Genomic DNA, 72,089 nt, shown 5'->3' with positions numbered 1-72,089 from the left:
TGTACACTTGTTAACCTAGAAATATAGACCCATTATTTTATACGTTGCAGGACTTTTACTATTTTGCAAATAAATTTTCTGGCTATTCTTTTTATATATAGTATATACACATACTCAAAACAATACAGCAATCAAAAGAGAACCGAGGATCAGTTAGTAAACATTTTATTGGCAAACTAAACCTTTTATACTGGGAAAAACTCCAGCTCATTAGATTCACTAATCACAAAATTGATCTGTTTCTACTGTACATCTATTTTGCCTTCAAGAGTATTCATGATAACTTGACCGATTCAAGCCATACAAAATACTTGACTTTAAGTAACTAAATCAGGTCAAACACATTTTAACCTGCATGCCCCATAATGAAATAGAAAATACATTGGAAGAATACCATTAGAGGGCAGTGACTGGCACAATACCAAATCACATTTGAACAACTCAGTCAGTTTGTATTCTGCATTTATATATATCCTCAGAGCCGTAACTAGACTTTTTGGTGCCCTGTGCCAGAAAGAGCATTGGCGCCCCCTTCATTTTTCAAAGGGACATAATGCCCCCCAAAAAGGGCCATGGCTTCATGGGGAAGGGCCAGGGAAGAGATAGGAGAGGTCAGGAGATGCTGGGGATGAAATAAGAGGAAGCTACAAGCAAGAATGATAATAAACAGAAATTTGACAGGCCCAAACAGTGCCCCCTGACCTGTGGTGCCCTGTGCGATGGTACCAGCCGCACTACCCTAGCTACGGCCCTGGTGATCCTTTAGCAATCCTACGTATCATACAGGAAACTCTCTGGAAATCTGTTGCATATAATTTACCAGTAGATCTATTAATACCTATTTCTTACAAGAGATCCTTCTGTCTATTAGAGACAGGTTTTGCAGTATGGATTACGCACAGATACCTCGGGGAGAGTTAATTCATGTTGTGTGTCAGTAAATGGGAAGAAATATTCAGCTGCCAGTGGATTTTATATAATAATATGTACACATGATCCTTTTACATATGCTATAGATAGTAAGTATTTAGTACAGTAATGTGAAAACAAGCAAAGCTCTTAGCAATCCTACATGAAGTACATTTGACATTTCACCAGCAACAGATTAATGATACCTCTGGGAAAATCCATGTGAATCCAACTTGGAACTTTGGTGTGGAAAATTAAATCAAAACCGATATTTAATTATTGAAGAAGGAAATAGGGTTTCTAACTGTGCAGCTTAAAGGGCAATGAGGAACTACCTCACTATGCGGCTGGGATTGCTGGACCTGTGAGAATTATTTTACTCCGGATTTAAAACAACGTCATCAGGGCCAGAGACATGCACATATACAGTAGGCTCTGACTCAGTGATTGCACGGGTCTGGTATGTTAGGTTGACAGTTATCATGTTGACATGCATAAGGTCGACATGATCATATCAACATTGTCGAAATGTTGACATCATTAGCATGTTGACAGTGACCATGATGACATGCAACATGTTTACACTGATGACATGCTAACATGATAAACTGTCCGTGGTGGTCTAGTGGTGTCTTACCTGCTCCAAGCGGCAGTGGCATCTCCAGCCTATCTCCTGGGTTCCATTAGTCATGTGAGGAGCAGTTCTGGTGGAGGCGTCTGAGGAGCGCTATTCCATTGAGTATTCTTCCTTTATTCCTAATCCCTGACCCTCTATCTAGTGCATAACCCTCTCAGCAGCAACTAAACCTAACCGTCGGCATTCTGAGAATGTTGACATTAAAATTAGCAAAAATTCAGAAGTTGACATTGTGAACATATCAACATTTGGAGTATGTCGTCATGGTGCCTGTTGACATGTTGAAGCATGTCGCCATTCTAGTGTCAACATGGTGGTGTCAAAATGATTAATGTTGACATGGCAATTGTGGACAATGTGACTGGATCCCGATTGCACACTGGACACTCTTATAGGAGTCCACTGCTGACAATCCCACTACTGTATGTACAGTTCTGTGGACACTCTGTGGTGCCTTAAAAAAAAAGAATAATAGTAAAGTATAAATCAGAGTACTGAGCACAGTGGTGGTGTCACCAACTTCAAGTTGTGAAACTGTGATGAACAAACTGGTTCATCTGCACCCTAAAAAGTTAGAATCTTGGAGGCCAAATCACCCACCTTAAGTACATACAGTACTCTAAAATGATGGATATGGCCTGGACTCAGGCTTAAAGTTCCCTTACTACTATAATTTAGCCACGATTTAAATGTAAATGTCCTTTTCATAGTCCTATATTATTTTATTGGTGCATATTTTAATATCTGCACATTTTTCCTAAATACATTGCTTTATCTCTCTGGCTGTCATTTGGGCTTTTTAGCTACTGTTTTGTCTTTGCATCAGCCAACAATAATATTTATTTTGCAATTCCAGGATGCAATGCTTTAAAAGGTTGATAACTTTTAGCCATTGGAACTGAAACATTAACAGCATTCTCTTTTTAATATTTTTGAACTTATCATACATGTATTTATTTGCATATTTCTGTCAGAAACTATATACAATTGGTTTATACATTACAGTAGTGCAGGACAAATGGGCTGGTAACTTAAGAGTAACTAAGAAGTGAAGTAAACTATATTCTAACATGCTGGACATTATTTTGCTTTTTACAACTCTTTTCGTCTGAAGGATTAAGGCTACTGATATACATGGATTAGGGGTATAATAGATAGCCTTGAAAAATACTTAACTGAAATGAATGGAGAGCTTGTAGCCAGTGGCTGTGACCTTATATTTTAGAAAATCAAAATAAAGTTCTACTCCTAAGTGTATATGTATAATCACAAAGTCCATAGTCATCATTATCATTATAGTCATCATCGTTACAATTAATAATTTTTTTATATACAGTACATGACTAAATAAGTTTTTATAGACAATTCTAATTTTTAGTTTAATTCTAAAAACAATGTAAGTATGGTGCTTATAAAATGTAAATGCTTAATGTGACATATTAGGCTTTTCTGTTACCTTATGATAACATCCTAAGAGGGACACTTAGTATAATATACATATAGCTTCTGTATTTGTATAATTGTGTACAGTGGATGTGTTTTGCATTGTCATTTGCATTATACAATGAAATAAAGAGACCGTCCTGTACCTCAGCAATTACCTGTATTACCTTTTGTACAGAGCACTCCTATCACTGAAGGACATGAATAGCTCTATGGAGGAAGAATATAATATACAACATTTGTGTATTCACATTGTAGCAGGAATTACATTTACAGCAGGACTAATAATAAATGGATTTATCGTTGCTGCGAATGTCACTGACTGGATGAAAGGAAGACCAGTGACCGTGCCTGACCAGATTCTCACCTCCCTCGGGATCACAAGGATGCTCTATCAGTCCGTCTGCCTCCTGGAAATGTTTTGTCATATTTTCTGTAAGGAATTCACGATCATATATCACATAATAATGGAATTTTTATTAGCAATTTCCTTCAATGTCGGCATCTGGTTAGTAAATCTCCTGTCTGTTACCTTCTGCCTGAAGATCTCCAACTTCCGCAATGCCTGCTTCCGACGTCTGAAGACTATTATATTACAGAGGGTCATCCATATGATTATTGCTTCTGTGCTGGGGTCCATTTGTTACATTTTAATATATCTTTTGATTGGTAAAATTGTAATCCCTGACAATTCATCTAATAAAACACATTATAGGGAAATAAGTCAAATAAAAATGTATATGTTTTTTTTGTGGACCATTGTCCCGTTCCTCGTGTTCCTGATGTCATCAGTCGTTCTTATTTCCTCTCTGTGTCATCACATGAACAGGATGAGATGTGACCGGACTGTAACAGGACAACTGGATGCCTATTACAAGACCATTAAGTTTTCAATTTTTTCGTTTTTAGGCTATGTCTTTTATATTGTCACTGCTTTTACTGTATTGTTTTATCAGGGATCACTTGACAATGGAGGAGGTCTATTTATATTGAATGTTTTTCCAACTCTGCATTCTATTTACCTGATCTATCTAACAACCAGGCTAAGGAATCGGTTTTCCGCGATTATCCATCATGGAAACAACTGCTGGCTCAATAGACAAGGTTGTTAACCTGAACCCAGAACTCTAGTTGATGCAGTCACTCAAAGATGTGAGTCGTGGTCCATACATGTAATTAATTAATAAGCACAAATAGTAAATAGTAGTGATCATTCCGCCATTCATAATATCATTCTGATGTGTACCTGTGGTGTGGTATGTTGGCCTGACGGGCCGACATATTGTCCCAGGACACATCAACCTATAGGCCCATAGACCTATTTTTTTGGACACTGAGAGAATTTGGACTGATTTGCAAAGTAATTACCTGGCTGCCCTTTAGATATATAGTACAAAAAACAAGAAAAAAAATGAAGTAATCAAAAGAGAGCTCAAAACAACTCAATCAACATTTTATTGCCAAACCAAACATTTAATACAGTTATTGCAAAAAAACTCCAGCTCATTAAATTAATGTATCTCAGAATTGATCTGTTTCTACGTCTACAGATGTGTCCTCAATACAGCATATGGCGAGAGACGACCTGCACGACTAAGCTGCTCCGAGAAGTGTAGAGCACCGTCTTTTACTTTCAACTTTGCACATTATGCTTACAGCTGACACAGCAAAACACCACTCAGTGCACTAGAGATGCTGGGCTGTGACTTTAACCACAATCATATATGTTAAACATTTGGCAGGACAGTGCTCACCAGCAACAGATTAATGATACCTCTAGGAAAACTCATGTACATCCTACTTGGAACTTTGGTCTGGAAAAAAAAAATCAAAGCAGATATTTAATGATTGAAGATGGAAATAAGGATTTATTACTATGCAGTTTAAAGGGAAATGAGGACATGCAAATAACTGACTAACTATGGTGCTGGAATATAACTAACTATGATGCTGGGATATAACTGACTAACTATGGTGCTGGGATATAACTAACTGTGATGCTAGGATATAACTGACTAACTATGGTGCTGGGATATAACTGACTAACTACAGTGCTGGGATAGCTGGACCTGAGAATTGTCTCACTCTGGATTAAGAACAACAAGATGAAATACTGTAATTGCTAATTTTCAAAATTGGCCTTCACAGCTATATCCCGAGGTCGGTACAGTAAGTAAAAATTATTTAATTAAATAATATAGGGTAATAAGACAAATGTCATCACGAATAAGCAGCTGATCTTTAGGATTTGTAAATTAATTGAAAGTCCAACAAGAATTCACATTTCATGTGTCACATTTTTTATTTCAAATAAATTTGTTGTCCAAGGCAGTGGGGTGCTAGGGGGCACTTACAGGGCAGCCACGGGCTGCTGGTCCAGGACCAAATCAAAATTGTTTATGATCAATGTGATAGGCAAAACCATAGCTGGTGGCTGCCAATTATACAATATGGGGACAAACAGAAGCACGACCCTGTCCACCACCACATAACATAACCTAAGGATGATATAAGCACAATTTACTTAATATAATTATATTTGTAGGATCAATCAATAAGAAAGTTGTTGGTCTAGGAGGGGGTAGTAAAAAAAAAACTGATACTCTAGGGCGCCATGATTCAAAAACGTTTGGGAAACCCTGGTCTATGCTTGTTTTTGATCTGATGTTGGACTTAGGCAAAGTTACATTTGGTGCATTTTTGATAGATTGTTTTTGTAGATATTTCTTAGGAAGCACACTTATATTATTACAATAGTTACAGTTGCAATTTGCAATTACCCAGGATCCAAGAGTTCTTTTTTTAAGTGTCCTGTTCAGGGGTAAAAGTCAAATCACTATTTTGTACAGTAAAGCAAATTGATCAAGGCATTATCACTAACAAATTTAATATGGAAATGACTCATCTTAAAGGGTCTCATTGCTAAATACTTCATATTTCAAAATAGTTAACTTTTCAACAATCCAATTTGAATAGATGGAGTGCTTGTTTGAAGCAAAGAACACAATTTAAAATATTAAACAAATATTTAATAACACCACTATACACAAAACTTTAAAAAAATTAACAACATTCAGAATTGGTGCAATAGTTTGCTCAAAGCTCAGCAGCAAAGTTAAATCAGAAGTTTAAGATCGCTATTATTCAAACACTGTTATAGCCATCTGACGTATGGGCCTGCAATCCGGTACCTCCAAAAGATCTTTCTCCCATATATTTCTTTATAGCAGCAATTATCCTTTGTACTGTAATAGATCACTGGAAAAGGAGATGCTCACTGTCCAGGTGCCAATAAATTTATACACACCATCCGCAGGATCTCCTCCCTGTATTTAGTTAATATAGATAATATAAATGGTAAACCCAAATGGACAAATACAAGTTGAAATGTGTCACAGTGTTAGCTTGTCATTTATAATTGATGGAAAAAATCTGAAACATCTTTATAGAAATTTTGACTAGTCTGCCTTCAATGTTTCTCTATAAGGAAGGGTATGTGATTTTTTTTTAAATTCAATGGGGAAATACAGGAAGGATGAGATTCAAACAATGACTAGTCTGATAATACAGCTAAATTACATCACACACAGCCATTGTTACAAAAAACCATTGCTCATATGGCTCACAGTCAGTTATATGCTGAGATTGAGCTGATTTTATACATAAATACACAAGCACACAAACACTTGGGCATGATTCAGAGTCACACAGAAAGAGACCAGTTCTGCCATTTTTGGCACTGCACGGTGGATTTGTGGACTATTCACAGTGGCAAGGAAATCAGCCATATCTCCACTTTTGGCTGTAAATTGGAGGCAACAGGGTGTTGGCATGAAGGAGAAGTGTGCAATGGACATGCCATGGGCGTGAAAACAAAATTGCAAGCTATTCAGAGCACAAAGATCTGGTAGTTTCAAATGGATCTCTTGCATGAAGGATAGGATCTTTTACATGAAAGTTAGGGCTGGTGCATACAAAGGTCCAGCCATTTCAGATGGATCTATTACATGAAGGTTAGGGCTGGCACATACAAAGGTCCAGCCATTTCAGATGGATCTTTTACATGAAGGTTAGGGCTGGTGTATACAAAGGTCCAGCCATTTCAGATGGATCTATTACATGAAGGTTAGGGCTGGCACATACAAAGGTCCAGCCATTTCAGATGGATCTTTTACATGAAGGTTAGGGCTGGTGTATACAAAGGTCCAGCCATTTCAGATGGATCTATTACATGAAGGTTAGGGCTGGTGCATACAAAGGTCCAGCCATTTCAGATGGATCTATTACATGAAGGTTAGGGCTGGCACATACAAAGGTCCAGCCATTTCAGATGGATCTATTACATGAAGGTTAGGGCTGGTGCATACAAAGGTCCAGCCATTTCAGATGGATCTTTTACATGAAGGTTAGGGCTGGTGTATACAAAGGTCTTGCTTTTTGCAGATGGATCTTTTACATGACGGGTAGGGCTGGTGAATACACAGTATATGCTGATAATGATGATGGCTTCTCAAACAAATAAATGGATAGGGGGCAGTGCTCTTGCACAGATACAGCCAATCTCTGAATACTGGCAGGGATCCACATTATTTTGTGGGTATGGAAATGGTTGCAGATGTCCATGTTTTGCGTGTGACTCTGAATCATGCTAATTGCCTATTACTGTAACTGTGTCTGCTGATAACTACCATTTTAACTAAGTTAAGCTTATTTTAAACTTAATGCTACAAAAAATGAATGTTAAAATTAACATTGATCATACATTGCGATATGGATGAAAATATAGTTTAACATTTTCCCTTTAAAGGGAAAACTAATTATTAAGCTTAACTTGTACCATTAAATACTGTGAAAGTTTAAGAGGCAATTAAGTTTTTCAATTAATTTCTCAATTCTCACTTCCAGGAAAGCTTCCTCACAAACTGAAGCTGAAGATGGTATTCCCTGTCATGTTACTGCAGAACCTCAATGACAAGCTCTAAATGGAACAAGCAACTACATATCTTAAAACCCCATGTCATACAGACCGCCATATTAATAGGCTGCAACATGGGGCAGGGGATCTACATAATATGTTATCACTCATTTCCCCAAAAGCTGTGGTCTGCCATCCCCACCAACAATGGTCATACACAGTCCTTCAAAGTGGCCGGGATCAACTTAAGGAATTTGAGCTTCTCTAAAGAACCATTGTGCATCAGCAGCAGCAAGAAGAACCTCAACATGTTGTCTCCCAAGAGAAACCTCATAATGTTGTTGATAGATCTCATATATGTAAATATATTGTAAATTAAATAATCTTACACACTTAAAATAATTTGTTTAGAAAACTCAATGAAAAAAATGGGTTACATGCTAGTTGTTTAAATTAGTCCATAAGAAAAATTTGTAAATTAGCTCTATTGTACTCTCGGACATTAGACACTAACTTTTAAATGAAACTATGGTAGAACCAACATTTTCTCTTCAATTGCAGATGGCTTAGCTTTAAAATCAGATTAAGGTTGTGCTTTAGAAATATTGTCGATTTGTCCTGATGAATTAGAACATATAAAGTAATACAAAAATATTTTCTCATTGTCCACAGAATTTTCTTTTAATTTATATTATTTTGGGGTGCGGCTGATGGAGCCACACCACCCAGTAAGTACAGTAATATACTCTGTCTCTCAAACACACACAATCTTCCCTTGAAATATCTAAATTGAGTTAAAAGACTTGACAAATTTTTAAATCAGAAAAAGATGTCTTCTTTAGGTTGCAACTCACTTGGACACAGCACAGTATTTTTTGGTCAGCTAAGCAGGCAAACACAGTACTTTCTCTGCTTGCAGATTGCTAGCTATAGTTTCTGTCCCTTTTTCCCACCTTGACATGTACAGTTTAAAAGACTGCTTTTTTGTTTAGCAAGAAACGACACTGAGCAAACTAGATCTTTGGTCTGCTAAGCTTGCATTCACAGCACTTTCTCTGCCCCTAATGCACAAAAAGACAGGAGGATCCTGTGTCAGATTGCCAGCTATAGTGTCTGTTCCTTTATCTCCCCTTGACATCTACAGGTTAGAAGACTGTGCTTTTTTGTCCAGCAAAACACAACACTCATACTGAGTACACACTGATATATATATATATATATATATATATATATATCGGCCATTCCACTGTGGATACAGTCATTATCCCAACAGGTGGGATGCTGACACTTGAATACCAGTGATGGAATCTCCACAACTTTTAGAATCTCAGTGCTGGCATCCTGAAGGTAAGTATAGGGGTTAGGGGAATGGTTAGTGGTTAGGATTAAGCACTAGGGGGATGGTTAAGGTTAGGCAGTGGGGAGAGAGGCTTAGCGGTAGTGGTAGGGGTAGAAGAAGTGTTAGGATACCTACCAATACGTGTCATTATTCTAACCCTGTCAGGATCCCGGCATCTGGATTTTGACCACAGGGATCCTGAGACATCCCATACCCAAACCATTCCATTGAACAGCTGATATATCTATAGTGAATGACGTAATTCATAGACATATCAGATTGTCCATGCAGCACTGCAGATGGCTGATATACAGTATCTGAATGATATATTGGTCATCTGCTGGTGTGCACAGGTGACCCATCGATTGCCCGTACACATGCTGCAGTGATCACCAATGATTGACATCTCAGCTGGGCAGTCGAATTCTAATGCCTGCCCAGTTGTGACATCAAGTCCGGCACATCAGTCACATGATTGGTAAGTGTTTAAGAACTTATCAATCGTCAGATAGGTTGACCCATTGACCTAGTGTGTACCAGGATTAAGCAAACTAGATGTTTGGTCATCTAAGCTTGAATTGCAATATATACAGTAGACAGATACCCTTGTGAAAATTCATTTTCAGACATACACAGGAGGAGCCGGTATTGTAGATTACTTGCTATAGTGTCTGACCCTCATAGACACACAGATCAAAGATGTCATATTTTCTATACACACCCACACCTACAACTCTCTCCAATGGCCTCTACTGTAACACTGCTACAGCCAACAACTCTCTCTCTGCACTTATCTGAAATGACACCTGAAATCACGAGCGGGAGGACTTATATGTAATCCATAACACGCAAGATCTGACATTTCAAGGAACATTACACTTTACCTTGTTTTGAGACCCAAATTTGGTGGAAGGAGCTGAGCAATGACTTGGATCGACTCGGTGCCCCAAAACTTGTTCTGTGATATTTCTCTGAATCCGAACCACTCATCTCTACTATAAAGAGATACCTCCCTAAATTACTAGCCGAGAAAATCATTACCTACATCTGTATGGATCATCTGTACTGGAAAAGCTTTTCAATATCACAGAAAATATTCTCCTAGTAACATCTCTGTGACTGTAACACAAAGAAATTTAAGACCAAGCAAGTTTTTTTTATAGCATGTGCAGTACAACCACACCAAGTAGTGTAGTCAAATAACTATATCTTTAAGAAATTCAAGATAAAATTCCATACAAAGGGTCAGTATTAGAATATAATAAAAAAATGTGAAAAGAAAAAAATATGTGAAGTAAAATAATAATTCTGCCCCTATCAGTTTTATATAATTTTTTTCTGTTACTATTATAGGGCCTGATTCAGAGCCGGACGCAAGTGGCTGCTCGTTTGCTCCGAGCGATGTTTGCCCAACTGCGCATGCGTACGGATCGTAAAACGCATGCACGAACCAGTCAGTGCGGCCGAAAATCGTGTGCACGCAAAATAGTGAATGCCTGCTATTTTGAGTGACAGAATGAGGCATATGTGGCTGGTAACAGGGGAAGGTGCTTGAAAACGGGGAGTGGAGATCCGATCGCAGGCGTGCTTAAAGGTCAAAACGGGCGTTTTATGGGTGTGCATAATTAAAACTTCAGCGTCATTGACAACGTCACTGTTTTTTTTTTTAGCCAGAACTGCTTGCAAAATTGTGGTAGCAAAAATCAACCACAAGAATAGCGAGCAGCTCATATCCTGTTCGATGTACTCGATTAATCTAATAAATAGCGGACATGACGTAGGATGCGAGCGGCCAGGGGGCGTATTTTCCCAAAAAACGACCGCAAGTTTTGTACGCTCGTTCAGACCTAGAGGCGTGAACAGACCGCAAACAGCGAATGGTTAATTTGAATAGCCACCCCTATTTTCTTGACGAGCGAGCGCAAATAGCGTCCGGCTCTGAATCAGGCCCATAGTTTTGATCCCTCTTACAGCACCTATTTCTCATAGAAACACTATAATAATGGAAATATATCTGACAATGGGATGTAGTCAAAAGTTGATGCTATAATGACGGCAGGGTCTACATTTTGACTTGTTCAGAATATCAACATATAACATGATGATATTGATAATATTGATACTGACTTGTCATCACATGAAGTTATGGATAGGTGGCAATTAGGGATAGGCTGCAGTTAAGGTTAGGCTGCAGTTAAGGTTAGGCTGCAATTAGGGTTAGGCTACAGTTAGGGATAGGCTGGAGTTAGGATTATGCTGCAGTTAGGAATAGGCTGCAGTTAGGAATAGGCTGCAATTAGGGATAGGCTGCAGTTAGTTTTAAGCTGCAGTTAGGGATAGGCTGCAGTTAGGGTTAGGCTGCAGTTAGTTTTAAGCTGCAGTTAGGGTTAGGCTGCAATTAGGGTTAGGTTACAATTAGGGTTGGGCTGCAATTAGTGTTAGGCTGTAGTTAGGGTTGGGCTGTAGTTAAGGTTGGGCTGTAGTTAAGGTTAGGCTGCAATTAGGGTTAGGCTGCAATTAGGGTTAGGCTGCAGTTAGGGTTAGTCTGCAATTAGGTTAGGCTGCTGTTAGGGTTGGGCTGCAGTTAGGGTTGGGCTGCAATTAGGTTAGGCAGCAGTTAGGGTTAGGCTGCAATTAGGGTTAGGCTGCAATTAGGGTTAGGCTGCAGTTAGGGTTAGGCTGCAATTAGGGTTAGGCTGCAATTAGGGTTAGGCTGCAGTTAGGGTTAGGCTGCAAATAGGGTTAGGCTACAGTTAGGGATAGGCTGTAGTTAGGATTATGCTGCAGTTAGGAATAGGCTGCAGTTAGGAATAGGCTGCAATTAGAGTTAGGCTGCAGTTAGGGTTAGGCTGCAGTTAGTTTTAAGCTGAAGTTTGGGTTAGGCTGCAATTAGGGTTAGGCTGCAATTAGGGTTAGGCTGCAATTAGGGTTGGGCTGCAATTAGTGTTAGGCTGTAGTTAGGGTTAGACTGCAATTAGGGTTGGGCTGCAATTAGTGTTAGGCTGTAGTTAGGGTTAGACTGCAATTAGGGTTAGGCTGCAATTAGGGTTAGGCTGTAGTTAAGGTTAGGCTGCAATTAGGGTTATGCTGCAGTTAGGGTTAGTCTGCAATTAGGTTAGGCTGCTGTTAGGGTTGGGCTGTAGTTAAGGTTAGGCTGCAATTAGGGTTAGGCTGCAATTAGGGTTAGGCTGCAGTTAGGGTTAGTCTGCAATTAGGTTAGGCGGCTGTTAGGGTTGGGCTGCAGTTAGGGTTGGGCTGCAATTAGGTTAGGCTGCAGTTAGGGTTAGGCTGCAATTAGGGTTAGGCTGCAGTTAGGGTTAGGCTGCAATTAGATTAGGCTGCAGTTAGGGTTAGGCTGCAATTAGGGTTAGGCTGCAGTTAGGAATAGGATTGATAACATTCTGAATGTCATCCTTTCATACCACACACCTAACACCTGGAAATGACTGGCATTTGAGGAGTATGATCTATTTTGATGGGAACTAATAGGTCAACTAAAATGACACAAAAAGGTTGCTGTGCACATCTCATTGGGGATGTGGAAACACCTCACAGGTGAGTGTTGTGCGTTATTGGGATGTGACTTCACGGCATGTCCTGTCTCTCTGCATGCTGGCCAAGGCATGACTGCTCGGACAGGCTTTTAGGCGGCCAGACGGGCGCATCTGTCCATAAGCGCTTCTGCCATTTGCCAGAAGTACCAGATAACCAGTTTGGACCTACACCATATCCATCTGTGCATTTAAATGTTTTACGCTGCTTAACATTATTATTATTTTACAACATACAGTAACATTAAATTACTGTATGTGACAGAACTATTTCTCATACTGCTTTAAAACCGACTAATTTATGATACATTAGTTATGTACAGTATTTACCATCAGCTCCAGCCTAATGGCTGTCTAGTATATATTGAAAGTTGAATTTCTATTGGCTTTACATTTTATGTAACTGTTTTTTTTTCTGCATGTACCTGTTATACATTAGAGCCACATTTCACAATCAGCTCTTCTGACTCTTCAGGAGTCTCAACTGTGGAATCAGCTTCTTGAAACATGAAACCTAATGTTTAATTTTTTGCAAACCACAGTTTATTCGTGTGCTATATCAGAGATTCTAGAACTCCACCATTACAGTCTAGGTTTAAAAATATCCATGCTTTAGCACAGGTGATTTAATTAGTACAGTACCTCATTCAAATTGATTTAACCATCTGGGCTCAAGCATGGATATCCTTAAAATCTGCACTGTAATGGTGGCGTTTGGAAACCCAGACTGTACTATACTATTCTTTACAGCTAAAAAAGAAAAAAGATTCCTTCCAGTACACTGCAAAAAAAAAAAAAACCCAGCAGAAAGGCTTGAATACTACATGGTAATAGAAATCTAGAGATCTTTGTTGCATATATTTGTAAATACATGGTTATGCGCTGGGCCGCGTCAAGGCTCCTCTGTACCGGTGTCCCTAACGCTACATAATAGTAGCACCCACTCTGGGTCATAATTGCATACTGTTGTGCCACATAATAGCAGTATATACATAAATATATTTAAGTTGAGAGCCAACTCACCTAGGATATACCCCAGAAATTTCCAAATAGTACTACTGGAACCAGCACAGCCTCCCAATGCTGGTCCCATCCATGCCTCTATATCTGCAACAAAGACCTCTGGATTTCTATTATCATGTAGTGTTCAAGCCTTTTTGCTGGTTTTCTTACAGTGTGCTGGGGGGAAACCTTTTTTTCTGTGTTCCAGAGAAAACCCCTCCCCTTTGCAAGCACCTGTGTAAAACCATAAAGCTGATATGAGCAACCACTATTTTGTATTGCTATTCTTTGCACATAGTTTATAATATCTGGACTTAGAATTCTTATACATAACTTTATTTGGCAATTCAGAGGTTGTATAATTTTTTAGCTTGAGATGAGATTTAAATGATCTCCTAAAATACTGTACTGTAAGTTTAGTTATATATTTTTTTTATTTATACTTAATATAACAGTTATGTTACGTTATGGCTATGGTATTTGAAGCTGCAACCAATTTGTACTGTTTTTTAATTTGTGGTATTGAAGCTGCCATTTTGCACAAGAGGCTAGCGCCAGATTGTTTTCTCTCTCTCTGATGCAATAAAACCGTTTCACAAGACTGCATTGATTAATGTGAGATGCAAAACCTGTATATCTGCGTGCGACTTAGTCTGAATCTGCATTTAAAGTGCAGGGGCTGCCGCTTTTTTTCACGCCAAGTTCTGTCGTACAGATTCAAACTCAGTTGCACACAGATATACAAGTATCGCATATCAAATTAATCAGTGCAGTCTCATGAAGAAATTTTGTCTCATTGCAATTCTACTAAGGTGCACATTGAATAGATACGAAACCATTTGGCGCAGTTTACTCATGGCAGACACCTCGTGCAGCATGGCGTATTTAGGCTAGATGTATGAGGACACATCTCTATACTGAGTATATTGGTAATAATAAAATTATTTCAAACATACTACATTAATTATTTTTTGAGTGGAAAAAGGGCACGTAATAGACAAACTATTTTTAGGTGTAGTAGGAAAAAGTAGATTAAATGATTTTGAGGCACACCAACTGTGCAGTTTATTTTGCTAAATAATGATTAATAATGTATTACTGCAATTAAAATAAATTATAATGAAAGAATAATATGAACTATATTTGCTGTGGCATTTATTTTAGCAATTATTAATTAAAATTCATTTTACGTGAGATGTTCATCATGTGTTTCTCCGTCAGACACCAGGAAATTTCCAACATCGAACCAGCTTCTTGATCTGCGGAATGAGTTTCAGGGTTAGGGTAAAACAGAGAAAAATATTTAATCATCTTGTTAGGACTGGCACCAGGACACTTTTTGGCTCTTTCTTCTAAAAATAAAAGACTACAGGTTGAGTCTCCCATATTCAAATATTCAGAAATACGGAGTATTCCGAAAAACAGAATTTTTTTAGCATGACTGAGATAGTGAAACCATTGATTTCTGATGGTTAAATGTATACAAACTTTGTTTAAGGCACACAATTATAACAAATGTTATATAAAATTACCTTTAGGCAGTGTGTATAAGGTGTATTTGAAACATAAATGAATTTCATGTACAGTATGTACACAAACTTTGTTTGATGCACAAAATTATAAAAAATATTGTATAAAATTCCCTGCAGGTTGTGTGTATAAGGTATATATACTGTAATACATAAATGCATTCTATATTTAGATTTGGGTCCTATTCCCAAGTTATTTCATTATGGTATGCAATTATTCCAAAGTACGGAATATTCCGATATCCAAAATACCCCTGGTCCCAAGCATTTTGGATATGGGAGACTCAAGCAGTACTGCCTATTTGTTTATATATTTGTAACCTTTATATAATACGGTGTCCAGTTCAGCCCTTTATGAACCAGAAAGGATTAACATTAAGTGTAGATAAGGGCATCATGTTTTACACCTTTCCACACTGTCCTGAGGAAGAATCACATATGAACCACGTTGGAAAACCACAAGGAATGTATCCAGACTATCAAGCATAGGGGACATAAGGAAGAGGTTCCATAGACCTCATGTAGCTGTTTTCTGGTACAGTTCTAATTGTTACATTTGTTGTTACCTAATTGTTGTTTAATAGAGTAAAACTTGTTTATAAGATATCATGCTATGTTTTGCATGACTCTTGTCTATGCATGTTGATGAGACGTTCCTGTGAAACAAGCCCAACTGGGAGTACGTAATGTCTGTACACAATATGAAACCTATTGATGATGCAGAATGGGATTGTTATGCCAGCGGCTGTTTCAAATCCTGACAAGGCTAGCCCGGCTGGATGAAATCCCGACAGCAGTGGTAAGTAACCCTAACCCTCCCCTCTCCCCCCCTAACCCTAACCTCCCCCCTAGTGCCTAACCATAACCTCTTCCCATTAGTGCCTAAACCTAACCTCCCACCTCGCTTCCTAAACCTAACACAACCAGGGGTGTGCCTAACCCTAACCTACCCAGCTAGTGCCTAAACCTAACCCACCCTTCCCCTAGCCTAACCCTAACCTTCCCCAGGGGGGTGCCTAACCCTAAGTCCCCTTGGGTGCCCTAACCCTAAGTCCCCTTGGGTGCCCTAAACCTAACCTTCCCCATCCCCGAGCTAAGTGAATATTTACCCCTTCCGCAATGACTGGGATGGCGGGGGTTGGGGTTCCGGCGTTGGGATTATGACATACTTCGGTATCTTGATGCCTGTCATGAATTCCTAGCCAGCATTGTGCCATCGGGATTGTGGCCGGCGGCCTTGCGGCCATCGGTCATATACCTACATTCTGATGATGCATGACAAAGCTGCTTCTTGTGAGCATGACACCATTTGGGGATCTCCTCCCACTGACCATACAGAGTTTTTGTTCTTTTAAATAGTTTTTAGGAAAAATTGATTGTATTGATTTATACACAATGGTTGTCTCTATTTATATCTTCTATATATAAACATTGTTGTCAATTCCAGCTTATAGGTCTAACAGGGAAGTGCAATTTCTTTTTAACATTTCATTTATAAATAAAAGCTCTCTTGCACCTCTCCCCTTTGTTCTTTTAGCAATAGCAAACCTTGCGATACACCACCTGTTTATCTGGTTCTGGGGCAGAACCTTGGATTTTAGTAGACTTCTCCCTGAGTCATTTAGTAGCACCAGGAATTACACCACTTAGTGTGGATGACACAACAACCTTCTAATAATGCTAATCTGCAATTAAGAAAGGTTCCTGGACTGCACACCCTAAATATATATAATGGGAGGTGCTACCTGATGAGACTAATTGCAGGCACAAAAACAGACAAATCTCAGGTGCACAACTCCAAATTATTGATAATATATAAATGCAATACAATTTTGCAATCAATAGAGGTTTTTAGCATAATCTTGGCCAAGGTTATGGGCCTACCCACCATATCCAGGTAACCTCTTTAGGGTAGGTCCCTAACATACTAGGGTTCAAATCCAGAGCGCAGGACACCTCCAAACTAGCCCAGCTAAGCCGCCCCAGGGCACCACCATAGTAAGAAAGGTGCAGTGTAAAAGAGATAGTTAAGAGCAGCTGCATATAAAGAATGAAAATAAAAAAGTGAAGTACATGTATAATAAACAAACAGTGAAGGGTTAAAATGTGTTATAAAAGAAAAATGTGTTATATTGCGGTGCCCTGAAACATATCAACCAAAGCAATCCAGGGGGACCCACGCCCCAAAAATGAACCAAAGTTGCACTACAGTATATAACTTGTAGGACTTGCCTAGAATTGTGCCTAATACTAGTGTGCATATACATTACCAGACTCCATGCTTTTAAACCAATAAGGAAGGGGTGCTAATCCAGACTGAGGGCATCTCTTTTCCCTCAGATGTGCAATAAAGCACATTAAATGGAGTATATAGGAAAGGTTCCTAGACTGCACACCCTAAATATATATAATGGGAGGTGCTACCTGATGAGACTAATTGCAGGCACAAAAACAGACAAATCTCAGGTGCACAACTCCAAATTATTCATAATATATAAATGCAATACAATTTTGCAATCAATTAGAGGTTTTTAGCATAATCTTGGCCAAGGTTATGGGCCTACCCACCACATCCAGGTAACCTCTTTAGGGTAGGTCCCTAACATACTAGGATTCAAATCTAGAGCGCAGGACACCCCCAAACTAGCCCAGCTAAGCTGCCCCAGGGCACCGCCATAGTAAGAAAAGTGCAGTGTAAAAGAGATAGTTAAGAGCAGCCACAGCTGCATATAGAGAATGAAAATAAAAAAGTGAAGTATATAGTAAACAAACAGTTAAGGGTTAAAATGTGTTTTAAAAGAAATATGTGTATATGCACACTAGTATTAGGCATAATTCTAGGTAAGTCCTACAAGTTATATACTGTAGTGCAACTTTGGTTCATTTTTGGGGCGTGGGTCCCCCTGGATTGCTTTGGTTGATATGTTTCAGGGAACCGCAATATAACACTTTTTTTTTTTAGAACACATTTTAACCCTTCACTGTTTGTTTATTATACATGTACTTCACTTTTTTATTTTCATTCTCTATATGCAGCTGTGGCTGCTCCTAGCTATCTCTTTTACACTGCACTTTTCTTACTATGGCGGTGCCCTGGGGCAGCTTAGCTGGGCTAGTTTGGGGGTGTCCTGCACTCTGGATTTGAACCCTAGTATGTTACAGACCTACCCTAAACAGGTTACCTGGATATGGTGGGTAGGCCCATAACCTTGGCCAAAATTATGCTAAAAACCTCTATTGATTGCAAAATTGTATTGCATTTATATATTATCAATAATTTGGAGTTGTGCACCTGAGATTTGTCTGTTTTTGTAATCTGCAATTAGTCAAGTGATAGAAATCTTTGGTTGAGAATTTATCTTTTTATTTTAAAAGAGCTAAAGTCCTACAATTTAGTGAATGAATCTCAACACCGATGACTTGTCATCATGATATTCATTGCCATCACTGCAATGGATATTATTGTTTGTTATACAATAATCAGTTTATATAGACCATACTATCTTTTAATTTTAAAAGCAGCTCAACTAGGGTGGTAATAAAATGTAATTGTTTAATGTGACATATTCAAATTTTCTGTTACCTTATACTAACATCCTAAGAGGGGCATTTAGTAAAATATACACACATCTTCCTTATTTGTATAAACATGAACAGCTGCAGTGTTTTGCATTATCCTTTGCATTATACAGTGATATACAGAGACCATCCTGTAACTCAGCAGTAACTCTTGTCACCTCTCATTTCGCTGAATGACTTCTATCACTAAAGACATGAATAGCTCTGTGGGGGAAGACTACAATATACAACAGTTGTGTATTCATGTTGCAGCGGGAATTACAATTACAGCAGGAATGATGACAGATGGATTTATCGTTGCTGTGAATGTCACTGACTGGATAAAACGAAGACCAGTGGCCATTACTGACCGAGTTCTCACCACCCTCGGGATCACAAGGATGTTGTATCAATCCGTCTGTCTGCTGGACATCTTTCTTCGGAATTTCTTTATAGAACTTTGTATTGTATATAAGATAGTTGTCAACAGTTTTCTTGCAATGTTCTTCTATGCCAGCATCTGGTTGTCAAACCTCCTGGCCGTTGTCTTCTCTTTGAAGATCTGCAACTTCCACAGTGTCTTCTTCCTACGTCTGAAGACTATTATATTACAGAGGGTCATCCATCTGATTATTGCTTCTGTGCTAGTGTCCATTTGTTACAGTTCATCATATTATTTGATCACTACAATTGGAATCTCTGAGAATTCCTCAAACAAAACAAATAACTGGGTAAAGGATGATATAGAAGTTTATATGTTTTTATTCTGGAACATTTTGCCGTTCCTCATGTTCCTCATATCATCAGTCCTTCTTATTTCCTATCTGTGTCATCACATGAACATGATGAGATGTGATCGGACTGTAACAGGACAACTGGACGCCTATTACAAGACCATAAAGTTTTCAGCTCTCTCATTTCTTAACTACGCCTTTTATTTCATCACCCATGTTACTATATTTTTCTATAAGGGATCACTTGATAATGTAGGATTTAATTTTGTTTTGAATATTTTTCCGACACTGCATTCTATTTACCTGATCTATATAACAGCCAAGCTAAGGAATCGTTTTTTTGAGCTTGCCCAACATGTGTCCAAATGCTTGTATAAATTAAGACATTGAAGATCTGATGGAGACAATCATTCAGTGTTTTGTGAAAAGTCCATTTAAGTAAAGAATTGATCTTATCTATTTTTAAATTGTAACATATTGTATAAGAGGAATGACTTTACCTTACTGATCAAGGAATCATAAGTCTAATTATCACGACATGCGGGAAACTGAAGTGCTACAACCCAAGTGGAAGCATTATGGGGTCTATGTACTAAGCCTTGGATAGAGATAGCTCCTAACTGTCAATATTCTCCATCCACTTTATCGCTTATAGATAAAATAATAGTAAAGTATAAATCACGTTACAGAGCACAATGGCAGTGTCTCCAACTCCACAACTTGTGTGAAGCCATGATGATAAGGTACAGAAACAATGGCAGAACTGGTTCATGTGCTCCTAAGAAGATAGAGCTTAGAGGCCAAATCACCCACCTTAAGTACATACAGTACAGTACAGGATGGATAATGCCAGAACTCAGGCTTAAAGGTTCCACACTACTATAATTTAGACAATATTTAAATGTACAGTAAATGTCCTTTTTCATAGTCCTATAGCTTCAAAGTATTGACCAAATCCATATTATATTATTGGTTCATATATTACTATCTGCACATTTTCCTAAATACTGTCTTTTATCTCCCTGGCTGTCATTGGTGCTCTTTAGCTTTGCTTTCGCATCAGCAGACAATGGGCCTGATTCATGATGGATCGCAATTGACTGATTGTTGTGTACTACGCATGCCTATGCACTGCTCTGCCTTTGTGCGGTCATCGCACTGTGATTGCTGTCGCAGAGTGGAATCCATAGCAGAGTGACTGACAGCCCATGAACGTATGGGGGTGGTGTCCTACTTTTAACAAACGCTGCAACCACTGCAAAAAGCTTAACCACTTTGCAAAGTGTTGCAGATCCAGACATACCGTGACACACCATGAGCTACATGAGACACAGGGAGAAATACAGATGCATAAAGTCAATCATGTGGACATGGAGTCAATAGTACACACCGCTGAGACCATATATTGTGAAAGTGTTGATCATACCAAGGAGATATTTTCAATAACCTATGTTATAAAAAGAGTGGCAATACACTGAAGATTAAAATCGACACCAGTGCCAAATGCAACGTAATGTCCAGGACTCTGGTGGATAAAACCAGCCCACAAGCAACAATAGACCACACAGACTCTAAATTTAGTGGCATATGGGGTTCAAATTATTAAGACCATGGGCACCACCACATTGAATACACATGTGCACTGACAATTGTTTGGACTGCCTAACAGCATGGGCCATGGGTTGATACATTTGGGGCCTGAAGTACACATAATATAACAAGACACCCCAGATTTTAGTGACTTAAGAATGTATTCACTTGTGACACCATCGGCAAACTACCTGTCATCTACCACATGCGCTTGGACAGTGTGCACACCCTGAAGCGTTCCAATCGCTATGAAGGATAAAGACCTAGCTGAGTTTCAGCACATGTCATAACCCCTATTGAAGAAGTGACCCAATGAGTATCTGCAATAGTAGCTGCTGCAAAAAAAGATGTGACTGTCAGGACTGTCAGGATTTGCATAGACACCATACACCTTAATAAAGTGCTGCTAAGACCCCATCACCCTTTGAGAACAGTAGAACAAGTCATTGCTGACAGACCAGAAGCCAAGGTCTTTATATGCAAAATGTGGGCTTTGGCAAATCCCATTAGACAAAGAATCATCACTCCTCACTGCTTTTATGACACCAGCTGGGAGATATGCCTTCTTGCGCATGCCATATGGCCTGACTACAGGCAGTGAGGTATTTCAATGGTGTATGAAACAACTGTTTGCTGGGTACCCCTGTGAGATTATAGTTGATGACATACTTGTTTGGAGCCATAATATGCAAGAGCATGATGAGAGTCTCTGCCAAGACTATGGGCTAACAACTTAAAGCTCAACCTCTACAAGTGCAGATTCAGAGTTCCTGAAGTTCCATACGTGGGTCACCTCCTCACAGACCAAGGTGTTAAACCTGACCCTGACAAAACGGTGACCATCCAGCACATGCCCCTGCCTGTGGACAAACTTAGTCTTCAAAGTTTCTTAGGGATGAATTATTACCTGTCAAAATTCATCCCCAATAGTGAGATCACTTCACCCCTGTGGCATCTTTTGCACCAAGATACAGAGTGGTGTTGGTTGAAACCACATCATACCAGGGTGTCAAGACTTAAGTACATACTCACCAGCCCTCCTGTTCTGCAATACTTCAATGTACACCTACCAGTAGTGATCTCACCTGACACATCACAGCATGGGCTGGGTGAAGTTTGCCTTCAGAGGAATAGACCCATTGCTTTTCTTTCCAGGGCACTAATGGAAACAGAATCACGTTACGTGCAGATAGAAAAATAGCTGCTGGCATTGGTGGTTGCTTGCCACAAATTTCATGATTTCATTTATGGACGGCCAGTTACCTTCGAAACTGACCACCAACCACTCATCACCATCATGAGAAAGCCCCTGCACAATGCATTTGCCCGTATTCATTGGATGATGCTCAAATTACAGAGGTACCACCTAGATATCATCTACAAGCATGGCAAAGAAATGTTCATGGCTGATGCCCTCTTTACAGTGTTTCTCCCCCATTCTGCTCCTCTACACAATGATGACTATGATGTGATGCTCATGAAATTGCTGTCCTCTGCTCGTATGGAGGAGCTGTGAAGAGAATCTTTGGTAGATGATTTATGTCGATGTCTCTCTCAGGTTGTCCTGCAAAGCTGGCCTCAGTCCTTCAGGAAGCTTCCCCAAGACTTACACCAATTCTTTGCGATGTGAGATGAGTTATCTCTGTCAGACGGGATCAATTTGCGAGGTCAGAGATTTGTTATACCTTACACATTGCAAAAGTACTATACCATGCAACTACACCAAGGACACCCTGGTCTGGCGGCCACCAAGCACAGGGCCAGGGTACTGCTCTATTGGTCCACCATGTTTCATGATTTTGAGAGGGAGGTCTCTGTTTGTGGCCCATGCATGGTCCTTCACGTACAAACCTAAAGAGCCTATGCAACCACAATGCATCCCAGATATTCTGTGGTCTGTCACTGCTGCTGATGTTTTTGTATGGAGGGGTAAGGAGTACCTGGTTTTCATAGACACTTACTTAGGATGGTTTGAGATCAATCATTTACCCACTTTTACCAGCACCACCGTCATTACCAAGCTCAAAGGACACTTCGCCACACTTGGAATACCTCAAAAACTCATCCCAGACAATGCCATACAGTTCATGAGCAGTGAGTTCAAGATGTTTGCTAGTACTTGGCATTTTACACATATCACCAGCAGTCCACTATATCCACAATCCAATGGGCTCGCGGAAAGAGCTGTTCACTCCACCAATTATCTATTAGGGAAATGCACATGAGAACAGACTGATGTCAGTTTGGTGCTCTTAAACCTACGTAACATACCACATGGAGGAATACCATCCACTGCACAGTGGTTATTATCACATCGCACCAGAACCCACATCCCAATCACTAAACAACAATTACAGCCTCAATTACAGACACAAGTGCAGGCAGCGCTGGCTTCTAAGTGCATGTCTAATAAAAAGAATTATGACTGTACAGCACACATTCTCCATCAGTTGGTCCCAGGACAAGCTGTTTGAGTACAGACCACTTGAGGATATGACAAGCTTGCTACTGTTGTAAAGGAAGTCAACCAGCCCAACAGTTATGTTATTCAGGCAGATGGAACTGTGTATGAGCATAATTTTCATCACCTGTTGAATCTACCTGAGGAGACTATTACTGCGCCCAGTGTAACAGAGGACGGCACAGACCCTCCTCACATCACACCAAGCTCCAGGTTGTCAGAACCTATGTCTTCCTCAGTTGATAGTGAATCACCATCTGACTCAATGGCACCTCCATCTATCACTCACAATGACCAGGCACCCATGCCGCACCTGCATACCGCCAAGTTGGGACATGTTTGCAAGCCTAATACCCAATTTTAGGACTAGGTCACATAACTACCCCCACCCATCTTCTTTCTCTCTGTTATTCTCCTTTTTTTCTGTTACCCCCTGTCAACTCTGGACATTAGCTATGGCTAAAGAATTGAGTTCTTTCTTGGTCACCCTGTGGGCTTTGTCTGCTATAGCCTACAATGGAGAAAAAGAGATACTGGACACAAGTGTATGTAACCACAAGCATCTCCTCTTCACTTTATTTAAAAGACAGACTCATATTTATAGGCTCCAAGTTACACATCTGTTGTTCATTATTTTCTGAAAAAACTGTAGTGCTGTTTAAATATTGGAATCGCATACCTTACCATATATGTACATATTATTTTCTATGAATATATGACAGGGTCTGTACAATGAATTAACTCCCTCCTGTCCTGTGCATTTACTTCTTATAAATACATGGCATACAGTACTTGAAAACAAAATGGATTCTTATTCTAAAATGGCTTCGATACTTCTACATTTCCCTCCTTTCAATTCAAATTTTACATACTATTGTCTTTCAAATTGCACGGACGTTCTGGGTGTGTTCATGTAGCAGGATCATAGCTGTCTTTGATATTTCTTTAGATGCTTTAAACCTAGAACAGCAATCAAGTGTAAGTATTTTCCTTATTAGCCATAAGTCTATCCTGACAATCAGGTAAATGATTACTAGTAATGTGAGTCCTTTAGCTATTAACATGAAAATTCCTGAAAACTATTCTTCTGTTCCCTTGAACCAGTTTGACAGATTCAACCACGAAAACCATCGATTACTATCAATATAATACTCTGTATCATTATGCATCTTCCTAAACTTGTCTTTCAATTTCTTAACTTTCTCCAAGTGTACATATATTGGGTCAAATAAATTATCAGCTATATAATTACAGCAAACAGGTCTCATTATTTTACACATACTACCCTGTGTAGCTGTGAGATACTCAAGGATCAGCCTATACTGTCCCAAAACCTTCACCTGGAATTTCAATTCATTAGTAATTATTTCAAACACATCAAATATTTTATCTGTAACAGTATTAAATAGTCTGGCTAAAGCTTCTATATTGTGACCATTCTTTACACTAGGTCTGGATATTGATAAAACTAGAAACAAAACTATAACAAGAACGAAGCACAGTATATAGTACGTCCTCAAAAACCTTTGTCTGGCTTAGGGCCTAGCAATATATAAATATATATATATAATAGACTAGCTTCTTCAAGAAAGAAAAACACTCTCCAGATTTTCAGCAAGATTATTCAGTATTTAATGATTAAACCAACATAATTTGCCAACGTGCAAAGGTCCAATATGGACCTTTATCAAGGCACAATAGCTTCTAAACATCAATGGTTCACTAAAAGGGAGTACATATAAACAACGTAAGCATTCATAGTCTGACAGGTCCTTTAAAACACATAAGTTCAAAAATGTTTTAATCCATGATCAATATGTATGTGATATAGGGAGGGGTGTGCCTCATATTACAGTAACATGATATCCAATAGAAGCCCACACTGCAAGAGACTATTCACAGCGGTAGAAAAAAACAAAATCTTTATGCAGCAACTAGTATTGAGAATACAAGGGTCGAATGTGCGCCCCAATGTAGATTATAATAATAGCAACCAGGTGGAGGGACAATTTCAGAAAAGTAGTCATGTATCACACAGCATATACATAAAAGCCAAGTACATGGGGGTATGTGCAGTACAATCCCCAGGTGTATATATTACACCAGTATGCATAAGGAGGCTGTGGGAGCCTGGAGGATGAAAAAAAAGATGTCTTACCTCAGCGTTGGTCTTTCAGAGAATGTCCTCATGCTGTAGCATCGTCTGAGCTCAGGGTTTAAAAACCCCATGACCGGAAGTGCATCACCTCCGCTGAAAAAAATGGAAGTGCGCGATCGCGATGTAGTATGTTCTATTGAATACCATTAAAGCTAAAAAGACTGAGAATGCACATCCATAAGCATGTAGCCTATTGAATAGTGCTTAGGGGAAAGTCTCAGAGTCCTGATTGCCACAGCCACAGGTGAGTCATGTTATAAGCAGGAAGTGGGGCAGTATGACAGTAGCTGGCGGCCATCTTGTGTGTGGCTCAAGATATATATATAATAATAGCTGTCAGTGAGCCTTGGCAGGACTTGAAGTGATGGGCAATTATTGGTGCTACTGAAACTCATAAAAAAGGCTAAGCTGGTGTTATTAGGGATATATTGCCATAAATGCATATTATACATATCCAACCATTAAAATGTGATATGGGCATACCCACATGTACATATATAAATGCATATGTACACACACATACCCGCGCATACATGTGCATACATATACAAGGTCAATTTACAAACATTAGAGTAAATGGTTATTTAGTGTGTAGTAGGACCTGGGACTAGAGGACCTGGGAGTACAATGCAAGTATATAGATCAACATCACAAAAAACAATTAGCATTAGGTGAACAGTACAGACAAATGCAATGTTAAATATAATATTTGATACCGTGTTATATAGATAAAGTCATTTTTCAAAGAAAGATACCCAATGGGCAATTCTCGTTAAGTCCCCGTGGTGCCACAGTATCAAGTCTGTAGATCCACCGACTTTCACATTTTTTAAGTAAAGCCAGTCTATCACCTCCTCGTTCTGGAGGCGGTATCCAGTCCATAAGTTTGCATTTGAGGGTTGCTACCTGATGTCCCATCTGTAAAAAGTGTCGGGCAACAGGTTTATCTGACTGACCACTATTGTAGGCTGCTCTGATGGATGCCCTATGGTTAGCCATACATTCCCTGAAGATCCTGGAGGTGAGCCCGACGTAGTAAAGACCACAAGGGCATATGAGTATGTAAATGATATGGTCCATTTTACAATGGAGCTTCCATCTAATCTTTATGGGTACACCCATGTGGGGGTGAGCAAGAGTTTTGCCTGGAACCATAGAACTGCAGGTCACACAGCCTCCACATCGATAGCTACCGGGTCGGTTCTGCATGACTTTGATGATAGAGTTAGTCATTTCCGGGTTCATTGATGGCCTAAGTAGCAGTTGTTTCAGGTTAGGTCCCATTTTATATGCCATCATAGGTGCATTGATGTTGGTAAATGGTAGAATGGGGTCAGATTGGATGATCGGCCAATGTTGTCGGATTGATCTTTCTGATAGTCTGGATCTGTTGCTGTATTGGCTGACATAATTGACACGGTCACCTTCAGTAGATTTAGGTCGAGGGTTTGCATATTTATTTCTGGCCTTATTTAAACAGCTCTTAAGTAGAGAATGTGAGTATCCTCTTTCTTTCAGTCGAGTTTACATTTCTAGGAGGTGGGTGTCCTGCCGTATTGTATCTGAGTTATTGCGTAGGACACTGAGGTATTGTGAAATCGGGAGACTATCTTTCAGTGCAGGAGGATGATGGCTTGTGGCCTCTAGAAACATATTCCGGTCAGTATCCTTCCTATAGAGGGTTGTACCCAACTTGTTCCCATCCCTGTATACGGTGATATCAAGGAAGTTAATACACTCCTTATCAATATGATGGGTAAACCTTACTGCATGCTTTAATGTATTTAGTTGTTCCACCATTAGGTTAAATGAGCTGTCGGTACCTCTCCATAGTAAGAAGATATCGTCAATAAATCTGAGAAAGAGGACTACCTGGGTGCCATACTGTGGTATTATGTAAGTTTCCTCATATTTAGCCATATAGAGATTGGCGTAGGCTGGCGCCAGATTTGACCCCATGGCAGTTCCTGAGCATTGTATGTAATATGTTTCTTTGTATTTAAACTAATTGTTGCGTAGGACCAATCCGGCTAGATCCATGAGGAATCTCGTTTGTTGTGGTTCTGTTTCTGCTCTCTTAAGGGCATCCTCCATCGCTAGTAATCCATCTTCATGCGGAATGATGGTATATAAAGAGCGGACATCAATAGTTGCCATCCAGGTGTCTCCTTCAATGGTGATTGCTTCCAATCTATTAATGAAATCTCCAGTGTCCTTGATGTAACTTGGTGTTTTGGTGACTAGAGGTTGTAGATGATAGTTGACATATATAGCGAGTGGTTGGAGCAGTGATCCTCTGGCTGAAATAATCGGCCTACCTGTGGGTTTGTTCAGAGATTTATGTATTTTCGGCAAAGTGTATATTATAGGGCATATGGGATGTTGCACCGTCAAATATGCCAAAGTATGCTCGTCAATTCGGCGTGTCTGCATGGCTTCTTGTAATCTGGCATCTATTTTATTTTTGATTTCATATGTGGGGTTATAGTAGATTTTATTATATGTTTTCACATCCATAAGTTCTTTGAGAATTTCTTCGTTGTAGTCACTCCAGTTTTGGACAACTACTGCACCCCCTTTATCCGCCGGTCTTATTACCAGGTTCTCATTCATGCGGAGATTGTTCAGTGCCTCTTTCTCGCCAATGGATAAGTTGTTGTAATATTTTGGCATATCCCTGGTATTAGTTTCTTGATCAATCAGGCATAGATAGGTTTTGATACTGGGGTTAGTGGAGGTTGGATCAAACTTAGATGGATTTCTAAATGGATTATGAGTTTGTTGTAAAGTTGTGTTCTTAAAGTGTTCCTTCAGTCGTAGTCTATGACCAAATTTGAAGTGGTCAATCGACCAGTTAAATTTGTCATGCCTATTAGTTGGAACATGTGGGTATACCCGTATCACATTTTAATGGTTGGATATGTATAATATGCATTTATGGCAATATATCCCTAATAACACCAGCTTAGCCTTTTTTATGAGTTTCAGTAGCACCAATAATTGCCCATCACTTCAAGTCCTGCCAAGGATCACTGACAGCTATTATTATATATATCTTGAGCCACACACAAGATGGCCACCAGCTACTGTCATACTGCCCCACTTCCTGCTTAAAACATGACTCACCTGTGGCTGTGGCAATCAGGACTCTGAGACTTTCCCCTAAGCACTATTCAATAGTCTACATGCTTATGGATGTGCATTCTCAGTCTTTTTAGCTTTAATGGTATTCAATAGAACATACTACATCGCGATCGCGCACTTCCGTTTTTTTCAGCGGAGGTGACGCACTTCCGGTCACGGGGTTTTTAAACCATGAGCTCAGACTATGCTCCAGCACCAGGACATTCTCTGACAGACCAACGCTGAGGTAAGACATCTTTTTTTTCATCCTCCAGGCTCCCACAGCCTCCTTATGCATACTGGTGTAATATATACACCTGGGGATTGTACTGCACATACCCCCATGTACTTGGCTTTTATGTATATGCTGTGTGATACATGACTACTTTTCTGAAATTGTCCCTCCACCTGGTTGCTATTATTATTATAATCTACATTGGGGTGCACATTCGACCCTTGTATTCTCAATACTAGTTGCTGCATAAAGATTTTGTTTTTTTCTACCACTGTGAATAGTCTCTTGCAGTGTGGGCTTCTATTGGATATCATGTTACTGTTATATGAGGCACACCCCTCCCTATATCACATACATATTGATCATGGATTAAAACATTTTTGAACTTAAGTGTTTTAAAGGACCTGTCAGACTATGAATGCTTACGTTGTTTATATGTACTCCCTTTTAGTGAACCATTGATGTTTAGAAGCTATTGTGCCTCGATAAAGGTCCATATTGGACCGTAACGTTGGCAAATTATGTTGGTTTAAGCATGTTTTTCTTCTTTCTTGAAGAAGCTAGACTATTATCTATGGGAACCTCTATATGAATTTCCCTAAAAACACCCCAGTATTTTGAACATTCTAAATTAAGAGTGTCGGACTATCTATATGTATATATATATATATATATATATATATAATATCAATTCAAAACTTTAAATTACTCCAACTCCCCTTATATAAAGATCTTGCAGTGTGAGGCAAATCCAAATGTTCTTTTCTGCTACCTCTACTACCATCAGAGTAGTTAGGAGAACTTGATAAGGACCTCATATCTGGGTCCTAGGACTTTTCCTTAGATGCTTCTTTATCATGACCCAATCACCTGGTTGCAGTCTGTAGGTGCTGCAATCTGAATTGGGATCTAGAACATAAGAGAACACCTGGTGGTGGACTTTGGTTAGTTTCTATTATATACACATCACATATTGAATCAAGTCACCATGCTCATATTGTCACTCTTGTAGGAAGTCACATCTTGTTCTAACAGCTATACTAAATAGTATTCCATAAGCAATCATCCTACATTTCACACTGGGAATGTTCTTGACTAACAGCCATATTAAAAATAAACATTCTAACAAACTTTTCATAGTTCAATTTGACTTTATAATTCAGTCTTTATACTCTATCATTGTTTGGGTCCTATTTATTCTCAGATTCTCCCAGATACATTCTAAAAATGTTTTCAATAAAGTGTGTACCTTTCTCACTCTCTATTACCTCAAGTACTTCACATGTATGAATTACTTCTGTAATTAATTTTCCTTTTTCTATTATTCCTCTTGTGTCTATTGTTCTCTTGTGTTTGCTACCTTGCAAAACCATAGTCAATTTGACAACAGGTCTGAGCACAGAACATACCCAACACTTAACCAACTATATAAAATCAATCTTTAGTTTCTGGAAGGAATAACATCTGTGAGGTACTCCTTTCTTTCTTCTTCTAGTACCATGATCACTTTTCCTGGGCTGTGTAATGATTATGGGTAGGCTTATGCAGCCTAACTGAAGCCTGGGGCTATCCAGTGCTTCTTGGCTATTTTTATCATAGCATCTCTAAACTGATGAGTGCTTCCATGAAGTATTTGGGCTCAGATAAGGAATAGTGCACATGGCAGACAGAGGTGGTACTCAACCATCCATCCATCACCCTGAAGTTGTGCACTTAGCCTTTTCCAAGTTATTACTTCTTTCTCTGAGGAACCTGTAACTGCAACTTTTAAATAAATCAGGATCAATGTTTCTGGTGTTTCTGGCCACCAAAATATCAGGTAGGTATTTTACTGCACCCTGTTTCACCAACCTGATTTGCTGGAGCAGTTCCTCTTTTGGGGTATTTTCTCTCATGTGTGCTTTAGACCTTACTTAAAACTAAATTTGTCGGCATTTGAAAAGCAGCAAACAAAAAATCTAATACAATCTACATAATCTATGTATAATTTACAATAACATGATATATCAAAAAAGATTTCATTAATTCTAAACAATCATAATCATTAAAGGAGAGTGAAAAATAAAAAAGTAATCATCACTTTCATCTTCCAGTGTTGCACTAGTCTCCTGTGGTTGCTAGCTGAACTACATATTTGCATATGCTTTGCTGCTAGAAATTCTACTCATCTCTCATATCAGCATCATCCCCCCACAGTACACTTCCTCCCCCTTTTTGAATCCTTGAGACTAAGGGGGTCATTCAGACCCGGTCGTTAGTGCCGATGTGCTCGGACCTGGTCGATGGCCCCCCACAGAGCATGCGCATGATGGCGCCATCGTGTGCATGCGTGAGACCCGCTACGACCAACAGCGCCAGTCATAGCGGGTCTCGATCCAAAGGGGGCGAGCTGTCGATGTTGATTGACAGCTCTTCCCATTTGGAAGGCGGGCCTGGGGGTTGGCAGCCCAAATGGAGGCATTCCCATGGGAATGCCTACCATTTGGGGGAGGCCCCACTGACATCAATAGTAATGTCAGTGGAGAGCTTCCGGCTCAGACAGAGCCAGAAGCTCTCCGGGGCTTACGACAAGGGAGACCCTACCCTAGGGTCTCGTCGTAAGCCCCGATGGTCGCGATGGTCTCTGACCATCGCGACCATCACCCGAGCGGTCGTTAGAGCTGTGGGTGTAAACCCACAGCCTAACGACCGCAACAGAGGCGGGCAGTCAGGATGCAAGCGGCCGCCCAGTTTCTGAGTGACCGCTTGCATCCTCCGTCCGCCTCTGAATGAGGTCCTAAGTGACAATTGGATTCAATCTTAACTAACTGATGTAATGTGGCAGAGCTAATGCTGGATCTCAAATGTTGCTTTTAAATTCCTGCTGTTCTGTGAATATCAATGATCCCTGCTGAGTATCACCTTTAAGTGCATCAATATGCGATAGGACCTAAAAATCCTCTCAATTGTTTAAATGTTTTTAGTACAGGCACTTTTTGTATGACTTGTTTCATTCCCCCCTTGGGGTCCAGACACACCCTCCTGGCAAGGCTAGCCTGGGGCTTTGGACCAACAATTTTTCCTGTTTGTCGTACTTATTCCTAGCATTCTCTACTTTTGATCTGAGCATCTTAACCAAATCAGTAAGAGGCATATGAGAGCATTTGTCCAGCATGCTTTGGGTAATTCTGGTTGCATGCCTATAAACAAAATTAGTTTCAACATCCTGACATGTACAAAGGGTGATAGTACTTATCAATCCCTTGATCTTTCTTTTTTTTAAATAGTTTCTCATGATATTCTACAACTGAGGCTAATGTCTCTTCTATAGCGGGTTACCTCATTCCCTTACACAGCAGAGCCTATAACATCTGGTACTGCTTATTGGATTTTTCTTTTTCTTTAAAGCTAACTTGAACTGCACAACTGCATTGGCGACATGCATTCCTGCGGCTGCTTCCAATTAGTTCAGTCCAGTCATATCTAAACAATTGCCCCTATTCTACCTATATTCTTATATTTGTAAGATCATGTTCTGCTGGTTTGTCTAAAACAATTAACATCTTAATTTGTAAGCATGCATCATACAACAGTTTAAAGAAATCATGAACTGATAAAACATTTTGTTAGGGAAATAGTACATCACTTTTACTATTATTAATCCCTTCTGCAGCAATCAAATATAATTACTGGGGTTTTGCATTCTCTTGATCTCACAAGTTACAGAAACAATATCAGTTTTCCTAGAAAATATCAAATAAAGCATTTTGTTATTAATGCATTCAAAATCAATCCTTTTTTTTCAATCTTACAATGCCAATTTTTATTTATGGGCGTCACTCACACTAGCACATTAGCCCTTTCAATTCCTGCATGACTTCTCCACACACAATCATTCACACGTCACATCTGATCAACACAATTGATCCAAACAACTCTACTTTCTCATAAGTTCATTCGACTCTCCTTTATCACTTACACATGGGCTCATATCGTTCACAAACAAACATTCAATTTCAGCATGGCAGCCATTTTCTGTGACATCCTGCATTCCATTGTTATCAGCAAAGCAACTCTATCACAGCATGTCTTCATAATACAAAATAAATATAGCAATACTATAAATATACATTTTGAGAAGAAAAGAAACAAACAAAACACTAGTTATATAAAACATTCCTCTGCAGTGATAATGAAGTAAGTGGGCATCTGGGGGTCATTTCTATATTCAAGTTTATTACATTTCTCAATCAGACCTTTCAGTGTGTCATCTAGGTTATATTTATTAACATAACCTCTACTTCTTCTTCTCATTCTCATTTTGTGATGTTTAAATCAGTCAGTCTCTGGGATGTCAGCCTGTTTAAACATTTTCATCAAATGTCCTGCTTTATGATTCCCATAAAGCTTCTTTATCACCTGAGTGTCATAACGCTCAGGCACCGGCTTACTATCACCATTTTCCAAAGCTATAACAGTCCCTTGTATAGCTTAATGAGTCAAAATCCCTTATGACTCAAGTATAAGACCTATTGGCCCTAGAGGTTATTATTTCTGTGCACATGATAATATCAAATGTTCATCTATAGACTGACAGCCACACACTGACTTTTCCTGCTTCAGTTATTAACACAATTGACTGGATGTAACTCTCCTCCTATTTCAGAACACACTGTGTGTCAGGGTCTCCCTTTCTGTTCTTTCAGACACTAATACATGACAACACATTTCTGTAAATGTATCCAATCCTAGTACACATCTGATGTACTTTTCTAAATCTAATGGAATTTCATGGCTTACTTCTATTTCATAAACAAATCGCTGTGTGGGGCCCTCTTCTAAAATTAAATCAGTGAGTATTATCAAAGTTACTCTAAAAACACAATTAGGACAGGTTTGTTACATTACAAACAGACAAACAAGACTTTAAACATTTACCTATTATTCACTGAACATATAACAACAGATTATAACATTTTTAAATAACAACAACTTTAGGGTGACCAATAAATACCCAAGGATTGATTCCAGGACAGAACGCCAGCTGCAATGTGGATACAGGTACCTGGAGAGCAAAAACTTTTGTTTTTTTACTCACCCGGGAATTTATACTGGCATCTCCATCCCCTGAACATGATCTCATGTCCGTCCATTGGTAGTCAATACTGCTGGGCATTTCGGTGGGACCTCCATGTTGTCGACTCTGGACATTAGCTATGGCTAATGAATTGAGTTCTTTCTTGGTCACCCTCAGGGCTTTGTCTGCTATAGCCTACATATGATCATATGGAGAAAAAGAGACACTGGACACGAGTGTGTGTGACCACAAGCATCTCCTCTTCACTTTATTTAACAGACAGACTCATATTTATAGGCTCCAAGTTACACATCTGTTGTTCATTATTTTCAGAAAAAACTGTAGTGCTGTTTAAACATTGGAATCGCATACCTTACCATATATGTACATATTCTTTTCTGTGAATATATGACAGGGTCTGAACAATGAATTAACTCCATCCTGTCCTGTGCATTTACTTCCTATAAATACGTGGCATACTTGAAAACAAAATGGATTCTTATTCTAAAATGGCTTCTATACTTCTACACCCCTTTCCACCATGTTCCGGAAGGGAGGGATGTAGACATGTATCTTGCTGGGACCCTGAAGGATGAGACTTTCTCTGTGGCTATTCATACTGGGAAAGAGTTTCCTGTTTTTTTGGTTAGTTCTGTTCCTGATGTGAAACTAAGTAATGGTGTTCTTCTGCACTCCAGAGTCCATGAGTCTTGCCTGATTTGCAGCACATCTACAAGTACTCACTGCATGCGATGAGATTTGCAATCTCTAAAACAGGTCAGATCTGCTGTAATTGTGTGTGACAGACCGATGTTATAGATATTTACGCAGTACTGTGAGGAATTACGGATGTAAAAAGGCAGAGGTGGGCGTCTCTATACTGGCTGTGAGATTGCAGACATTAGCATATTTTTGCAGATTTATTGCATGCATAATCGCAGCTGTTACCGCAGTTGCAATCTGTGCTGAATCAAGCCCAATGTTATTTATTTTGCAATTCCAGAATTAAATGCTTTGAAAGGTTGCTAGCATTTAGTGGTTGTAACTGAAGCATCAACAGGATTTTAATTTCTTTGCACTGTTTGTATGTATATTTAATTACGTAATTCTGTCAGAAACTATGAAATTGGTTTATACTAGGGATGTGCACCGACCCCCGTGTTTTGGTTTTAATAATTTTGGATATGTACTTCCTTGTGTTTTGGATCTGGATTTGGTTTTGCCAAAACCACCCTTGCCGTGTTTTGGTTTTGGATTTGTATTTTTTCTTAAAAAATCATAAAACAGCTAAAGTTGCATACTTTTAACATGTTTTTGTCCCTACAGTATTATTAACCTCATTAACATTTATTTCCAGTCATTTCCAGTCAATTTTGACAATCTCACAGCTCACAATATTGATTTAATCTAGTTTAGACCAAAAGGTTGCATCCAACTAGCTGGCTGACTAAACTAAGCGACAGCAGTAGGCTGGTCAAGCATTGCAGTGGTAGACAGGATAGCAGTTTAATAATCTATATGACCCCTAGGAAGTTTAAAACCCAAGAATGTTTTCCTTAACTAGGTCAGAGGTCCGACGGAGTTGGCATATGTTTATGGACTCACGACAGGGAAAGGACAGAAGGATTGATTAGTTTTTAATTAATTTATTTTAATGTTTTGATTCTTTAAAAAATGTATGAGGGAAGATCAATCTAAGATCAAGATCTTCAGTTCCTAAAACACATCTTTGATCTGGAGAAGGTTTTTTTTTAAATTTTTATACATCTAATAAAATTAGGTGGCCTTGCTTGTAAACAGACATTTACTTTGTACTCAGGGAGGTTATTAGGGATAATGGGACCAAGACTTGGTGTTTACATCAGGGGAAAGCAGCCTGTAGTTCTCATGCCTGAACTAGAGCTAGAACTCCCAGCATCTCTGATGTTTGCTGGGCCTACTGGAAGTTATTTATTAACAACAGGTGGTGTGCTTCAGGTTAACTCAGCCTGCTTTATGCACTGTATGTACCATGTAAATATGTATGTACTGTATGTGACCAATATACACAACTAATTTTTGTATTAATTGTATTTGCACTTTATTGCACACATCCTGATTCCTGGCAGGAAGATGCTTTCTGCTGCTGCTCATATTTGCCCACCCAATCAACTTGGTGGTTAAGAATTTATAATTTTTTTTAAATGAAAGGGGCATACAGGAGATGCTGTATATGGCTGGACATTCATAAACCATAAAATTTAAAATGTCAGGCAGCAATGCCCCAAACAGCACATAATGCAAAGAAAAGAGGTGCAAGATGGAATTGTCCTTGGGCCCTCCCACCTGAAACAGGACATTCACAGTTTAACAAACTAATCACTACAGCGACAGGTACAGCCACTTGTGGCTGAAATGATTGGTTTGTTTGGGCCCCCGCAAAACAAGCTGCCAATGCGCAGTGGACATTGGTGGCAATGATCCCATACACAAACAGGCTTTACAACATAGTTAAGATCAGCTGTTGCTATTGTCATCATCATCTCCATCAGTGTGTACATCCTCTTCTTCACACAATATTAATTAGACCCGCTGGAATCCACCATTACAGGCACCTCTGGTTTTTTTTTACTTAATTGCTGGTAAAGGTCCACTTGTAATATTTTTGATGAACATCATCTTTTCCACATTTTGGGGAAGTAACCACCTACGCCGATCACTGACAAGGTTCCCGGCTGCACTAAAAACTCTTTCAGATTACACACTGGAGGGTGGGCAACTTAAGTAAATCAAGTCAGTTTGTGTAAGGGACTCCAAATTTCCTCTTTTTCCTGCCAGTAGTGAAAGGGACTGTCTGACATGCCTATTTGGATGCTATCCCTAAAATAATCATCCACCATTCTCTGTATGGTGACCATATCAGACAAACTCACAGTAGACAAGACACTAATTGTAGGCAGTTCTTTCAGACCCAACCAGATGTCATTAGGTTTTGCTGACTGATCTGCATCAACACCAGCAGTGGGTATTTTAGGAAGATTTATTTTTTTCCTGGCAGCCGCAGAAACTAAGATGCTGCCATGTCATGTGCCACTTGAGCTGACAATTTTTTCACCAACAGCTCTTTGCATCTGTTCAGATTTATGTCCGTCAGAAAAAAAGACACAACATATGACTTAAACCTAGGGTCAAGTATGGTCACCAAAATATAGTGATCTGATTTCAAGAGATTGACAACCCTCGGATCCTAGTGAAGTGAATGAAGGGCTTGATCTGCAAGTTTGACATACTTAGTGGATTCACTCCATGTCAGCTCCTCCTTCAGTTTCTCCAGTTGCTTTTGCAAATGTCTGATTAGGGGAATCACCTAACTCAAGCTGGCAGTGTCTGAACTAACTTCACATGTGGCAAGTTTAAAGGGTTTGAGAACCTTGCACAACACGGAAATTATTCCCCACTGTGCTTGACTAAGGTGCATTCCCACTCCTTCCCGATGTCATAGGCCGTTGTATAGCCTTGGATGTCCTTTTGCTGCTCCTCCATCCACTAAAGCATATAGAGGGTAGAATTACACCTAGTTACTAACTCTTGCTTCAGCTGATGGCAAGGCAAATTCAACAGTACTTGCTGGTGCTGCAATCTTCGACACACAGTTGCTGAATGTCGAAAATGTCCCAAAATGTTTCTGGTCACCGAGAGCACCCCTGTCATTTTAAAAAAAATGTTGCACCACCAAATTAATTGTGTGAGCAAAACATGGGACATCTTAGAAGTCACCCACATGTAATAATCTCACAATATTGGTGGCATTGTCAGAAATCACAAATCCAGAGGAGAGTCCAAGCACGGTAAGTGAAACTGGTAATACACAGAGTATCCTTCTTCTGAATGAGCTGGCATTTGTTAGATGCTGCTGCTGTTGCTGTTTGCACTGTTGGAGGCAATACACCTACCCAGTGGGCTGTCACAGTCATGTAATCTTTAGTTTGCCCTGTCCCCCTTGTCCACATATCTGTGATTAAGTGGACAGTGGGTACAATGGCATTTTGGAGGACACTAATAAGGTTTTTTTAATGTCCTTGTACAGACTGGGAATTGCTGTTCTAGTGAAGTTGAATCTACAGTAGAAGGGACATGGCAGCAGGGACACAGGAGCTCCATTAACTGTCTAAAACCCACTGCATTAATGGCGGACACTGGATGCACATCTAATACCAGCACAGCTGTTATGGCATCAGTAATCTGCTGTGCAACTAGGTGACAGCTGTCATACTTGTTCCCCCTTGCAAAGGATTGTTTGACAGTCAATTGTATTGTTAAACTACTAAAAGTATTTTTCTTCCTGGTGCCCTTCTGGGATGAAGATCCACTCACAGCAGCAGCAGCAACAGGCATAGCACTCAAGGAATCATGGATAGGAGTGAAGTCAGTCATGCTTATGAAATTGGATGCAGCAGGCCTACTTCTGATCACGTATGAGGATGCTGATTATGCAGGTATTGGTGGTGGAGATTGCAGGTGCTTGGAGAAGGGAGCAGCTAGGTGATGCTGGGCTGATTGTTACGTTTTTAGCCAAAGTTTCTGAATTTTGCATACACTTTGGAATTTGATGAATGTGCTGCAAGTGACGTAACAGGGAGGAGGTTCCTAAATAGCTAAGGTCCTTACCTTTACTCTTTCTTCATTGGCAAACGTTACAGATGACTTGGTAACTGTTGTCCGGATTTGGGTGGAAATAATTCCACACATGAGAAATGGATTTTTTGTGTTTTGACCCGGCTTGACAATGGTCAAGGGCAACAACTTTTGCATGATTTACACAAACAACATCCTCAGCATCAACATCCTCATCATCAACATCCCCATCATCCTTGTTAGCACCAACTACAGAAATATCCTCCTCGTGCAATTCCACAAAAGCATCCTCGATTTCTACGTCAGCATGTTGACTTGTGCTGCTCATCCCCACATTTTGCAGAGGGCACGCAAATTGTGGAAGGAGGATCCTCTTCAAGTACAGTATTAGAAAGGTCAAGCTCTCACATGGCAACCGCGGACACACTTGGACTCTCCTTGGGATCTGTGTATTTTCTGAGCACACAGCTGGTTCATGTGCCTTAGCAATTTACATTTTTTTGACACTTCTATAGGGAGAAGGGCTTACATCATCATAAGATGCAGAACCACCACTCATAAATAAATATCCTTTCCTTGCCATTTTGTGTAGTAAATGGCATATTGGCAATTTTTTGTTTCTCTGTAGCTAACTTAGCTTTTCATTTTTTTTCTTTAACACTTTAAAACATTGCTTGCTTGATTTTAAATGCCCTATCTTAAGCCCTTGGCCATCGGCCTTTGCAGATAATGTTGATGGCCTTGTATCATCATCATGACTGCTGGAAACAGCTGCAAGACTGGTATGTGGCTCCCGCTCTCATCTCATTTGCTCATCCTCCATATCAAGAGACTTACACTGTGGTCTGGCCGGCAGTGTCATCAAACAATAATAGCGCACACACATACACACAAAAAAAGGACTTTTATTTGTTTTACACTGGGGGAGAGCACTCCTGAATGAGGCAGCAGCCCCTTGATGAACAACAAAAACAACACCCCTCTTTATGGACAACAAAGCATCCCTGCCAAGTGCAGACAGTCCACCTGCAGAGTCACAAATATGTAGACGATAAACTGCAGCAGTGTCACTAAATAATAATAGCGCAGCTAAGTTGCCAACACACACATACACAAAAAATTCTTATTTTTTTTTAGAGAATTGATATTAATTTAATTTCACTTTTATTTTTTTTACACTGGGGGAAAGCACCCCTGACAAGGCAGCAGCCCCTTGATGAATAACACAGACTGCACCACTGTTTTATGGACAAACAAAGCATCCCTGCCGAGTGTGGACAGACCACCTGCAGAGTCACAAATATGTGGGCGATAAACTGCGGCAGTGCCACCGAACAATTATAGTGCAGCTAAGTTGCTAATGCACACAAAAAAAACAAAGAAAAAAAAAAAAATCACTTTTTTTTACACTGGGGAAAAGCACCCCCAATTGACAGAGCACCCCCCTGGACAACACAGCATCCCTTTATGGACTGCAGCCCTAGCCTGATGGACAGGACAACAACACAGCAGAACCCACAGTTAGTTGACAGGACAAGTGTCACAGCAGCTGCAGCACCCACTGAAGGAACCCCCCTTTTATATAATACAGCCTAAGCCCCTTTATGGACAACACAACAGCAGCCTTCATCCCAGGACCTCGACTGGACACACGCACTGAGTGACTGACAGTGACTACACATCTGCTAGCTTCTCTCTCCACAGCCGGAGTGAAAATGGCGCAGATCACGGAGACCTTTATATTATCCAAAACCAGCGAGAATCCAACAGCAGGAGGATGACATTTTGCCTCGTTTTGAGATCCGAGTAATGCGGGAAACTTCAAGCTGCATTCGGATCTCTGTCCAGATCTCAAAGTTTGGGTGGGTCTGGTTCTCGAAGAACTGGACCCGCTTATCTTTAGTTTATACGATAGTGCAGGACAAATGGCTGGTAACCTAATAGTAATTAAGAAGTTAATTGTATTCTAATATGCTGGACAATATTCTGCTTTCTACAACTCTTTTCTTCTGAAGGATTAAGGCTACTGATACACATGGATTACGGGAATAATAGATAGATTTAAAAAATACTTAACTGAAATGAATGGAGAGCTTGTAGCCAGTGGCTGTGACCTTGTGTTTTGCATTTTAGAAATTCAAATTAAAGTTCTACTCCTAAGTGTATAAGTATAATCACAAAGTCCATCGTCATCATTATCATTATAGTCATCATCATTACAATAATTATATTTTTAATATACATGACTAAATTAGTTTTTATAGACAATTCTAATTTTTAGTTTAATTCTAAATACAAAGTAAGTATGGTGCTTATAACATTTAAATGCTTAATGTGACATATTAGGCTTTTCTGTCACCTTATGATAACATCCTAAGAGGGACACTTAGTATAATATACATATAGCTTCTGTATTTGTATAATTGTGTACAGTGGATGTGTTTTGCATCATCATTTGCATTATACAATGAAATAAAGAGACCGTCCTGTACCTCAGCAATTACCTGTATTACCTTTTGTACAGAGCACTCCTATCACTGAAGGACATGAATAGCTCTATGGAGGAAGAATATAATATACAACATTTGTGTATTCATGTTGTATCAGGCATTACATTTACAGCAGGACTAATAATAAATGGATTTATCATCGCTGTGAATGTCACTGACTGGATGAAAGGAAGACCAGTGACCGTGCCTGACCAAATTCTCACCTCCTTTGGGCTCACATGGATGCTCTATCAGTCCACCTGCCTCCTGAAAATGTTTTGTTATTTTCTCTGTAAAGAATTCCCTATCATATATAACATAATTATGGATTGTTTATTAGCAATTTATTTCTATGTCGGCATCTGGTTAGTAAATCTCCTGTCTGTTGCCTTCTGCCTGAAGATCTCCAACTTCCGTAATGCCTGCTTCCGACGTCTGAAGAATATTATATTACAGAGGGTCGTCCATATGATTATTGCTTCTGTGCTGGGATCCATTTGTTACATTTTAATATATCTTTTGATTGGTAAAATTGTAATCCCTGACATTTCATCTAATAAAACACATTATAGGAAAATAAGTCAAATTAAAAATTATATGTTTTTTTCGTGGACCATTGTCCCATTCCTCATGTTCCTGATGTCATCAGTCCTTCTTATTTCCTCTCTGTGTCATCACATGAACAGGGTGAGATGTGACCGGACTGTAACAGGACAACTGGACGCCTATTACAAGACCATCAAGTTTTCAATGTATTCATTTTTAGGCTATGTCCTTTATTTTGTGTCTGCTTTCACTATACGGTTCTATCAGGTACCACTTGACAATGTAGGAGTTCTTTTTATATTGAGTTTTTTTCCAACTCTACTCTGATCTACGTAACAACCAAGCTAAGGATCCATTTCTCTATGATTATTCATCATGGAACCAGCTGCTGGCGCAATAGACAAGGTTGTTAACTTGAACCCGGAAATCTGGTTGATGCATATATGAGTAATGTCCATACATGTAATCAATTAATAAGCACAAATAGTAAATAGCAGTTAATAGTAGTGATCATTCCACTGTTCATAACATCGTTCTGATGTGTACGTGCGGTACGGTATGTTGGCCTGACGGGCATATCATCCCGGTACACATCGTCCAGTGTGTACCCACCTTTACTCTATTCCCAAATCTGAATCAGGCCCATGGGCCCATTTTTTTGGGACACTGAGGGAATTTGGACTAATTTGCAATGTAATTATCTAGCTGCCCTTTAGATATATAGTACAAACAAGAAACTAAAAATTGCAGCAATCAACACAGAGCTCACAACAAGTCAATAAACATTTTATTGCCAAACTAAACCTTTAATACAGTATATATTGAGAATGAAAAATCCAGCTTATTAGATCAACGTTTCTCAGAATTGATCTGTTTCTACAACTACAGACATGTTCTCATTCACCTATCCAGCATATGGCGTGAGACGACCGGCACAACTAAGCTGCTCCGTACCGTCTTCTTCTTTCAACATTGTGCATTATGTGCATAGCAGCAGCAAAACATCACTCAGTGTACCACACACGCATGGCTGTGACTTTAACCACACAGGGATTATTTTAGCTGCATATACTGCACTGTAGCACTTCTTATACAGATTCAGACTTGTCCAGGATGTGGCTGTTTGGGGCAAATCAAGTCACAGTGTATGAAAACATAACTTTATTTTGCCCTCAGGGCTTTTCATGATAAAGGCTTTACCGATTATGCCATACGAAGCTCTCAACACCCAGTAACGACTCTAAATCAAGTCTAACACCTATACTGAACAGAAACAAATTTGACGATTATCATTAGAGGGCAGTGACCACTGGCACAATACATACCAAATCACACATGAACAACTCAGTCAGTTTGTATCAGCATTTATACACATCAATCCAGCATACCATACAGCAAACTCTGGAAATCTGCTGAATATACAGGTAGCAAAAGATCAATTAATACCTACAGTAATTGCTTCATGTGACCCAACTGTCTAGAGGAGACAGGTTTTGCAGTATGGATCATATACAGATACCTTGGTGAGAGTCAATTCATGTTGTGTGTCAGTAAGTGGGAAGAAATATTCAGCTGTAAGTGGATTTAGTATAATAATATGTACATGTAATCCTTCTACATTTGCTATAAATAGTAAAGGTGCGTATCCATTTAGCGATAAAACAAGCCGATTGAACGATGACAACATTGTTATCATTCAATCATTTGTTAATCATCTGCAAATCGGGCATTTAAATGTCTAAAAACGACCAGTGATGTGCATGCATGCTAGTCGTTTTAGACATCTATCATCGCCTGAACATGCTGGACAACCTGATGATGTTGTCAGGCTGCCCATGTTTGGGGATGATTGATGTGCCTTCACTGAACGACTGATCGTTCAGTGTATGTACATCACAGACTTGGAAATGACTGCACGATTACAATGTTGTAATCGTGCAGTCGTTTCCAAGTCTATTAGTGGTTACGCACCTTAATGGGTCTATTTACTAAGCAGTGGTTAGTAGACAGAGTGAAAAGTGATAAAAAAGTGATAAGTTCCAGCCAATCAGCCCCCAACTGTCATCTCACAGGCTGTGTTTGAAAAATGACAGTTGGGCGCTGATTGTCTGGCACCTTATCACAGACTTATCACTTTTCACTCTGTCTCCTGACACTGCTTAGTAACTAGACCCCAAAGTTTTTAGAACAGTAATGTGAAAACAAGCAAAGATCTTACAATCCCACATGAAGAACATTTGGCAGAACAGTGCTCACCAACAACAGATTAATGGTACCCTTTGCACCACTCATAGTTGTGAGCATGCCGTCATAGAAACCCACCAAAGCTATATCTAATTCTTTGTACTAGTCTGCAGAACTGATCATGTGATGATGCATACTGTAGGTATTCATTACAATGACAATGAGACCAGTTATAAAACCTCAATGTCACTGCTCAGTACAGCATAGAATTCAGAAGGCAGATTGTACTATCGGGTCCCATGGTACAAAACCTCAAAGCAATAATGCCACTAAGTAAACGCTGGGGCTGGTAAAATCAGGATAAATCAAAAGTTATTGAGGGTAAAATCACAAAAGAAATAGGAAATGAGGATCAGTCATCCTGATTGACAAATATATAATTCATCTAAAGAAGTATGGTAGAGTTTGATTGTCCTCTCTTCAACTCAGTTTGTTTGTGTGGAAGGATGAAGATAGCTGAAGTGAGTTGCTCATCCTTAGGCAAAACGTATCAAATTTTAAAGTAATTTAAGAATGTTTCTCAGATATATTAATGGCAGATACACAGCGAAGACAAAAGCATACTATATACTTGATCAATATTTCTTATAACTACTTCTGGGGAATTTGTTAGTATGGTTTGAGACAGGGGGCCTGATTCAGAATTAGATGGATTTGCAGAGCCACACACAAGCACCTGCACAATTTTGTCCATGCCCAATGCAAATGCTGAAGTAGGTGTCAGAAACCGCCTTGCTGCATTTGCGATCCCAGCACTGCAACCAGTGCCACAGGCTGGGATCTGCACCGCAACCATAATGACTGATGGTCATAATGGTGCTTCTTTGGTCGGGCTGAACCTTTCCACAGCCTGACCAGGTGCTTGGTCAGGTAAGAGGCCAGGAAAGACCAGGAATCTGTATCCATCGATACAGACCCTGGCCTCGTCCCTCCTGGAAGAAGGAGTTGAACCGCCAGCATTTCCAGAAACAGTGACCATTCATTTTGTGGCTTGGGCGATCTGCGCGCAAGATGGCAGGACCAGTTCTGCACATGCGCAGAATGGGTCCTGCAAAGGTGCAGACCCCCTAAACATGGGAGATGTATGTACAGCTCTGAACCAGGCCCAGAGTTATTAGGTTTATTAAGAAAAAGAAACAGGACAAGGAATCAGTTTGCGGGCACAGAAATGGCTGCAGATGTCCCTGGTTTGTGTTTGTCTCTGAATTACAAATTGCCTATTTCTGTAACTGTATCTGCTGATAATAACTGCCATTTTAGCTAAGTTAATCTTATTTTAAATTTAATGCTACATTTAATATGTAATTTAATTTAATATGGATGAAAATATAGTTTAAAATTTTCCCTTTAAAGGGAAAACTCACAAATTATTAATTTTAAATAGTTCCATTAAATATTGAGAAAGATTAAGACTCAATTAAGTTTTCCATTGAATACCTCAATTCTCACTTCCAGGAACGTTTCCTCACAAACTGAAGCTGAAGATGGTTTTCCCTGTCATGTTGCTGCAGAACCTCAATGACAAACTGCTCTAAATGGAACAAGACTGCAAGTACATATCTTGAAACCCCATGTCATACAGACCGCCATATTAATAGGTTGCAACATGGGGCAGTGGATCCACAGTATATAATATGTTATCACTCATTTCCCCAAGAGCTGTGGTCTGCCAACCCCACCAACAATAGTCATACACAGTCCTTCAAAGTGACCTTCTCTAAAGAATCATTGTGCATCAGCAGCAGCGATAAGAACCTCAACTTCCTGTCTCCCAAGGGCAACCCCATAATGTTGTTTATAGATCTCATATATGCAAATACATTGTAAATTAAATAATCTTACACAAGTAAAATGATTTCTGTGGAAAATGCAATGGAAAAAATGGGTTACATGCTAGTTGCTTAAATTAGTCCATCAGAAAATATTTAAGAAAGCTCTATGGTACTCTCGGACAATAGACACTAAATACTTTCAAATTAAACTATGGTAGAGCTTTTATTTTCTCTTCAATTGCAGATAGCTTAGCTTTAAAATCAGATTAAGATTGTGCTTTACAAATTTTGTCGATATGTCCTGATGAATTAGAACATAAAGAGAATACAAAAATATTGTCTTATTGTCCATAGAATTTTCTTTTAACTATTATTTTGGGGCTCGGCTGATGGAGCAACAACCCCCAGTAATTACAGTAATATACTCTGTCTCTCAAACACACACAATCTTCTATTGAAATATCTAAATTGATTTAAAAGACTTGACAAATTTCTTTTTAACCAGAAAAAAGATGTCTTCTTTAGGTTACAGCTCACTCGGACACAGCACAGTATTTTTTTGTCTGCTAAGCTTGCAATCACAGTACTGTCTCTGCCTGCAGATCGCTAGCTATGGTATCTGTCCCTTTTTCCTACATTGACGTGTACAGTTTAAAATACTGTTTTTTTTATTTAGCAAGAAACAACACTGAGCAAACTAAATCATTGGTCTGCTAAGCTTGCATTCACAGCACTTTCTCTGCCCCTAAAGCACAAGAAGAGAGGAGGATCCTGTGCAGATTGCCAGCTATAGTGTCTATCTCTTTATCTCCCATTGACATGTACAGTTTAGAAGTCTTTTTATCCAGCAAAACACAACACTGATACTGGGTACACACTGACAGATATATCAGCCTTTCCATTGTGGATGCAATCAATATCCCAACAAGTTGGATGCCACCACTAAGAATACCAGTGACGGAATCTCCACACCTGTCAGAATCCCAGCACTGGCATCCTGAAGGTAAGTACAGGGGTTAGGGGGAGGGTTAAGTGTTAGCATTGAAATCACAGTACTGTCTCTGTCTTCATGCACAATATACACAGTAGACAGATATCCTTGTGAAAACTCACTTTCAGGCATACACAGGAGGAGCCTGTATTGTAGATTGCTTGCTATAGTGTCTGACCCTCATAGACACACAGATTAAAGTTGTCTTCTTTTCTACCCACACTCACACTTATACTCTGGGCCAGATTCAGACCTGCTCGCAAGCGGGTCGATGGTCGGGCAGTGCACATGTGTGGCATGTGCACTGCGCATGCGCGAGCCCCAGAGAAAGTGAGAACTTCACTCGCTCGGGGCTCGTAGCAAAACGGGGCAGCTGTCCGATGTTGATCGACAGCTTACCCCATTTTGTAGGCAGGTCGGGGGGGTGGCTGCACAAATGGAGGCGTTCTCGAAGACATGTGATGTCAGTAGTGAACTTCCTGCTCTGTTAGAGCAGAAAGTTCACTGGGGCTTGCGGTGGATGAGACCCTACCACAAGGGTCTTATCGCAAGCCTGATGGTCATGATAATCGCGACCATCGCCAGGCCGCCCATGGTCACCCACAGCTATGCAAGCAGCCTGGAGGCAGATTTAATAAAAAAAAAAAATCCGCCCTGATTCAGAGCAAGCGCTTGCAAATAGCGAATCAGGCCCTCTCTCCATTGGCCACTACTGTATCACTGCTACAGTCAACAACCCTCTCTTTATCTAAAATGGCACCTGAAATTATGAGCACAGGGACTTATATGTAATCCAAAACACGCAAGATCATTTCAAGGAAAATTACACTTTGACTTGTTTTGAGACCCAAATTTTACTGGAGGAACCGAGCAATGACTTGGTTCAACTCAGTGCCCCAAAATTTGTTTCTGTCGGATTTCTCTGCATCCGAACAATTCATCTTTACTATAAAGAGATAACTCCCTAAATTACTATTCAAAATCATTACCTACATCTGTATGGATCAGCTGTACTGTAAAAGCTTTTCAATATCACAGAAAATATTCTTCTAGCAACATCTCTGTCACTGTAACACAAAGAAATTGCAGACCAAGCAAGTTTTTTTTATACTTTAGCATATGCGGTACAATCCGGACAAATTAGTGTAGTCAAATAACAACTATATCTCTAAAAATTCAAGATAAAATTTCATATAAATCACATAGGATACAAACAATACATCAGTATTAGAATATAATCTAAAAAATGTGAAAAAAAAAATATGTGAAGTAATATAGTAATTCTGCCCCTATCAGTTTTATATTATTTTTTCTGTTACTGTAATAGTTTAGATTCCTCTTACAACACCTATTTCTCATAGAAACACTATAATAATGGAAATATATCTGATAATGGGATGTAGTCAAAATGTTGATACTATAATGACGACAGGGTCTGAATGTTGACCTGTTCAGAATATTTACATTTAACATGTTGATACTGACATAATGTTGACCTTATGAAGTTTGACAGAATGTCAACACATGAATTTTAGGGTTAGGCTGCAATTTGGGTTAGGCTGCAATTAGGAATAGGACTGATAACATTCTGAATGCCTATACACACCTAACAGCTGGGAATGATTGGTATTTAAAAAATCAAGAGTATGGTCTATTTTGAGGGGAACTAACAGGTCAATTGATAATTAAATAGCAGTGGTCAGTTTTATCTATTTTAGTGGAGAACAAGACTAACTATGTGCTTGGGTTGACTAAATAATAACTAAAATTACACAAGTCACTCCACATCAGTAAAGGACTGAGTGATAGAACTGGCTCCGACATTGTTTGCACAAAAAGGTCTTTGTACACATCTCATTGGGTATGTGAACATGTCTTACAGGTGTGTGCTGTTAGTGACCTCACAGCATGTCCCATATCTCTGCATCCTGGCTGAGGCATGACTGCTCGGACAGGCTTCCAGGTGGCCGGACCAGCCCATCTTGGCCATCAGCCCTTCTGGCATTTGCCAGTAGTACCACATAACCAGCTTTGACCTACCCCACATCCATCTGTTCATTTAAATGTCTTAAGTATTATTTTACAACATAGAGTAACAATAAATTATGTGACATAATTAATTCTCATACTGCTATAAAATCCATTAATTTATGATACATTTGTTATGTATTTACCATCAGCTCCAGCCTAATGGCTGCATAATATATTTTGATAGTTTAAATTCTATTGGCTTTACATTTTCTTTCATTATGTTTTCTTTTCTGCATGGCTCAGGATCTCACATGCGGAACCAGCTTCTTAAAACATGAAACCTAATGTTTAATTTCTTGGGAAGCACTGCTTGTTCATATACTATACCAGAGATTCACAAACTCCACCATTACAGTCCAGGTTTTAAGGATATCCATGCTTGAGCACAGGTGACTTAATTAGTACCTCAGTCAATTTGATTTTACCATCTGGGCTCAAGAATGGATATCCTTAAAACCTGGACTGTAATGGTGTTGTTTGGGATCTTCTGTACAATACTATTTTTTTGCAGATAGTTTATAATATCCATACTCAAAATTCTAATACAGTACATAACTTTATTTGGAAAAATACTTAAGAAATTCAGATGTTGTATAATTTTATTTGGCTTGATATGAGATTTAAAATTTATCCTAAAATACTGTATTATAAGTTTGGTATTATATATATTTTTTTATTTATACCTAATATAACAATTAATAAAATGCCTAAAATTCTTATCAGGATGTATCAAGTACAATGATTTAATAAAATGTTAAAAGTTAATATGTATTTTATTTCAGTGATAGCAATGTGAATGTTTTTGAAGTTGATTCACTAAAATCCACCTTTTAAAAAAGTTTAATTTCACAGAAAGTGCCTGACCAAATTTTACTCCAACAATTATATTCCCCTCTCTCTAAACAGACTAATGTGAATGGGAACAGAGAAGTGTTTGCCAGCAATGTTTTTCTATATAAAGAGAAAAAGATTGTAGTTACCAACCTGATATCTCTATCACTGTTGACAACTCGACAATCAACCCCACCTCACAAGCTCACTGCCTAGGTGTCATCCTTGACTCTGAACTGTCTTTTGTTCCCCACATTCAATCTGTCTCTACATCCTGTTACATACATCTAAATACATAGCCAAAATTCGACCATATCTTACACAAGACACTGCAAAAACTCTAATACATGTACTCATTATTTCCCGCATTGACTATTGCAATAGTCTCCTTATTGGTCTTCCCAAAAACAGGCTCTCCCCACTACAATCCATTTTGAATGCAGCTGTGAGGCTGATCTTTCTCACCAAACTTTCATTGTCTGCTGATCCAGTCTGTCAGTCCCTCCATTGGCTGCCGGTCTTCTACCGTATTGAATTTAAAATACTTACACTCACACATAAAGCTATTAACCAAACCACACCAACATACATCTCTTCACTTATCTCAAAATATCTTCCAACCTGACATCTCCGCTCTGCACAAGATCTGCGTCTCTAATGCCCACGCATTACTTGTTCCCATGCACGGTTACAGGACTTTTTTCAGGCTTCACCCACCCTGTGGAATTCCCTCCCACACACAATAAGACTTTCCACTAGTTTCCAAACATTAATGCGTTCTCTGAAAACTCACCTCTTCAGACAAGCTTATCAGATTCCAGGACCGCCCACATGACCTTTTATAGCTTCCCTAACTCCCTTCTTAGAGTAAACACCTATCACATCTTCTCTTTCTTCAATTTAACATCCCCCTAACCCTAGGCCAACTTTCCAGTGTGATTGGATTATACAGCCCACCAAGAACATCTGCAATCGGGCTGGACCAATTTGCAATATGTAGCACCTATCCTTGTGTATCAACACCTATTTCCCTATAGATTGTAAGCTTGCGAGCAGGGCCCTCTTACCTTTATGTCTGTCTTTTACGTATGTATGTCTGTCTGTCTATCTTTTACAACCCAGTAAAATGGTAATGTTGATTCAAATTGTAAAGTGCAATGGAATTTGCTGCGCTATATAAGAAACTGTTAATAAATAAATAAATAAATAAATAAGATAACCAGAAGTGCTGTCAAAATTAGCACATTTATTCACTAAATAGGCAATACCTCAATATTAGAAAATATCACATAGATCTCCTAATTATGGGGTCCTATGTGCACTATGCAAATAAGTTTACAACTATATCAAGCAGAAGAATAGCAGGTGTAAAGCTCTGTGTACAATGGATCCAAACACTGACAGTGTATAGAACCGTACAATATTTGGCAGCTTCCTCAGACCATACATGCTGGCAGAAATACTAACAATTGGGATTTAGTATATCCTGGAATTAACCGTTTGTTATACGAACAGCTACTAAATTACTATTACTGACTTTTATGGTTTTATTGATGCCCATTATTGATTTTATTTGGTGTAAAAGTATTTGCATTGTACTGTGCATTGTATATTGATAATATTGGCATACATATTGCACTGGGATAACTCAGTCAAACCAACACACCATGATAAATATATAACAATTTATTAAAAGTAATTTAAAAAGAGAATACAAATATAAAAAAAATATATAGCAGCTTGTGGATAGATATTACATACCAATATTACTAATAAACCAATTGCAAAATGTAATCAATCCACGTTGAGCATAAAGTATCTCTGGCTATAGGTCGCCAGTTGGTACAAAATAGGCATACACATAAGCGACTGGATATAAGTTGCAATTATAATCACTTAAGACAAATCCAGCACATGTACAGTAAATTGTTGATCCAGTTGTTATTGAAAGATCAGGACACAAAAAAAGGCGTCAGAGTACCCGTTGGCTCCGGTTTGTAAAACAACAGCTGGTACAAATTAGATATACAGAGAAGCAAATATATAGGCAATGGTTGCAGTCACTTCAAGATATATTTAGTGTTCCAAGTTTTGTATGGAAATTCACAACACTTAGGGAGCATCTCAGTGATCGTTTGTTAGAACTAGGGGTGAGCGGGTTCGGATTTCTGAAATCCGAACCCCCCCGACCACCCCTGATCTGAGGCCGATCCGAGTCAGGCTCGACTTTTCCCGCCTGACTCGGATCTGAAATCGAGGCAAAACATCATCATCCCGCCTTCCGGGTCTCGCGGGTTTTGGATCTTATATAAGGTACCCGCGTCGGCGCCATTTTCTCACTCGGCTGTGGACAGTGAAGAGGAAGGGTGGGAGTTAGGGCTGGCTGGGCTGTGTAGTGTAGTGTAGTGCAGTGTAGTGTTGTGCTGTGCTGTGCTGCGCTGTGCTGCTGTTGTCCATAGGGGCTGTGTCCACTACTTCAAAGTCATTAGGGGCTGGCTGGACTGTGTTGTGCAGTCAGTTGTCCATAGGGGCTGTGTAAACTCCAAAGTCCTGTGCAGTGTCCCAGTCCTAAAGGGGTGCTGTAGTGTTGTCCAGGGGGTGCTTGGTCTGTCAGGGGTGCTCCCCCCAAGTGCTAAAAAAATATATATTTTTTCTGTGTTTGTGAATTGTGTGCACTGTGGCCGCACATGCATCAACAAAGGAGCAGCGCCAAGCGTGCGCCTGAGTCCCATAAGTAAAAGGCCGGCTGGCTTGTCCGTTAAAAGGTGCTGTAACCCCCAAAGGGCACTCCAAACAAAATAAAAAAATATATTTTTTTGTGTTTGTGAATTGTGTGCGCAGTAGCCGCACATGCATCAACAAAGTAGTGCCAAGCGTGCGCCTGTGTCCCATAAATAAAGGGCCAGCTGGATTGACCACTAAAGGGTGCTGTAACCCTCAAAGGGCACTCCAAACAAAATAAAAAAATATATTTTTTTGTGTTTGTGAATTGTGTGCGCAGTAGCCGCACGTGCATCTACAAAGTAGTGCCAAGCGAGCGCCTGTGTCCCATAAATATAGGGCCAGCTGGATTGACCGCTAAAGGGTGCTGTAACCCCCAAAGGGCACTCCAAACAAAATAATAAAAAATATTTTTTTGTGTTTGTGAATTGTGTGCGCAGTAGCCGCACGTGCATCAACAAAGTAGTGCCAAGCGTGCGCCTGTGTCCCATAAATAAAGGGCCGGCTGGATTGACTGCTAAAGGGTGCTGTAACCCCAAAAGGGCACTCCAAACAAAATTAAAAAAAAAATGTTTTTGTTTTTGTGAATTGTGTGCACAGTAGCCGCACGTGCATCAACAAAGTAGTGCCAAGCGTGCGCCTGTGTCCCATAAATAAAGGGCCAGCTGGTTTGACCACTAAAGTGTGCTGTAACCCCCAAAGGGCACTCCAAACAAAATAAAAATATATATTTTTTTGTGTTTGTGAATTGTGTACGCAGTAGCCGCACGTGCATCAACAAAGTAGTGCCAAGCGTGCGCCTGTGTCCCATAAATAAAGGGCCGGCTGGATTGACCGCTAAAGGGTGCTGTAACCCCCAAAGGGCACTCCAAACAAAATAAAAAAATATATTTTTTTGTGTTTGTGAATTGTGTGCGCAGTAGCCGCACGTGCATCAACAAAGTAGTGCCAAGCGTGCGCCTGTGTCCCATAAATAAAGGGCCGGCTGGATTGACTGCTAAAGGGTGCTGTAACCCCAAAAGGGCACTCCAAACAAAATTAAAAAAATAATGTTTTTGTTTTTGTGAATTGTGTGCACAGTAGCCGCACGTGCATCAACAAAGTAGTGCCAAGCGTGCGCCTGTGTCCCATAAATAAAGGGCCAGCTGGTTTGACCACTAAAGTGTGCTGTAACCCCCAAAGGGCACTCCAAACAAAATAAAAATATATATTTTTTTGTGTTTGTGAATTGTGTGCGCAGTAGCCGCACGTGCATCAACAAAGTAGTGCCAAGCGTGCGCCTGTGTCCCATAAATAAAGGGCCGGCTGGATTGACCGCTAAAGGGTGCTGTAACCCCCAAAGGGCACTCCAAACAAAATAAAAAAATATATTTTTTTGTGTTTGTGAATTGTGTGCGCAGTAGCCGCACGTGCATCAACAAAGTAGTGCCAAGCGTGCGCCTGTGTCCCATAAATAAAGGGCTGGCTGGATTGACCGCTAAAGGGTGCTGTAACCCCCAAAGGGCACTCCAAACAAAATAAAAATATATATTTTTTTGTGTTTGTGAATTGTGTGCGCAGTAGCCGCACGGGCATCAACAAAGATGTGCCAACCGTGCACCTGTGTGCCATAAATAAAGGGCCGGCTGGATTGACCACTAAAGGGTGCTGTAACCCCCAAAGGGCACTCCAAACAAAATAAAAAAATATATTTTTTTGTGTTTGTGAATTGTGTGCGCTGTAGCCGCACGTGCATCAACAAAGTAGTGCCAAGTGTGCGCCTGTGTCCCATAAATAAAGGGCCGGCTGGATTGACCGCTAAAGGGTGCTGCAACCCCCAATGGGCACTCCAAACAAAATAAAAATATATATTTTTTTGTGTTTGTGAATTGTGTGGGCTGTAGCTGCACGTGCATCAACAAAGGAGCAGCGCCAAGCGTGCGCCTGTGTCCCATAAGTAAAGGGCCGGCTGGCTATTTCTTAAAGGGTGGTGTAACCCACAAAGTGCACTAGTCTCCAACAAAAATAAAAAATAATATTCTGTGTTTGTGTGCGCCTTAGCCGCACGTATATATCAATATAACATAAATGGAGTACCAAACTTTCTCAGATAAAAATAAAATAGGGAAAGATCAAGAACCACTTCCTCCTAGTGCTGAAGCTGCTGCCACTAGTCATGACATAGACGATAACATGCCATCAACGTCGTCTCCCAATCCGATGCCCAATGTCATAGTAGAGGGCACATACAATCCCAAATGACAAAGTTCAGGAAAATGATCTTGAAAAAAACATTTAAATCATCTGAAGAGAAATGTAAACTTGCCAATATGCCATTTACGACACGGAGTGGCAAGGAATGGCTAAGGTCTTTCCCTATGTTCATGACGGCTTCACATGACGATGGAAGCCCTCCTCCCACTAAAAAAATCAAACGAGTTAAGCTGGCAAAAGCACAGCGAAGAACTGTGCGTTCTAAGAAGATATCAGAAATCCCCAAGGAGAGTCCAAGTGTGGTGGTGGTTGCGATGCCTGACCTTCCCAGCACTGGACGGGAAGAGGTGGCTCTTTCCACCATTTGCACGCCCCCTGCAAGTGCTGAAAGGAGCACCCACAGTGCACTTGCTGATATGCAAATTGAAGATGTCACTGTTGAAGTACAACAGGATGAGGATACTGGTGTAGCTGGCGCTGAGGAGGAAGTTGGCGAGGAGGATTCTGATGGTGATGTGGTTTGTTTAAATCAGGCTCCGGGGGAGACAGTTGTTGTACGTGGGATGAAAAAGCCCATCATGGTTATGCTTGGGCAGAAGACCAAACATTCCACCTCTTTGGTCTGGCAATATTTCTATCCAAATCCAGACAAAAACTGTCTTGCCATATGTACCATATGTAAAGGTGAAAAAAGTAGGGGTAGGGACGTTAACCACCTAGGAACATCCTCCCTTATACGGCACTTGCAGCGCGTTCATAAAAAGTTACTGTCAAGTTCAGAAACTTTGGCTAAGACCGTAAGCAGTCCAGGGATACCTAAATCCCGTTGTCCTGTTGTATCCAAGCGCCTGCAAACAACACCGTCAACTCCCTCTTTGTCAATTTCCTCCTTAGTCAGGATCGGATGTAGTCCTGCAGGCCATGTCACTGGCATGACTGACTCACCTATCCGGGATTCCTCCAGAGGATCCTGCATTGCTACGCCTCCTGCTGCTGCTGCTGTTGCTGCTGCTGGGAGTCATTCATCATCCCAGAGAGGAAGTAGGAACACCACTACTTTTACTAAACAATTGACCCCCCAACAGTCCTTAGCGAGGAGGATGAAGTACGACAGCAGTCATCCTGAAGCAAAATGTATAACTGAGGCCTTGACTGCTATGTTGGTGTTAGATGTGCGTCCGGTATCTGCCATTAGTGCAGTGGGATTTAGACAATTGATGGAGGTAGTGTGTCCCCGGTTCCAAGTCCCATCTAGATTCCACTTCACTAGGCAGGCGATACCGAGACTGTACAGAAACGTCAGAAAAAGTGTCCTCAGTTTCCTGAAAAATGCCATTGTACACAATGTCCACTTAACCACGGACATGTGGACAAGTGGAACAGGACAGAATAAGGACTATATGACTGTGACAGCCCACTGGGTAAATGTATCACCTTACGCAGCAACAGCAGCAGCATCACCACTAGCAGCATCTCAGAAATGCCAGCTCGTTCCAAGGCAGGCTATGCTGTGTATCACCGGCTTCAGTAAGAGGCACACCGCCGACAACCTCTTAGAGAAACTGAGGGAAATCCTCGCCCAGTGGCTTACCCCACTTAGACTCTCCTGGGGATTTGTGATATCTGACAATGCCACCAATATTGTGCGGGCATTACATCTGGGCAAATTCCAGCAGATCCCATGTTTTGCTCACACAATAAACTTGGTGGTGCAGAATTTTCTGAAAAGCGACAGGGGCGTGCAGGAGACGCTTTGGGTGGCCCAAAAAATTTCTGGCCACTTTCGCCATTCAGCAACTGCGTGCCGAAGACTGGAGCACCAGCAAACACTCTTGAACCTGCCCCGCCATCACCTGAAGCAAGAGGTTGTGACGCGGTGGAACTCAACCCTCTATATGCTTCAGAGGATGGAGGAGCAGCAAAAGGCATTCAAGCCTATACATCCACCTATGACATAGGCAAAGGAGGGGGTATGCACCTGACTCAAGCGCAGTGGAGAATGATTTACGTGTTGTGCAAGAGGTTCTCCAGCCCTTCGAACTTGCTACACGTGAAGTCAGTTCAGACACTGCTAGCTTGAGTCAGGTCATTCCCCTCATCAGGCTTTTGCAGAAGCAGCTGGAGAAAGTGAAGGAGGAGCTAAGACAGAGCGATTCCGCTCGGCATGTGGGACTTGTGGATGAAGCCCTTCATTCGCTTTGCCAGGATTCCAGGGTGGTCAATCTGTTGAAATCAGACCACTACATTTTGGCCACCGTGCTCGATCCTAGGTTTAAAGCTTAAGTGGTGTCTCTCTTTCCAGCCGACACAAGCCTGCAGAGGTGCAAAGACCTGCTGGTGAAAACACTGTCAGCTGAAGCGGAACGTGACACGTCAACAGCTCCTTCTTCATTTTCTCCCGCAACTGGGGCTGCAAGGAAAAAACTTAGGTATCCTAAGCAACCCGCTGGCGGTGGTGCAGGGCAGGCAGGACCAAATTTGGACATCTGGTCCGGACTGAAGGACCTGGCAACAATTTCTGACATGTCTACTGTCACTACATATGATACTGTCACCATTGACAGAATGGTGGAGGATTACATCGGTGACAGCATCCAAGTAGGCATGTCAGACAGTCCATACCTGTACTGGCAGGAAAAAGAGGCAATTTGGAGGCCCCTGTACAAACTGGCTCTATTTTACCTGACTTGCCCCCCCTCCAGTGTGTACTTCGGAAGAGTGTTTAGTGCAGCCGGGAACCTTGTCAGCGAAAGGCGTAGGAGGTTGCTTCCACAAAATGTGGAGAAGATGATGTTCATAAAAATGAATTATCAACTATTCCAGGGAGACCAGCCTCCAGAACGTACAGAGGGACCTGTGGTGGTGGATTCCAGTGGGGACGAGTTAATACTCTGTGAGGATGAGGATGTACACAACACTGAAGAGGGTGAGGAATCGGTGGATGAGGAGGATGAGGATGACATCTTGCCTCCGTAGAGCCAGTTTGTTCAGGGACAGATTAATTGCCAGCTTGTTTTGTGGGGGCCCAAACGAACCAATCATTTCAGCCACGGTTGTGTTGCAGACCCTGGCACTGAAATGATTGGTTTGTTAAAGTGTGCATGTCCTGTTTATACAACATAAGGGTGGGTGGGAGGGCCCAAGGACAATTCCATCTTGCACCTCTTTTTTTTCTTTGCATTATGTACAGTTTGGGGCCTAGTTTTTCAAACTGCCATCCTGTCTGCCACTGCAGTATCACTCCTAGATGGGTCACGTGTTTGTGCTGCCCACTCATGTCGCTTAGCATAGTCATCCAGCTACCTCGGTGCAACCTTTTGGACATAGAAACACTATTGTGAGGTGTGAGGTGTTCAGAATAGACTGGAAATTAGTGGAAATTAGGTTATTAAGGTTAACAAGGTTATTGAGGTTAATAATAGCATAGGAGCAGAAAAACCAACACATTCTGTGATTTTAGCTGTTTTTATGCTTTTTTACAAAAAAATACAGATCCAAAACACAAAACCCAGAACCCAAAACATGGAAGGGTGGTTTTGGCAAAACCAATCCAGATCCAAAACACAAAGAAAGATCCAGATCCAAAACCAAAACACAAAACACGAAAAGTGGCCGGTGCACACCCCTAGTTAGAACAGACTAAAAGAGCATCTTAGCTCTCATTAATATCAGCTGTCTGTGTGTTCAAATAGTGTCCATCCAAAATAATTCATTAGACTCTTTAGATATATAAGAGCGTCTCAGTTCTCATTTGATACAATTCAATTCTAATCGCTGTCTAGATACTCAGCATATTAGGTGTCCATAGTGAATGATTTGTAAGACTCTAGAGTCATAGTAAAACATGCATTTGGTGTTCATCAACCATTTAGTCTCATCTGCCGGAGTCCTCACACATAGGGGATATTGCTGTTGAACCGTAACTGACGGTAGCATGCATCTCAGTATAGTACTCTGGTTCTCTGCAGCCATCAGTGTGGGTGATGTCCTGGGTTGTAACCACTATGGATGGATTGTCATTGGCCTGAGTAAATGATGGACTTGGCAGTATGGTATCCACATGCAGCATTAGGAGGAACCTGGGTGGATGATAAATACCTTCTAGTGGTTCACTTAGCTCCAGACGGTGAGTGGAGTAGGCAAACATGTGAATAGGTCCCTTTCTTTGATAAGTGCTGGAATGTCAGAGGAGCAGAATCCCTTTCTAAAAAGTCTTATGAATTATTTTGGATGGACACTATTTGAACACACAGACCACTGATATTAATGAGAGCTAAGATGCTCTTTTAGTCTGTTCTAACAAATGTGCACTGAGATGCTCCCTAAGTATTGTGAATTTCCATACAAAACTTGGAACACTAAATATATCTTGAAGTGACCGCAACTATTGCCTATATATTTGCTTCTCTATGGGCCATATTCAATTAGGTGCGAGAATACATATTTTCCTCGTGGCGCAAGTTTTTTAAACTATTAAAATTTTCACGCTATTCAATTGGCTATTATTTTTCACCCGCCTGGCAAAAAAACTGAGCGCTCATTTTGTTCTCCTAGCACTCAAAAAAAATGCATGAGCATTAATTTGACATGCACTTTCCTAATGAAACAGATGGGACCCAGCAATTCAATTGTGTCTCGCGTCTGGTTTCTGGCACTTATGTTAATGAAAATCTTGCTTGTTTTTCCACGAATGTCTGGGGGCTGCAAGAATGGTGTGTTTTTTTCCCAAACAGTAATCTTTACTTCTACCCCTCTTCTAAAACAAGTGAGTTAGTTCATTCCACCCTCATATATGTGAAAAATGTCAAATGGAACATTCCTATAGTGTATAGCAACATCTGTGTAAGTGGCCATTTTTTTGAGTGCAGAAGTGATCTATTGCTATTGTTAGCTCAGGCATGATCTATTGCTATTGTTGGCTCAGGAATGATCTATTGCTATTGTTAGCACAGATATACTATATATATATATATGAATATGGAGGCTTTTAAAAGTGTCTTACGGATGTGTATGTTTGAAGAGCTAATGGATGAAGGTGAGTGTTTGTCGACAGAAGTGAATGCAGTTGAAAGTGAAGTGCATGATGTAGAGAATGCTGCTGCTTCAAATCCCATTAATTCTGTGGTTTGTATACCACGCCCTCGGTTTTACAAACCAAGACGTCTGTTGGCAGACATTCCTGAACCAGAAATAATAAAATGATACCGTCTTTCATCAGATGCCATATCAGAATTATATGACATTTTACGTCCCAAAATGGAACCCAGGGCTACAACTAATAAAGTTGTGCCAGGTGAATCTAAATTACTGACTGCCCTTCATTTCCTGGCATTAGGAACTTTTCAACCCACACTGGTAGTGGTAGCAGGAATGTCACAACCCTCCTTTTCTAGGATCCTGTCCCAAGTTTTAAAGGCATTCAGATGACAAACAACTCATTTCATAAAGTGGCCCTCTGATAGTGAATTAAGAGTTGTAAAACAAGATTTCTACAAAATAGCTAGAATGCCAAATGTAATCGGTGCAACTGACTGCATGCATGTAGCACTGACACCACCAAGCAGCAATGAGGAGGATTTTCGAAATAGAAAATATTTTCATTCAATCAATGTTCAGGTTGTGTGTGATGCACTATGTTTTAGTTGGATTTCCTGGGGCCTCCCATGATTCATTTATCTTACAACAATCACAGTTCTGTGCTTTTATGGAGGACACATGTCAACCCGGATGGCTTGTTGTTGAGTTTTACATTATAATACTATTATTGAATTTGATTGTTATCTTTTATCAAACTTCGAACTGATGTACTGTATCCATTCGCTGGAGCATCAGATAACATCAGTAATGTTATTACTGTTGCCTTAGATTTTAGATTATTTCAATACTTACAATTGTTTCATTTACAGGAGATGCTGGTAATGGTTGCAGACCTTGGATACTCACTCCGTTATCGAATCCTCTATCTCCAGCAGAAAAGAGTTATCAAGCAGCTCATATTGCTATGCGTGGAGTTATTGAAAGAACATTTGGACTACTAAAATGTAGATTTAGATGTTTGGACCGGTCTGGTGTGGCCCTGTTGTATTCCCCAAGTAAAGTATGCGACATCATTAATAGTTGCTGTATCCTACTGTACATAACATATGTGTCTCAAATAACTTTCCTATAAATATGGATTCAGAAGTGCAGTTGGATCAGGATATTAATGTACATTTTGAATCAGACAATGTTATTGGCAGCAACATTCGACTTCAAGTGATTGAAAATTATTTTGCATGTGAGTAATTATCTTTTGGAAACTTGACTTTATACAATGAAATTATGTCAATCTAATTATACTTTTTTCTTTTTTAGGAATATCTGTACCTGATTTCTGAAAGCTAATAAAAATTTTTATTAGTTCTTTGTTGTCCAGAAAAATTCTAATATTTTGCTTCTTCATATTTGTAAATGTGCTATACTCTGTAATGTGAATGTTGGAAGAGTGAGTTATCTATCTTTAATGATATTTAAAAGATAAACCTTTCATAAATCATATGGCAACCCATACCATTGAAGCTTTTTCCTTGTTATCTGTAGTGAAAAACCTTTCAAGCAGTAATGTAAAAAATTTGCATGTTATAAAAAAAACAATAAAATTGTGCAATTACTAGTATTTTATTATTATATGAAATAAAAAAGACAACCCGGTCTTATTTTTGGTATAAATTGACTCCAATTTTTTTTTTAAAAAATATTACGCTAAATACGCTCTGACAGAGTGCTCGCTCTGAATCAGGGCTGTCCCTTCTCCTTTTTGGAGCGGCCTCCTGCCCGCTCGCTATAGCGAGCGGCCAAAATGATGGTCGCGATGGTCAAGACCATCGCGACCATCGGGCTTGCGACGAGACCCTGCGGGAGGGTCTCGCTGCCACAAGCCCAGGAGTGCTTTTGGCTCTATCAGAGCCAAAATCACTCCCACTGACATCACTAGTGATGTCAGTGGGGCCGGCCCCAGACGGTAGGTGTTCCCATGGGAATGCCTCCATCTGGGCAGCCACACCCCCGGCACGCCCACCAAAGGAGGTGTGCTGTCAATCACCATCGACAGCACGCCCCCTTTGGTGCGAGACCCATAATGACGGCTTGGCCATCGTTATTCGGGTCTCGCACATGCGCACGATGGAGCCGCCTCCGTCGTGCGCATGCGCACTTGGGCACCATTGACCCGCTTGCGAGTGCTCAGCGCTCACGAGCGGGTCAGAATCAGGCCCAGTGTTTCAAACTTTATTCACTGTATTCAGTCTTGAATTCATCTGTTTCTCTGTCATCAATGATTAGGTACAGTAGTCTTCTGATGTACCAGATATTTCTTCAACTCTACAATTAATAATAATCAGTAGCATTATTTTTTACCTTAATTATTATTTTTAAAGTTTGTGAATAAATTACCTTTTTTAAAAAACAATGGTACATTATTGAGATGTTCAATAATACAATATTTTATCAGAAATCAAACATTACAAAGTTTCAAGGCAAGAGTCTCAAATCAAACAACCTCCTTCATGTTTCCTTTCTCTTGTGCTCTAGTATTGTGATATCCCTACTTATTCTCTGTGACCAAGGTAATGCATTACTTTTCATAGGTCACATATAATGTGGCATGTGAGCAGTGCACACAATTACACAGCCTTTAATCCCTAAAATACAAATAGCCAGTGAATTACATTTTAACTCTGAGTTTACAAATATGAACAATATTGACTAAAAAAATAAAAAAAATTTGGACAGAACTGAAGTAGAGAATGACTACAGTTTTAAATGTACTTTTGAAGAAATAATATAGTGATGCTTAATAGAGGAACTGGACAACGACAATAGTAAATTTTATATAGTGCTTCCTAACCCACTACAATACTATCATGCACAATATTATGTTAAGAAAGTCATATGTTAAGAGAGAAAGTCATATGTTAAGAGAGTCATATACTTATGACTTTCTTAACAACTTATAAATTCACCCACACTTGCTAGCAATAATAATAAGCAAACACAACTTTAAAGTATATTTTTGAAATACAGACTAGTCATTACTACTTTTACATTATTGCATCATTAATAGTTTATACTCACTATGGTTTAGACACCTGGAAATGATTCTGGAAGGCCATATGCATTGGAGAGATACATGTTTGCTTGTATATGGAAAAAAACATTTAGAAAAATTTAAATTTTTTTACATAACTAAACATTTTTTACTATATGTATATATTGATAATGATTTTGAAGGATATAAGACAAACAATTTAAAAAAAAATACAACTAAATGAAAAAACAATTACAGACACAACAGTGATGATGTAGAGTGATGTTTGAAGAAAAAAAAATAGGATTTCATATGAGAAAAAAATATATAAAACAAGGCATGAATAAAGATTTTAAATATTAGAAAAATATTAAATGTATTATTTAATATGCAATCATATACTTTGAAATGCACTTCTGAATCCAAACTATTTTGCTGTAATTAATTATAATTTTTATAAAGCTTTACCTAATCCAGATTGAATACCTTTAATTAAATAAAAATGAATGGGCTCATAAAATAGCAGACATAGGCCATTTTCATATAGCATTAAGCTATCAAGTCCTTAGACACTATAATCATTGCCCGTGTCGCATATATATGACTAGATTTGGCTTCAATCTAGAAATAGGCAAGCTGAAAAGGAATTTTAATTAATCAACATATAAATGCAACATAAAAGTATTTTGCTTGCTCTACAAAACACTCCAAAAAAGTGGTTAGAAACATTAACCAAACTTAATTCTTTTGTATAGGTTTTGACAAATATGTAAAATTTTAATAATCAATTATTTCAAAACTGAAAATCAGTTCTGGAAAGTTGATTACAATGTTGATCTATAATATAGATTAAATAAATATTACTGCCTGTGTGGAATGTCTGCAGGTTCATCTACCTCTTCCTTAGATGCTTGTTGCCTTTCCAAGGGTCCTGTATTTGCAGTTCTGGTCAAGTTCAAAGGTGAAAATCTTGGATTTGGTGACGTTATGTCTTGATGGTATGGTGTTTCTGACAAATCTTGTTGGGGGGCAGGTTGAGGCACTTTTATGTTGCCTAGTTGCAAATTGACCAATATCTGCAAATTGTTGGCTATAAGGGTGGAATTAGCCACAGATTGTTGAAAACTGGATGCCATCTGTGCTTTACTGTGTGTTTGACATTCAATGTTGTTGAAGAATTTTAACATGCATTCAATCAACTTATCTTGTCTGGTTGAGTTGTACTTCATTTGGGACACAAGCTTCTCGATGCTGGTTTGGATGTTATCCAGTTTAGTCTCAAACTTCTGAAATCCTTCTTCCATCGCTGCTTGTAGATGAATTTGTTGTTGCCCCATGTATCTTCCAAATTCAGTCATATACTTAATTCTATCTGCAGAAGTTGATTGTGATTCTTGCGTCAGTGCTGTGAATTTTGTGTGGGAACTGAAGTTGTATGGGAAGCCTGCGTAGTAGTGGGACATGTTTCCAGATTGGTCACAGTAGATGGCTGTGCAAAAGCAACTGGCGTACTGGCTGTAAAATATAAATAAAACTTCAGTAGGTTTATTTTATAAAACTAAAAACCCAGTATTAAATAATTACTAACCAATGTATTCTTGAGATAGGTCTTCCGGAAGATCCTGCCCCTCATTATCTGATTCTTTGGAAAATGGTTATAGGTTTTAAATGTTTCAAAATTATTCTTTTACATTACAAAAAATACTACTGTACAAATAAATTTCTCTATCTAGCAACCTATCTGACATACATACTAATATATATATATATATATATATATATATATATACATATATATATATATACTGGAGAGATATGCATACACTAAAGTTTAAATTACATAAACATTTAGATTATCATGTTAAATTGCACAAACACCCAAACCCACATTCTCTTACACACCCCTCCTGCACCCCAAACACCTCACAATCAACAATCTGAAAATACACACACTAACCGCTAAACTCATTAAACATTTTACCTTCAATGCCAATATCCGGTCAGTAAAACATCATTCCAGCTGTGGTCCCTCTGCTTGTCATTGGTAGATCTACATTACATAACTATTTACTAATCTGTTCTTTTATCTTATCAATTTAAACACACATATATATATATATATATATATAAATAATTATATATTCTTACCATCGTTCTCAACGAGGTCCACATTCAACATACTTTCATCCATATCTACAGTGCTGTGTTTCTATCACTAAAATATAAAATAGTGTAAAAAAGTATAATAAATTAAAAATACATTAATGAAGTACAGAAACAAAATAAGGAAAACAATAAAAAATAGAGAAAAGGAAAATAGAGAGATAAGGGGAAGAGAGAGACAGGAGGAGAACAGAGAGAAGGGAAAGAAAGTGGGAAATTGTGGACGAGGACTGCAAGGGATGGAAGAGAGAGGGGGAGAACAGAGAAAGAAGGGGAAAAGGGAGAGAGAAGGGAAATAAAGTGGGAGATTGTGGACGAGGACTGAGAGGGATGGAAGAGAGAGAGAGAGGGGGAGAATAGAGAAAGAAGGGGAAAAGGGAGATAGAAGGGTAAGAAAGTGGTAGATTGTGGACGAGGACTGAGAGGGATGGAAGAGAGAGAGAAGAGAATAGAGAGAAGTGGAAGAGGGAGAGAGAAAGAGAAGAGAGAGTAAAGAAAACAGGAATAAAGTGTTTTATAATTGATTGGATAGGAGAGAGAGAGGAGACAAAACCATTGAAAAATACCTTGATCCATTTGAGTTCTGATGGGTGACGGCTCCACAGGTCTTGTTGAATTCTTCTTTCTTCTATTGATGGAATTCTTTTTTTTCCTGTTTGGGGTTTTTGAACCTAAATATATAAATCTACTATTAGATTGAGACAGAAACATGCTCCGACACAGATTACAAAAAAAAAAAATAATTTGTAAAGAAAGCAAAAAAACAATTTTATACACAAACACACACAACCAGCAAACCAACTCAAATATTACCACACACACATACAAATAGCAATGATATCAAACATAACAAAAGACATCAATATATAGACAAAATAAACACTATACAAATACCTACCCAAATATAAAAAATTACATAGATATATTTTAAAACACAGCCTATTGACATGTAACAAAACAAAGCCAAACACTTATAAAATTAAAAATAAAATAGAAACACTCACCGCTCTGCTGAGGACATTCAACTGGTACGACATGCATCCTCACGGAGATGTTATCACTCTGTCCAGTTGGGAGTTCGTCTACCAAATTAAAAAAATATAAAAAAAATATATTTACAAGCATCATGAAAATGATACTTTTATCATACTGACATTTTTCAAAAAATTAAGCTTTTAATACATTTACCAGTGGTGTTCATGGTGGGTGTACCCATTGAATCCACAGTCCCGGTAACACCTACAACCATTTGGGGAGCAAGTTTCTCACGCATCTTCTCCTCCCAGTCCAGCCACTTCACCTTCTTTGCTGGTCCACCACTGGTTCCACATGCATATCTCGCTTCCTTTGCCATCTTTTCTTTTGTTTTCCGCTTGCAATCACAGTTCCTTTTCTTGCAATTGTCTACAGTTCTTGATGTATGTCCTTCAGCGCTTACTTTGGATGCAATGTCACTCCAGATTGCTGACTTCTCTCTTGGAGCTGTGTTCTGGCCCTTCTTTCCAATGATTTTATCATAGTGACGATGAACTTCCTCCACCAGACACAGGTTCTCAGGATTACTGAACCTCACACACTTCCATCTACCTTGTGATGTTGGTTCATCTGATATTTCATCATCATCCTCCTGTTGGGGTCTGGTCTTTGATTTCTTCCAAGCTTCTATTTTCTCCTTTTTTTCTCTGCTCTTCCAGTTTTTGGGTGGGGCTGTAGTTATCTTGGGATCCCTCACTTGCAGAACCATCACTAGATGGCTGTGGTCTTTCCATTTCTGTTAAATAAAAGAGGGTGCGGGGGAGAAGAAAACAGACACAAAAAACCCAGTACAGTCCAAATAAAACAAAAAAATCTCAGACTATTGGAAAAAAAAAAATAAAGGTTTAAAAAAAAAGTAGTTTTGTTTTTAGTGATTTGTTTTTGTGAGCTTATAGAAATGAGTGTGTGTTTAGAATACTGTGGAGAGGGAAAGAGGAAGGAGGGGGATTAGTTGGGGAAAGGAGGGAAAAGGGGGGAATGGGGTAAAATTAACAGTGATGAAAAAGCAAGAGTTGTGAGGTATATAAGTTGGTGTTGATGTTCTGTGGATTGAGATGTATGCTGTGTTCTGTAGAAAGAGATGATTACTGTAGTTCAGTTAGGTGGGCTTGCGTTTGTGATAAGTTTATTAGAATGTAGTGACATGTCGCGTGGATGTGTTATTGTAAAAAATGTTTGTGCTATGTGGATGTGGTGTTGTGATAAAAGGTTGTGTGCAATAGATGTGAATTTTGTTAAATATCACCAAACAGCAGTCCGCATCCTTCACTTCTCTCCTCACCAGCGTCTACCAAAATGGCTGCTGAAATCCCACAATGCAAAATATTTATATGATGCGCGAAGAAATTGTAGTCAGCCCCTCTCGCGTCCCTATGCAAATTATGCGTGCAAGGTTCCAGTAATTGAATATTGTGGAAAACGGGAGCGCGCATGACAGAAAATGGACGCGAGGTGGTGCGAAATTTAAACGGACAAAATTATTAAAAAACTCGCGCCCAATTGAATCTGCCCCTATATATCTAATTTGCACCAGCTGTTGTTTTACAAACCGGAGCCAACGGGTACTCAGACACCTTTTTTTGTGTCCTGATCTTTCAATAACATCTGGAACAACAATTTACATGTGCTGGATATGTCTTAAGTGACTATAATTGCGACTTATATCCAGCCGCTTATGTGTATGCCTATTTTGTACCAACTGGTGACCTATAGCCAGAGATACTTTATGCTCAACGTGGATTGATTATATATTGCAATTGGTTTATTGGTAATATTGGTATGTAATATCTATCCACAAGCTGCTATATATATTTTTTTAAATTTGTATTTTCTTTTTAAATTACTTTTAATAAATTGTTATATATTTACCATGGTGTGCTGGTTTGACTGAGTTATCCCAGCGCAGTAAGATCTCCACTTGTTGTTCTCTTGCGAGGGTGGCTACCTCTTTATTGCTGCTGCAGGGTGGCTTGAACTGATTGGGTCCTCACTGTCTAGGTGTCTATCATAGTTGATATTATACATATTATTTGTTTTACTAACAGTGTACACGATCTATGTTTTTATGACAATGGCCGTGTGATCTTTTTTAATATTGTGTTATTGCCAATTCTGTGAATAAATGTGGAATTTTTGACAGTGCATCAGGTTATCTCTTACACTTTTTATGATTAGTTTGTGGGGTATTAGTATTCCTCATTTTGGTATATGAAGCTGCAGCAATTTTGCAATGTTTTTCAGTTTGTGGTATTGAAGCTGCCAATTTGCATAAGAGGCTAATGCCAGGTTGTTTTTTCCTCTCTCTCTCTCTCTCTCTCTCTCTCTCTCTCTCTCTCAACAGTGCCTACCCGTCGTTGTAGATGTTGAGTGATTACTAATTTTATTCAATTATTCTGAGTAATTATAATTTTATTCCCTCTCTTTCTCTCTCTCTATATATATATTGGCAGTGCCTACCCATCGTTGCAGTGTGATTCTTAATTTTATTCAATAATTCTGAGTGATTATTAATTTTATTCAATGATACTGAGTCAACGATTAAGGTATTATGTGAATGGGAACTCTCTCACTTGGTTGTCAGTGAGATCAGTCAGTCTGCCCGCTTAGAGTCATGTAGGCAGTGTGGTGACCGCCCCTTACATCTATTTCAGTCCTCTCCTGAACTGGTGTCCTCAGGAGCCTGTCAGTCACAAGCTCTGATCCCAGATTAGCTCACCTACTTCCTGGAACAGGTCAGTTCTCTTCTCCAGAAGAGTCCTGGCCAGCCAATCAAAGGCCGCTCTAGAGTAAATGGCCGTTGATTGGCTGTGAGCCACATGGGTGTCAATCAACAGCCTTGCGGCACACATCCAATCAGTGGCCGCTTACTCTAGAGCTGCCTCTGATTGGCTGGCGGCCTGGAAATATAATGCAAAACATAAAGAAAACAAAATTGTGTAAGAATCGTGAATGAAAGGAATAAATGCGATTAAAAACAATGGCTGTGTATTATTCATATGCTTTAATCCTATATTGATTTTCAATAAGTATGTTGTTAGTGAGCCGCTATTTCTAGTAATTCTAATGTGTGTGCAATTGACAGATTGAGATATTTATGTCCACCTACAGTATCTTATCTGATCAACTGATGAGGTGTATCAAAGGAAGTAAGTAGCTAGATCACAACCAATAAAATGGTAAGTAACATGGTAAGTAACAGTACATAAAATATATATGACCCTAATGGTTCTTCATAGTCAGATCAGCATGGTAAGAACTGATAACTAGGTCCAAATGAATATAAGGGATGTAGTTGCCAGTGGTGTTCCTCCCCACGGGGTCACCTGGTGCGGGGAGGGACATTGTGTCGCACGGCACCACAAGGGGGCATGACCTCATCAGAAGGGGCGTGGCCTCGCAGTTGAACTCCCGTGGTCCCCTTATCACTATAAGGTGGGGGGGGTGCCAGAGGTGCATGCAGTGTGGCTGGCTCCCTCACAGTGTCAGGAGCCGAGTGCTGCACTTAATTATACAATGCAGTACCCAGCTCCTGCCACTGAGGGGGAGTCTGCACCTTGGTATCACCCCTTGGTGGGTGACACCCGGGTGTGGCCTGCACCCCCCTTGTGACGCCACTGGTAGTTGGCATCCTGGTGGTGATATGCAAAAAGGAAGATATCAGTTCTGTGAAGAGACTGTAGCCTAAGAACTCTATAGGAGTGCACTCAAATAGCCTCAGTATAAATAAAATGTAACTTTATTGTTTCTGCGAAACAATAGAGGCCCGGGGCTGGTTATCAATTCAGTAGGGACCTGCTTTCCATTTTGTTTTTTATTTGAAAGATTTTTAGATATTTTTTACATAATACAAGCCTGAAAAGATCCTATTGATCTGTGCAGGCTTTTAAACCATGGCGGATATGCAGTTAAACTGATGGGCATCAATGGAAAGTTCTGTTTAGACCTTTAGTAAATGCTGATGAGATTTCAAACTACTATCAATTTGCAGCAGATCCCATCCATTTCTAAACCTCTGAAAAACTGCGGCTTAGTAAATATACCCCTAACAGTCATCTGTATGAAACAATGGGTTATCTATTATTGTATTTTGCAAGGGCAAAGAAGAAAAAATCCTTTTTTGGGGCACTCTTCAATTGTACTAGTGTAAAGGTTATAATAATGAAGACTTAACTTTTATTACCTACTGGTGTAAAATAAGAGATAATAAATATCATGAGGCAAAAATGTATAAATAAGTAAATGTCCTAGATAGAGTTAGAATCTATATATCTAGGATTCCCCTCAGATCACAAATGTTCAATCAATATGCTGTAGTGCAAATATAACATACTGTATATTATTATTCAAATGAGAAACTACAACACAGTTATAGCCAGAAGAAGCATATGTTGTTCATATAAGTTATTGGGTATGTCCCATTGTATAGTAGCTTCTGAAAGTAAAGGCTGACGAGTTCCTTTCTGTATGCTGATTTCTATAGCCACGCTGACTACTAGCCGCACACGACTACTCAGCACTATACGGACCTGGTAACAAGAGAGCAGCGCTCTAATATTATATTGTACACGAAGGATCTGTCTGCCTGTTTTTGCTTATGTTTTTGTTTATTTTGTTCAAGCACAACCTATGTGAGATTCTTAAACTCACAATTAATGTTAACATCCTTTTCAGGTTACATTATTATCATCTTGCTTTTTTTCTGGTGGTTTATTGACTGGTCTGGGTGAATTTAACCCCTACAATGCCAAAAGGCACCAGGGATTATCTAACTCCCACTACAAAGACCTTAACATAATACCACTATGCTTCATGTTCTATAGACATCAGTTTCCTCACTCTCTCATCACCAGTTCACTACGTAGGAATCAAATAATGGGTGAAATTAGAAGTGAGGAACACTTAAAATGTCTTACTGACCTCTCACTTTCTGCATTGAATCTAAATATATATACATATGTGACCCGTCTTTCAATTTTTGGAGATTATTTACTGTTGATATTATTAACAAAATACAGCTGTTAATATAGACCATTCTGTCTCTAACTAATTTTTATCTCCTATATTGATCAAAAAGATTGTTGCCTGAACATTCATCCAAATTAGCTTGTGCTAAATTAGGGTATTGACCCTTTACAGACACCAATTATTGATGTCGTTACTTTTATTTTTCATCGTGTGTTCATTGCTGCTAGTAGAGATTTGTGCAATACTGAAGATAAATAACTGTTAATATCTAGGGCCAACGTAATCACAGGAATATGTGTAACCTGTTGACAATAAATTATTACTTCAAAGGTTAGTGCAATATTCAAAGGACCATACTATTTAAATGATCTATAGGGAATTGTGCAATAATTGGTATCTTATGGTTTATGCATTATATGTTTATATTATGTTGGCTAATTTAGTTATTAGATCCATTTATAACATGAAATATTGATGTTACTACATAATATTTACATCATTTAATATTTGCTCATTGCTGCTATAACACTGTTATCTGTTTAGTACTGCTTAATATAGTATCGTGGAGTTTTGCTCAATATCTTTGCAATTATTGTATACTACTGTTAACATCTGGGGTTTATTTAAATCTGAGGATATGTGCAATTTTGCCTTTCATATACTATAACTTCATGGACTATATGCAATGTTACAATATTCATAGTATCTAAATGATCAACAATTGATGCCATCTCTCTTTTTGTCCATTTGTGTATAGCTTTCACAGTGTGACTGTATAGATTATGTGTGACATTATTTAATCTATTACTGATACTCACCTTGATACAGACGGCTGTTTGAAATCCAAATATTGCTGAGACTGACACGTTTAGCTATAATGGTGGGAGGCAAACTTGGTTTTCCATGACCATATGGGCAATAAGATTGAATAGACCTCTTATTCATTTGTTTTTGAACTGACTTGTGGTAACAATTATTGGATTGAAATTGCATAAGTCATATATGTTTATATAGCACTAGCCCTTTACTTTCAGAAGCTACTATACAATGGGACAACCCAATAACTTATATGAACAACATATGCTTCTTCTGGCTATAACTGTGTTGTAGTTTCTCATTTGAATAATAATATACAGTATGTTATATTTGCACTACAGCATATTGATTGAACATTCGTGATTGGAGGGGA

At 39.4% G+C, this 72,089-nt stretch overlaps 1 protein-coding gene across 1 annotated transcript; it reads left to right on the top strand.

Moving 5' to 3' along the window:
* The first annotated feature begins 19,077 nt into the window (after positions 1–19,077).
* On the top strand, positions 19,078–22,723 carry LOC148534843 (taste receptor type 2 member 50-like). Its single transcript, XM_088465702.1, has 2 exons — positions 19,078–19,869; positions 22,565–22,723. Exons 1-2 carry the CDS (start codon positions 19,078–19,080, stop codon positions 22,721–22,723), a joined length of 951 nt encoding a protein of 316 aa, XP_088321828.1.
* The last annotated feature ends 49,366 nt before the right edge of the window (positions 22,724–72,089 follow it).

This window comes from Taudactylus pleione, unplaced genomic scaffold (genome assembly GCF_031769625.1).
Source record: "Taudactylus pleione unplaced genomic scaffold, aTauple2 ptg000063l, whole genome shotgun sequence".
NCBI classification, from domain to species: Eukaryota; Metazoa; Chordata; class Amphibia; order Anura; family Myobatrachidae; genus Taudactylus; species Taudactylus pleione.
The sequence above is the reverse complement of the archived record's forward strand: the minus strand, read 5'-3'. Positions and strand labels throughout refer to the sequence as shown.

What these genes read in the sequence shown, in the direction of transcription:
- LOC148534843 (XM_088465702.1), top strand. Translation starts at nt 19,078, where the DNA reads ATGACTTCTATCACTAAAGACATGAATAGCTCTGTGGGGGAAGACTAC. An exon ending in ATAAGGGATCACTTGATAAT is followed by an intron (nt 19,870 to 22,564) that starts GTAGGATTTAAT and finishes CTCAAATTACAG; the next exon opens with AGGTACCACCTAGATATCAT.